At 36.7% G+C, this 72,089-nt stretch overlaps 1 protein-coding gene across 1 annotated transcript; it reads right to left on the reverse strand.

Annotated features, from left to right (window-relative positions):
• Positions 1–28,614: 28,614 nt before the first annotated feature.
• LOC127544521 (secreted Ly-6/uPAR domain-containing protein 2-like) lies at positions 28,615–34,933 on the reverse strand. Its single transcript, XM_051971183.1, has 3 exons — positions 34,882–34,933; positions 31,889–31,996; positions 28,615–30,471 (listed from the first exon to the last, which is right to left on the reverse strand). Exons 1-3 carry the CDS (start codon positions 34,931–34,933, stop codon positions 30,266–30,268), a joined length of 366 nt encoding a protein of 121 aa, XP_051827143.1. The 3' UTR covers positions 28,615–30,265.
• Positions 34,934–72,089: the final 37,156 nt, after the last annotated feature.

Below are 72,089 nucleotides of genomic sequence, written 5' to 3' on the forward strand. Positions count from 1 at the left end.
CTCAAAATGTGCATTCAGACAGGGGAAATCAAATCTAAGTGTCCCAGATCTTAATGCACTGCTGTGACTTCCCAACTTTCCTTTTTTGTATAGGAGTTCCATGTCTGATAGGCGTTAGAAATTTTCCCTCATTGAGGGGTGGGAAGGGAGAGAAAAGTAAATTCAAGAACGGTGATCAATAGAGCAGAGGGACAAAGGCCACCGCCCTTTTCAAAATCATTTTTGAACAGAGTAAGAAGGATGAGAACATCAGAAGAAAATGTTCTCTGAGTCACCCAAGCTTAGCTAATAAGGAGAATGTAAAGGTTTTCATCCATAATGCTATAGGACTGGAGGGTGAAGAATGGACTTTGTGAAGTTATTATAAAGAAAAGGGGACACTTTCTCAGCAGGGTTTGAAGGTAAAAGCAAAAGAACAAGGGACAATCAGTACTCAAGAAAAAAATATCAATGACCTGAAAAGTCCCAGGAAAATGATCTTTTGAGTTTTTTCTTAAATGAAATCAATAGGTTTCACCACTCACAGTATGCTCTGACCTTGGAATTTGACATTTGAAATGCTAATCCAAATTCATCAGGAGATAGGGAATCAGCTACAATTATACAAAAATCCATGTTTAATGATGTCCCTAATAAACTATAAGCTCCCTGAAGATAGAGACTATGTCTTAACAAAATGTGAGTCTCAAACAAGCTAATTATAGAAAGGCCTGGAAAGATTTACATGAACTGATGCTAAGCAAAACAAGCAAAATCAGGAACATATTGTACACAACAACAGCAAGAATGTGCAATGATCAACTGTGAAAGACTTGGCTCTTCTCAGTAGTTTAGTGATCCAAAGGAATCCCAATAGACTTTGGATAGAAAATGTCATCAGCAACCAGAGAAAGAACAAGGAGACTGTAAATCAAACATGCTATGTTCACTTCTTTTTTCTAGTTTTTATCTCTTCCATGGGTTTTTCCTGTTTGCTCTGATTTTTTTCTTTCAACATAATTCATAAAACAATGTGTATTAAAAATAAACTAAAAAAAGTACATCTCTCCAGTGTCAAACACAGGGCTTAACACACAGTAAACTCTCAAGAACTATTTCTTAAATTGAACTGAATTGAAGTTCTAATTCCAACTCTTTCGCTGAATTACTATACAATTTTGACCAAGCACTTCCCTTACTGGGTCTCAATTTCTTCATCTGGAAATGAGCAAGTTAGTCTGCCTGATCTACCTTGAAGATCTCTTGGAAGAACAGAATGAAAAAATGTTTATAATCCTGCAAAGGAAAATCAGGACAACAACCAGACAACAAAAAAACAAATAATAATAGTAATGATAGCTAGTATTTATATATTACTAACTATGTGCCAGGCACTGTGCTGAATACTTTACAGTTAGTATCTCAGTTGATCCTCATGATAACCTTAGGAAGTAGGTCCTATCATTAATCCTATTTTATAAATAAGTAAACTCAAGCAGATAGAGTGACAAAATTAGCAAGTATCTGAAGTTAGATTTACATTCAGGTCTTCCTGAATCCAGCTTCCACTGTATCACTATATCATTAGTATCCACTAGATCCTAAAATCTAAAAATACTCTTGGCTATCAGGAATCAAGTCAGGAATCACTTATTATTTTTACTTCAAAATAATTTCTCTTTCTCTCCAGAATTCAACATGTTTAGTCACCAATGAAAAAATGTAAGGTAAGACATATAAATGGAAGAGCTCAATGAGCTCACTTTTTGTTTTTATACATGTATTTCAATGAGAGACAGATGTACTGAATAGGCCTGATGTGTTTGATGGGTACAGCCTTGATGCTCCTACTCATTCTTTTCCATACCTTTCTCAACAGCCAAAAGTCCCAGTGTTCCACCATTCCTAATTTCATCTTCCTTAATGCTCAGACTAGAAGAGATAAGATGAAACGAAGAGCAGAGTGACTCAAGAATTATGATTTTTTGGGGGTTTTTTTTTTGGATGAAGCTTTGGCTACTCAGGGCTGGGGTAAGGGTGGAGAAATGAAAAGGAAGGATAGCTAGTGAGCTGCTGGTCAATTCAATAATAATATCTCTAATACACAGAATTTCATGCATAGAATATTAGAATATCAGTGTGGGGAGTTTCTTTTGAACACAGAAACAAGTATGTTAGAGCTAGAAATTATTTTAGAAATAAAATATTACAGCTTCCTCATGTAATAAGGAAGAACTCTGAGCCCCAGAGAGCCAATGGTAAAATCTGAATGATTGAGTATCCTGGTGTCATGTCCCTCACTTTAGCATTCTTGCCAGTGCATCCTATTATCTTTCAATAAAGCAAGCTGTCATGTATCAGCTTTCATGCATAGGCATACCAAGAAACCCAAAATTACATACTCCAGAATTCCAGACCTACCCCAGACCAGCATCTTAAGGCTGGTATTTTTGATGGTCCTGAGATATTGCCACAACAACAGAAGTCTAAAAAATGGAAAGCTCTGATTAGACAACAAAGTATTGATAGATCATCTCATTAGCCCCAGATTTCCCCAAGAGAGATAGATCATGATTTCCAAGACTGTTAAACAGGCAGTCTCCATGATAACTAATCGTCAATCATCAGATGCAAGGAAATACACTTTCCTTGTGATACATTGATTTCTTTCCTACCTTTGACCACCACTGTTAACAGTAAAAAAACATCCTTACCCAGTTTCCAATTTGAGATTAATTTGGAGTTTTATCCCTATTTCTTATAGAAAATCCAGAGCCTTGGCAAGTGATGAATCAACCCTTGTCCCTGCCCTTTCTGAGGCTTCAGTTTACAGGGTAAGGAGTTTGAGTGAGGTGAGGCAGAATATTCACACATTCATAAAAATTTCATTAAAATTATTCATATTAAATAATTAATTTATTTAAATTTTTAAAAATCATAAAAAATAAAAATTAAAAAAAAATTTCCCGATCCAAATGGGTCTATTACAATGATGATGACAATATCAGCCTCTTGGAGACTCTAGAACCAACCAGATCAGGGGATTCAGGGGTTCACAGTGACTTATTCAAATGAGGCGGGGTATTCAGAGGGATACCACTGTTTATTATGACACCAGTCCAAGTTTAGTTGGAGCCTTGGGGCAGAGACCTTAGGCCTCTAAATTGGGATCTGACACTGAGTTGAAGTAAGAAATCTTAAAGAGGCTACTGGGAGCATCCAAAAAAAGGACTTACTCATGTTCAAACCAGAAAAAAATGGTAGAATGATCATTAGGTTTCTTCTTGAATATCTTTAATGTTGAAAAAATCACTACTATCACTGAAATTTCCTGCCTCCATCTGACTATTGCTTCTGGAACTGTCAGTAGGATCAAATACAACAAATATAATCCTTCTTTTGAATTATAGTCCCTCAAAATTATAAAAACAACTCTCACACCCTTCCCCAAGGGAGTTATCTCTGAGACTGTGCCTCTCTGGGAATAGCCTGGAATGACTTTGATTGCCTTCTCACACTGTCAGCCCTTATTAAGATTGTAGTCGACTAAAAGTTCCAAATCTTTGTGGTGACAACTATTTCTACCCTGGCCTACCTGATCCTTCATTTGCACAGTTGATTGTTTGCATTTGTGTGGTGGATTTTTATGTTAACTCTAGTTAAATTTCACCTTTCTCCAATCAACTCATCAGTTAAACCTATTGAGACCTTTTGAAATTCAGTCTTAGTGTTATCAATTACCCCAAATTCTTATAAACTGATAACTTTGTTATGATGTTTATTTCTAGTGTTTCATTACTGATAGAGTATATTTAAGTGCTTTGCAGATCTAAAAGCCATTTACAAAAGACACAAAGAAAGAACAGGAGGGAAAGTGGGAAAAAGAACAACTGTCCAGAACCATGGACAGATCTCTGAGGTACCACACTAGAGACCTCCTTCAGATTTAATTTATATTTCAGTACCAATGATTTCTCTTGACATCACCATTCTCTCCCAGGCTATCTGCCCAACACTGCCCATTCTATCCTCTTTTCCTCATCTTGACCCTTTGATAAACCAATTCAGTATTACATTATCATCTTTTTGCAGTCCTAGCACTCATCATTTCACTCACTGGGGCTGCTAAGTCTCTGTCTTGAATCATTTCCACCTCCATCTCTCAGTTTCAGGGATTTTCTATAGCTGTTCTTGTTCAGAATGTTCTGCTTCCTCATCTCTGCTTCCTGATCTCCCTGGCTTCCTTTAAATCCTAGATAAAAGCCCATTTTCTTCAGGAAGCCTTTCCCATTCCCTCTTAATTTTAAGGCCTTTCTATTTTTTCATTATTTCCTGTTTATTCTGCACAAATTTTTGTTGTCTCATTAGATTATGAGCTCATTGAGTGCAGAGACTGGCTTCTGCCTTTTGTTATTTCCCAGAGCTTATCACAATGCCTGGCACATAGTATGTACTTAATGAATATTTATTGACTGAGTGACTCAGCCTTTCTACATCTTGATAAATGGTATTAAAAGTTCACTGCCATAGAGTCTATCTGTAGATAATAAAACTCTCCCAGTTAAGTTATGCTGGTCCTTAAGGGACAAGTTTTTGCATAGAGTCCATTGCTGGTTCATATTCAGAATCTATCCATCTTGTTATGATTTGTCAAAGCTTATTATCTATTATCAGAAACAAAATATCAAAGCAATTTGGTGGTTGAGTAGTTAGAGAGCTAGACCTGGAAGACCTGAATTCAAATCCAGCATCAGACAACCCTAGATATCCCTGATCAAGTCACTTAAGCTCTACATGCCTCTTTCCTCAACTGTAAATGCTTATCTATCTTGCAAGGTTATTGTAAGAATCAAATGAAATAATAGTTGTAAAGCACAATGATTAGCACATAGTGGTTGCTACATAAACAGTGATGAAGAAAAATTTTTGTGGCAGCCCTGTTTGTAGTGGCTAGAAACTGGAAGATGAATGGATACCATCAATTGGAGAATGGTTGGGTAAATTGTGGTATATGAATGTTATGGAATATTATTGTTCTGTATGAAATGACCAGCAGGATGAAAACAGAGAGGCTTAGAGAGACTTAACATGAACTAATGCTAAATGAAATGAGCAGAACCAGGAGATCATTATATACTTCAACAGCAATACTGTATAAGGATGTATTCTGATGGAAGTGGATTTCTTTTACAAAGAGATCTAACTCAGTTTCAATTGATCAATGATGGACAGAAGTAGCTACACCCAAAGAAAGAACACTGGGAAATGAATGTAAACTGTTTGATTTTTGTTTTTCTTCCCGGGTTATTTTTACCTTCTGAATCCAATTCTTCCTGTGCAACAAGAGAACTATTCGACTCTGCACACATATATTGTATCTAGGATATACTGTGACATATTTAACATGTATAGGACTGCTTGCCATCTGGAGAAGGGGAGGAGGGAACAAGGGGGAAAATCGGAACAGAAGCAAGTGCAAGGGATAATATAAAAAAAATTACCCTGGCATGGATTCTGTCAATAAAAAGTTATTTAAAAATTAAATTAAATTAAAAAAACAGTGATGGAGAGAGCAAGAACCCAACAAAAGACCAGATCTCTGGTAGCTAGTTAGGCCACAGGAAGAAGCATTAACAGGAGAGGGCCTTTGTGAATTTAAGTGGACCTTTTTTGCAGTGGGTCCTTGTTGAATTCCTTGTATTGACAGGATTATCTTGACGCCACAGTTACTATATACCAACTATCTGTAGGTCATGATAGACGTCAATCCCAAGGTAGTTCCTTAATTATATAAGGCCCTCCCTTTCTTCTTGTTAATCTCAAGTTCATTAGGAACTTAACATGCCTTATGGTGTTTCTCCCCTTGTTCATTCTGAGTTCTGCCCACCATCTTTCACCTTGTTCATCAAGGATTCATTAGGAACTTTGCCTGTCTATTGGTGTCATAATAAAGCTTTTTGCCCCTTGACTGTATGATGGCCTGGACCTATGAATGCTTTAGAGATGACTCCGTGCATTCTAGTCTTCTTGAACCTCCTCAGTGGTACTTATCATCATCAATATTGGTCTGTGTAGGAGAAAATGTCCCTCTATGTTGACACAGACCAGTTAACAGCTATTCTTTAGTTTCAGGCCTTACTGTATCTAACCTTCATCTAGCTTTCATCAGTCCATTGGATGACATAATGAATAGATTTCTAGATTTGCAATCAAGAAGATTTCAGATCTTTACTAATTCCCTGATCCCAGGCAAAGCTGGGATCTTGCTATTTTCACTTTTATCATCCGTAAAATATAACTATAGTGTATATATAGCTCTTCCCTAATATCTTCAGGTATTGTGTTTATTTCCACCTTCTCCCAAAAATGGCCTGATTTTCTTTACTGTTTCATAAGTTCAACCCAAGAGACTAGTTCTGATCACTGGTAGGGTAACAAACTCAATCTTGGAGTCATCTCTTTAACAATAATCTCTATTGTCCAAACTCAGAAACAAACTCTTAAGAGGCCTCCCAGCCTTCTACAAGAACAGAAATAATCAAAATTCATTAGCCATAAAGCTAACTAATAAAAGTCACGGGACTGCATACCAGTTTCTTTACTAAGTTGAGAAAACCCATATTCTCAGTTCCTATAAACTCCTATAAAGTTTCATTATCTCATGATCAAAGTTTCTGCTGTGGGTTCCAAGGATGAGTCAGTGTTGACTGAGCTCTTCTTTCCCTATGAGGTCTGCTCACTATCTCATCCTGGCACTCTCTCTTGGCTTGTGCCAATGCACAATTTCTGAGGTTCCTTGGCACTACCTACCTACCTCCCAACTTCTGATTTGACATTGGAAATTAATCAGCATATTAATGGTCTCTCTTTTCCAGGAGTCCTAAAATCAACTTTCTAATAACATAGGCTTCCAAAATGGTTTTATTGTATTTCCCAAAATTAATTCTATATTCCTCTTGTTTGTAAGCCTTTAAGGTTTGGTTTTTTTTCTTTGTTTTTTTCTCCTGAGAAGGCAAAGGACAAGAAGTATGCAAATCTTTTCAGAGATGCTCAAAATCTTTTCATTCTTTTCCATATTTCAGCAAATTTTAATTGAAACCTAGGGAAACTATGATCTGTATACGCTGCTGAATTAAGAGATCACATGAATACACAAACATACACATACACACACATCTCTCTGATTTTTATTTACCTTTTTCCTTTTTCTTCTATTATAATAATTATGTGCTTATTTCAGCAGCAGTCACCTATGTCCATTTGCTTCTTTATCCCCTCTACCACCATGTCCACATGCTGTAGGCTACAAGGATGTGTGAATCTAGACCACATAAATGGTCTTCTTAGAGTTTACAGAGAAAGAGAGAGAGAGAGAGAGAGAGAGAGAGAGAGAGAGAGAGAGAGAGAGAGAGAGAGAGAGAATATATATTTAAAAATTCAAGAAAAAAATGTATCAAGAAAAGGTCCTTCAAAGTCCATTCAGAAGAAAACTAGTGTCAAACTGGGTGATGCTTCATTTCCAAGTTATTCAGTCTCACTACAGTTCCCCAAGCTTATCTTTCAGGACTAGAAGTTTTCATCTCCCTCAAAGAGTCTAATGCTCCTACTATCTGCTGCTGAGTTGGGATTTTTAATTGGAGCTATTCACTATAACAATTGGAATGGAATTTTCTGAGTTCAAGAAATCTGAAAATGAGGAAAAGACTTGATTAGGTTCTCCTACTTCTTTCAGTTTCTTCATTTGGTGGGAAATGGCTCTCCAAATGCCAGAATATGTGACAACTTTACACTAGGAGGGGAAAAGGAAATCTATGCAAAACTTGCATATATACAAAGTAGATTTAATTAAATATAGCCTCTGCAGTTTCCTGGAGATTGCAGTACCTCAAAATATGTATCCAGACTTGAGTAATAGAGCAATAATGCCTCACACTTCATTGCTGTGACTTCCCAGCTTTCCTTTTTTTTGTATAGGAGTTCCATGTCTGATGTGTCTTGGAGATGATTCCTCATTGTGGCTGGAAGGGGAGAGCAAAGCAAATTCCAGAATGGTGGAGCAAAGGGACAAAGGCCACCTCCCTTTTCAAAAGCATCTTTGAACAGAGTGAATTGGTTGAGAAGGATGAGAACATCAGAAGAGAATGTTCTCTGATTCACCCAAGCTTAGCTAATAAGGAAAATGTGAAGGTTTTCATCCATGATGCTGTAGGACTGGAGGGTGAGGTATGGACTTTGTCTATTAATTTATTATAAAGAAAAGAGGGGGAGAGAGAGAGACTCTCAGCAGGGTTTGAAGGTAAAATCAAAAGGCCAAGGGACAATCAGTACTGATGGAAGGAATATGAGTTACCTGTAAAATCTCAGGAAATGACCTTTGAGTTCTTTTCTTAAATGAAGTTAATAACTATCATATTTATACACACATAGTCAATACTCTGACGGTGGAGTCTGACATTTGAAATGCTAATCCAAATTTGTCAGAAGATAGGATGTTATCTACAAATATACAAAGATCCATATTTTTAGTATCCCTAATAGATTGTAAGCTCCCTAAAGATAGACTATATCTTAACAAAATGTGTTTTTCTCCCAATATCAAGCACAGAGCATGGCCCACAATAGATTCTCAAGAAATGTTTTTTAAGTTGAACCAAACTGAGGCTTGGATTCTGGCTCTAACTCTTCCACTGAATTATTATGCAATTTTGACCAAACACTTTCCTTACGAGGTCTTAGTTTCTTTGTTTGTGAAATGAGAAGTTTAGTCCCTGCCTTATCTACCTTAAAGACCTTTTAGGAAAGTAGAATGAGAAAATGGTGATGATTCTGTAGGGGAAAATAACAACAAAGACAACAACAATAATAATAATAACTAGCATTGGCACTATGTTAAATTCTCATTATACATTTCATTTGATCCACACAACAACCAAGGATAAGGGAAAGGAGTTGCTATTACAGATAAGGAAATTGAGGAAGACACAGGTGAAATGACTTGTTTACAGTCACAAAATTAGTAATTATCTGGGTTGAATTTGAACTTAGATCTTCTTGATTTCATTATTAGAACTCTAAAAAATGGGCCACCTAACTGTCCCTAAATTAAGTGCTCTGTGGTCATTAGGATCATGGTTATCCGCATTATTTTCACCTTAATAAGATTTTTCTTCTCTTCAGAATTCAATATATTTAAGGAAAAATAAAAAATTATAAATTAAGATATGTATAAAATCTTGCGATTCCATTCTCTAAAAGGAAGAGTCCAAGTTGCCAGATTTCAGATCTTACTCCTTGTACTACAATGAAATAGATGTGTTAAATGGGACCATGTTGGCAAGGATAAGCATTGACTCTGATGCTTCAGCTCAGTCTCCTCCACATCTTTCTCAAGACCCAAAGATAACCGCATACCCCTAATTTCATTGCCTTTGGTGATCAGACCAAGAAAAAGAAGATAAAACACAGCCATAGAACAGAATCAGTAAATTATTTTTTTCCTGGGAATCCACCATTAAGCCATGGCTATCCGGGATCATGATAGGGGTGGAAAACTGGAAAGGAGGAATAGCAAGGGAGGTGCTGTTTAAGTCAGCCTGTGCAGAAAGCCTCATAGACTATCATCATGGTAAATATCCTTTGAACACAGAGCCAAGAATGTCAGAGCTCCAAGGGATCTTAGAAATAATACATATTCCCATGGAATATGGAAGAACTGTGAGTCCCAGAAAGTCAGTGATAAAAGCACTCTTGCCTTTATCTCTAGGTTCAGTATTCATGCCAGTGCAATTTTTTTATCAACTCTCAATAATGCAAATTTTCCATGAATAGGTACTGGTTGCTCCATAAAGCCCAGAGCCTCATATTCCAGATTTTGTGGCCTACCCATAATCAGCATCCTAAGGCTTGTTTTCTTGCCAGCACTGGGTTGTTGCCATGGAAACGCAAATCTGAAAAATGGAAAGCCCTGATTGGACAACAGGGCACTGCCCTAAACTTCTCTGAGAAAGATAGTTCATGGTTGTCTCTAAGGTCTAGATGGTCTCCATAGTAACTATCCTCCAATCTTATGCAAGGAATACATCTTGTTTTTGATAGGTATAAGTGCTATTCTCCTCTGCCAACATTACCATCAGTAAAAATGCCCCTTACCCAATTTTCAATTTAAGACACATTTAGGGAAATTATTCTTATTTCTTGTAGCAAATCCAGAGCTTTGTGAAATAATGAATAGACCCCCCCCAGACATTGCCTTCTTTGGGAGTTCAGTATAATTGTGGGAAGAAGGGCAGTCAGGGAGGTGGAAATGGAATCTGCACATATTCATGAAAATCAGGAGGAAAGATTTCCTGACTAGAATGGGCTAAATGTGATGGTAACAACCTAGGCCTCTTGGAAGCCCCAAAACCATCCAGCTCAGGAGATTCAGGGGTTAGAGAGGAATCACAGTGTCCTGTCCAAATGAGGCAGGACATTCAAAGGGATGTCACTGTTCTAATAAAAGTCCCAGTTTAATTGAAGAGCCAGTGGTAAAAAATTCTAGGTCTCTAAACCCAGACAGGGTTGGGATAAGAAAGATGAAAGAGTCTAATGGGGGCATCCAAGCAAAGAATCAGGTTCAAATCAGAGAAAAAAGGCAGAATGGTCATCAAGTCCCTGCTCAAATACCGACAGTGATGGGTAATTCACTACCTTTCAAAGCAGGCTATTGTACTTTGGGTTGTATGTTAACTAGCCAGGTTATATCTCTTTCTTTGTCTTTCTGTTTCTGTGTCTCTGCCTCTGTGTATCCTTGGTGTCCATCTCTCCGTGTGTCTCTGTTTCTCTCTCCTTTGTCTCTCTGTTTAATCTGTGTCTGTGTCTCTCTGTCTCTGTTTCTCTGTGTCTGTATTGGTGTTTATCTCTCTGTCTCTGTCTTTCTGTGTGTCTTTCTCTGTTTCTGCCTCTCCCCTTTGTCCCTCTGTTTATCTATCTCTCTGTCTCTTTCTCCCTTGATTCTGTCTCTATTTCTCTGTGTTTGTATCTATATCTATCTCTGTCTCTCTGTGTCTCTGTTTTTTTCTCTTTCCTTTGTCTCTCTGTTTATCTGTTCTATCTCTCTGTCTCTGTCTCTCTCTCCCCTGATTCTGTCTCTGTGTTTCTGTGTTTCTCTGTCTCTGTTTCTCTGTGTCTGTATTGATGTCTATCTCTCTGTCTCTCTGTGTATCTGTTTCTGCCTCTGTCCTTTGTCCCTCTGTTTGTTTATCTGTTCTCTCCGTCTCTGTCTCTCTCTCCCCTGATTCTGTCTCTATTTCTCTGTGTCTATATCTGTACTATCTCTGTCTCTCTGTGTCTCTCTGTTTCTACCTCTCTCCTTTGTCCCTGTTTATCTGCTCTATCTCTCTGTCTCTGTCTCTCCCTTGATTCTGTCTGTGTTTCTGTGTTTCCCTATCTCTGTTTCTCTGTGTCTGTATTGGTATCTATCTCTCTGTCTCTGTCTCTCTGTGTGTCTGTTTCTGCCTCTCTCCTTTGTCCTTCTGTTTATCTATCTCTCTGTCTCTGTCTTCCCTTGATTCTGTCTGTGTTTCTGTGTTTCCCTATCTCTATTTCTCTGTGTCTGTATTGGTATCTATCTCTCTGTCTCTGTCTCTCTGTGTGTCTGTTTTTGCCTCTCTCCTTTGTCCTTCTGTTTATCTATCTCTCTGTCTCTGTCTCTCTCTCCCCTGATTCTGTCTCTATTTCTCTGTGTTTGTATCTGTATCTATCTCTGTCTCTCTGTGTCTCTCTGTTTCTTTCTCTTTCCTTTGTCTCTCTGTTTCTACCTCTCTCCTTTGTCTCTCTGTTATCTGTCTATCTCTCTGTCTCTGTCTCTCCCTTGATTCTGTCTGTGTTTCTGTGTTTCTCTGTCTCTGTTTCTTTGTGTCTGTATTGGTGTCTATTTCTCTGTCTCTGTCTCTCTGTGTCTATTTCTGCCTCTCTCCTTTGTCCCTCTGTTTATCTGTCTATCTCTCTGTCTCTGTCTGTCTCACCCCGATTCTGTCTCTATTTCTCTGTGTCTGTATCTGTATCTATCTGTGTGTGTGTGTGTGTGTGTTTCTTTCTCTCTCCTTTGTCTCTCTGTTTATCTGTTCTCTGTGTCTGTATCTGTATCTATCTCTCTCTGTGTCACTCTCTATTTCTTTCTCTCTCCTTTGTCTCTCTGTTTATCTGTTCTATCTCTCTGTCTCTGTCTCTCTCTCCCCTGATTCTGTCTCTGTTTTTCTGTGTCTGTATCTGTATCTATCTCTGTCTCTCTGTGTCTCTTTCTGTTTCTGCCTCTCCCCTTTGTCTCTCTGTTATCTGTCTATCTCTCTGTCTCTGTCTCTCCCTTGATTCTGTCTGTGTTTCTGTGTTTCCCTATCTCTGTTTCTCTGTGTCTGTATTGGTATCTATCTCTCTGTCTCTGTCTCTCTGTGTGTCTGTTTTTGCCTCTCTCCTTTGTCCTTCTGTTTATCTATCTCTCTGTCTCTGTCTCTCTCTCCCCTGAGTCTGTCTCTATTTCTCTGTGTTTGTATCTGTATCTATCTCTATCTCTCTGTTTCTTTCTCTTTCCTTTGTCTCTCTGTTTATCTGTTCTATTCTCTGTCTCTGTCTCTCTCTCCCCTGATTCTGTCTCTGTGTTTCTGTGTTTCTCTGTCTCTGTTTCTCTGTGTCTGTATTGGTGTCTATCTCTCTTGTCTCTGTCTCTCTGTGTATCTGTTTCTGCCTCTCTCCTTTGTCTCTCTGTTTATCTATCTCTCCGTCTCTGTCTCTCTCTCTCCGATTCTGTCTCTATTTCTCTATGTCTGTATCTGTATCTATTTATCTCTGTGTCTCTCTCTGTTTCTTTCTTTCCTTTGTCTCTCTGTTTACTGTGTCTATCTCTGTCTCTATCTCCCTTGTGTCTTTCTCTGTTTCTGCCTCTCCCTTTTGTCTCTGTTTGTCTGTCTATATCTCTGTCTCTGTGTCTTTTCTCTGATTCTGTCTCTGTTTCTCTGTCTGTATCTGTGTCTATCTCTGTCTCTGTCTCTCTGTTTCTGTTTCTCTCCTTTGTTTCTCTATTTATCTGTATCTGTCTCTCTGACTCTTTCTCTGTGTCTGTCTCTGTCTGTCTGTCTCTGTCTATCTCTCCCATTTCTCTTCTTTTTCTTTTGTCTCTCTTCCCTCTCCTCTGTCTTTCTGTCTCTGTGTTTCTGTGTTTCTCTGTCTCTGTTTCTTTGTGTCTGTATTGGTGTCTATTTCTCTGTCTCTGTCTCTCTGTGTCTGTTTCTTCCTCTCTCCTTTGTCCTTCTGTTTATCTGTCTATCTCTCTGTCTCTGTCTGTCTCACCCCGATTCTGTCTCTATTTCTCTGTGTCTGTATCTGTATCTATCTATCTCTGTGTCTCTCTCTGTTTCTTTCTTTCCTTTGTCTCTCTGTGTACTGTGTCTATCTCTGTCTCTATCTCCCTTGTGTCTTTCTCTGTTTCTGTCTCTCCCTTTTGTCTCTGTTTGTCTGTCTATATCTCTGTCTCTGTGTCTTTCTCCCCTGATTCTGTCTCTGTTTCACTGTCTGTATCTGTGTCTATCTCTGTCTCTGTCTCTCTCTCTCTGTCTCTCTCCGATTCTGTCTCTATTTCTCTGTCTCTGTCTCTCTGTGTCTCTCTCTGTTTCTGTCTCTCTCTCTCTGTCTCTGTCTATCTCTCCCATTTCACTTCTTTTTCTTTTATTTCTCTTCCCTCTCCTCTGTCTTTCTGTCTCTGTGTTTCTGTGTTTCTCTGTCTCTGTTTCTTTGTGTCTGTATTGGTGTCTATTTCTCTGTCTCTGTCTCTCTGTGTCTGTTTCTTCCTCTCTCCTTTGTCCTTCTGTTTATCTGTCTATCTCTCTGTCTCTGTCTGTCTCACCCCGATTCTGTCTCTATTTCTCTGTGTCTGTATCTGTATCTATCTATCTCTGTGTCTCTCTCTGTTTCTTTCTTTCCTTTGTCTCTCTGTTTACTGTGTCTATCTCTGTCTCTATCTCCCCTGTGTCTTTCTCTGTTTCTGCCTCTCCCTTTTGTCTCTGTTTGTCTGTCTATATCTCTGTCTCTGTGTCTTTCTCCCCTGATTCTGTCTCTGTTTCACTGTCTGTATCTGTGTCTATCTCTGTCTCTGTCTCTCTGTTTCTGTCTCTCTCCGTTATTTCTCTATTTATCTGTATCTATCTCTCTGACTCTTTCTCTGTGTCTGTGTCTGTCTGTCTCTGTCTATCTCTCCCATTTCTCTTCTTTTTCTTTTGTCTTTCTTCCCTCGCCTCTGTCTTTCTGTCTCTGTGTTTCTGTGTCTCTCTGTCTCTATTTGTTTTTCTATGTGTGTGTGTGTCTCCCCTATTTCTCCTTACTTTCCCCCCACTGCTATAATAAGTGGATGACTAATTCCAGCAGCTATCAATCACCTGCTTCCCTTTGTCTCCCCACCCCATATCCACGTGCTCTGAGTCTAGAATATGAGGATGCATTTTAAAGCTTTATTTGAAAGAAAAGAAGAAAACAAATTTTTAAGAATAATAAGAAAAAGGAGGGTCCACACAAAAGAGGTAATTCGAGTACCTTTATCTTGTGTAGTTCTAGATTCAATTTGAATTGGGAGCCCCAAACCACAGCCTCCACCTCCCTCATAAAGCTGGGATGATAATGGTTCCTAATGTTCCAACTATCTCCTTCTGAGTTGGGATTCTAAATCAGAGCCACTCACTGAAACAATTGGGACTATAGATCCCTGAATTTAAGGAATTTGAAAATGAGGAAAGGACTTCATCAGGTTCTTCTACTCATTTCAATTCCTTCATTTGGTGGCAAATGACAGATTATGGGGCAACCTTACAGTAGGGAAAGGAAAAAAGGAAATTCATCAAATGTGTCCAAATGTGTCCTTGTGTCCAAAGGAGATTTATTTAAGGATTGTCTGTGCATCAGACTAGAAATGGGATTGAGGATACTGCTCACCTCAAAATGTGCCTCCAAATGGAGCAGATCAAATTTGATTGCCCCCCAGACTACATTTTTGTGACTTCCCAACTTTCCTTTTTTTTTGTACAGGGGCTTCATATCTCATATATGTTAAGAAAAACTATTTCATTTGGGAATGAGGAGGAAGAGAGAAGTAAATTCCAGGTTTATGATTCAAGTAAGCTTTGAAGCTATTTGAACACAGTAATTGAGAAGAATGAGAACATCAGAAGAGAATGTTCCCTGATTTACTCAGGTTAGATAACAAGAAGGATGTGAAGGTTCTTGTCCATGATTCCAGGAGGTTGTCAAGGTTCAGGTGTAGACTTTGTCTATGAAGTTATCATAGGGCAAAGATGGGAAGACCTTCTCAGTTAATTTTAGGGGTGAAAACAAAAAAATCAAAGAAAAATCAGTATTAATGGGATGCTTGAGAGAAATCAGTCAGATAGATGCCCAAAAAATGGCCTTGAGTTTTTCTCTGAAGGGAGGTCAATAGGTACTTATGTTTGTGTACACACACACACACACACACACACACACACACACACACACAAAACCATAGAACTGTATATGTGAAATGTTAACTCAAATTCAGTAGGAAATATAAATCTTGTGGTAGTTCATGAACTGCAAGCTCCTTAAAAGTAGGGACTATGTTTAACAAAATTTGTATCTTTCCCAGCCTCAAACACAGGGATTGGCACACCCCCAAAAATGTTAAGTTCAATGGATTTGTGACATTAATTATGGTCCCAACTCTTCACTGAATTACCATGTGACTTTGCACAAGAACTTCCTTTAATGGGTCTCCATTTCTTCATTTGTGAAATGGGAGTTTAAATCTCTGTCCTACATACCTCCCAGACTTCTTAGAAGACTAGAAAGAGAAAATGGACATGATCCAGGAAGAGAAAATAAGAACAATGATAACAATAACAATAAAAGTTATATTATGCTTCCTACAGAACAAGCTTCATGAACATTAACTCACTTCCTCCCAACAACTCTGGGAGGTAAGTGCTTTTATTAATCCATTTCATAGATAAGGAAACTGAGGCAAACAAAGGTTAAGTGACTTACATAATGTCACACAGGTAAGAAGTCTCTAAGATATTATTTGAATTCATATCTTTTGGATTCTAGGACCAGAGTTTTCTCCACTGAGCCATGTAGCTATCTCTAAAATCCCAAAGTCCTCTGTGGTCATCAGAGGCCCTGGTCATCCCTGTTATTTTGATTTTAAAAGTTTTTCCCTCTTTCCCTTCAGAAAACAACAAGCTTGTTCACAAATGGAAAATTTTAACTTAAGACATGTATAAAAATTTGGTATTCTATTCCCTAGATAGAAAAGCTCAAGATACCAGTTTTTATGCCATGTCCTGCAAGGAGACAGTTGTGCTGATTCTCAGTCATCTCCCAACTTTCCTCAAAACCCAGAGGTAACAGAACCTCTCTCCTTCCCTTCTATCTTCAACTCCATTTGATGGTCAGGAAGATGGAATATTGTCAGAAGTACAGAATGACTCAAGATTTTTTTTCTAAGAAATTCCCTATGAAACTGGCTACCCAGGACCATAGTGGGGGGTGAAGAATTAGAAAGGAAGAAGAGCTAGTGAGCTACTAGTTAATTCAATATTAAAATCTCTACCTTTGAAGGTATTCAATGCACAAAGAGTTAGAATATCAGCATAGGAAACATCCTTCAAATGGAAAACAAAGAATGTCAAAACTTAAAGGGATAAATTACTACAGCCTCTTCAAGTAACTAGAAAAGTCTCTGAATCTCAGAAAGTCAATGGTAAAATGCAGACAATATAATACTCTAGCCTGCTCTCTCAGTGTTCATGCTGCTGCATTCTGCGAACTTTCACCATAGCAGATTTTCATGTCTGATCACAGAGCGCCCCGTAAAGCCCAGAGTCACACACTCCAGAATGCCTGCACTATGCTTCCTAGCATCATGAAACTGATTTTCTTGCCAACTCTGGGAGGTTTCCATGGCAATAGAAGTCTGGAAAATGGAAAAGTCTGATTGGACAACAGATCACTGATAGCTCAGGTATTTTCTTAACCCTAGAATAACCCTGAGGAGTTAGATCATAATTTTCTTTTTATTATTATTATAGCTTTTTATTTATAAGATATATGCATGGGTAATTTTTCAGCATTGACAATTGCAAAACCTTTTGTTCCAATTTTTTCCCTTCTTCCCCCCACCCTTTCCCCCAGATGGCAGGTTGACCAATACATGTTAAATATGTTAAAGTATAAATTAAATACAATATATGTATATATGTCCAAATAGTTATTTTGCTGTACAAAAAGAATTGGACTTTGAAATATTGTACAATTAGCCTGTGAAGGAAATCAAAAATGCAGGCAGACAAAAATATAGGGATTGGGAATTCTATGTAATGGTTCTTAGTCATCTCCCAAAGTTCTTTCCCTGGGTGTAGCTAATTCAATTCATTACTGCTCTATTGGAACTGATTTGGTTCATCTTATTGTTGAAGAGGGCCAAGTCCATCAGAATTTTCAAGATTGTCCAGTCCATCTTTATGGTAATCATCTTCCTGTTGGATGCAAGTAATATTCTGCTTATCATAGGTGAATCTTACCCTCCCACCATGAATTAAATCATTCCTAATTAAATCTTTAATTTTCCACTGAATTTAGTGAGTTATTTTTATTTCTTATAGAAAATTCAGAACCTTGTGCAGTAATGAATAAACTCTAATCGGTGTTCTCTCTGACAGTTCACCCTAATTTAGGGGAGTAGAACAGAGAATGAAAAAGGATAGAATATGCAAACATTCATTTAAAAAATTAGGGAAGATTTCCTGAACCAAAAAGGCTCATAATAATGGTGACAGTCTAGACTTCTTGAAAGTCCTGGAAGCATCCATTTCAAGGACCTTAGAGTCTAGAGAACATCCAAATGGCATGCTGTCCAAAAAGCAGAGAATTCAGAGGAATGTCACTATTATGACAGCAGCCCCATTTTAGTAGGAGAGTTGGTCCTAAGAGTCAAATGGGATCATTCAAAGAAGAATAGCTACTAAGTAACAAGCCAAAGAGAAAAGGCAAAATTCTCTGCTTGTATATCTACTCACCACTTCTCATTATTCACTACCTCTCAAGAGCAAAGTTTCATAATTTCTTCTATTGGTTGTGATCATGTTTATCAATATACCTTTTAAATGTGATAACAAGAACTGGATAGTATATTCTAGCTATGATTGACCATTCTCATCTCCTAGGATTGGAATCTGTGTCTCTCTGGATTCAGTTCTGGCTTGGTTTAGCTTTTTTGGCTGCCATAACACACTTTTGAGAATTTTAAACTTGTGGTTCACTAAAACCCCAGATCTGTACACCAATAGGCCTCCCTTTCTCCTTATTTCTGTGATTGGTTCTTTGCACTAATATATAGGACTTTTATATTTATCCCTTTATGAAATTTCACCATTTTATAGTCAATCCATCATTTGAACCTTTTGAAATCTTATCTTACTGTTAGTGATCATCACAAATTCTTATGAGCTACAAATTTGATTCCTTGATGTCTAAAGGTTCATCTATTGACAGAATACAAGTAAAGTACTTTGTAGATCTGAAAGCCCTTTATAAAAGTCAAGAAGAAGAAAGAAGAAAGAACAGAAGGAAGAGAAAGACCAACCAGCCAAGACCAAGGACAAATCACAGGATCATCAGACTAAACACCTTCCTTAGCTCTGCTTTATATTTCAATAATGATTTTTCTTGGTATCATTATTTCCTCCCAGCTCACTTCTTCAGTCATCCTCTCCTCTTTTCTTCATCTTAACCCCTTGGTGAGCTAATTCAATTCTACCCTCTTCTTCTTTCTTCAGTCATGAATCCCCTTATCATTTCACCAATTGAACCCTACTAAGTCTCAAACTTGAGTCATTCCCACAATTCATCTTCTCTCCTCCACATGAAAGTAGGGAAAGTCACCCAACTTCAAATGGAGTCATTGGTGCTTAACAATCCTACTCTACCTTTGTTATCAACTTTCTGTCTCACTTACTGTAGTGGTACTTCCTCAAACTTCCCATGGCTCCCCCTCATCACCCTCTCAGCTGAGAATCTTGGGTTTTTTTACAGAAAAAAAAAATAGAGGCCTTTAACCTAAAGCTATGTCTTCTCCATTCTTCCTCATCTTCTATCACTCTGATGACTTCTTCTTCTATCTCCTATCCTCTGTCCTGAAGTAGATTTACTCCTTATTGAGGCTAATTCCCATACTGCTCAGGAGATCCCATTTTTATCCTAGCTCCCTCAAAAGATTACCCACTCTGTTATCCCTACTCCGTTGCTTATTTTCAATATTTCCCCATTTACAATTCATTCCCTACTGTCAACAAACATGACCACATGTCTCTCATCCTCAAAAACTCCTCATTTGACCCTTCCATCCCCATTAACTATCATTCTATATCTCTTTTATTCCCTTGTGGTGAATTCCTTGAAAAGGCCATCTACAATAAATACTTCCATTTTCTCTCCTCTAATCTCTTCTTAACCCCTTATCACTCCACCAAAACACTCTTTCTAAATTTACCAGTGATTTTTTAGTTGTTAAATCTAATGGCCTGTTCCCAGTCTTCATTCTCTTTGACTTCACTGCAGCCTTTTATATTACTGACTACCTTCTCCTATCTTCATATTAACTTTTAAGTTTCATGACATTATTCTCTCCTGGTTCTCCTCTACTTTTCTGAACACTTTTCAGTCTCATTTACTGGATTTCCATCTAGATCATTCTCTCTAAGTAAAAGTTTCCCATGGGATCTTTTCTTTTCTCCCTCTATGCTAAAATCTAAGCTCCCTTAGATTTAAATATCATCCCAAGGCTGACAGTTCTCAAATCTGTTTATCTTAAACTCAATATGTCCAAAACTGAACTCATTACCTTTCCCCCTAAATTCCCCTGTTATTATTAAGGGCAACACCATGCTGCCAGTTCCTCAGGCTCTCAGCCTAATTAGGGAGGACTCCTCACTTTCTCTCACAACTCAACTCTCTCCCCACTTTAAACCATCCTCAATCAGTCACCAAAATGAGTTCCCTAAAATCCAAATCTGATCATGTAAAATCCACCCCCATCTCCAACTGAATTACCTCGTGACTCCCAATCCCATTCAGAATCATTAAACATAAAATGTTTTATTTTATTATTCTAAGCCTTTCATAACCATGATGACACTGGTCTCCTAGTCGACTTACTCCATTGATCAGCTTTTGGAATTTTTTCTAACTGTCGCTAGAATGTTTTCCCCTCTTGTCTCTTCCAAGTACCTTCCTTTAACTCCCAATCAATATCTTATCTTCTCTAGGAAAACTTCCTAATCCCTTTTAATTCTAATTCTTTCCCTCTATTAAATATTTCCTCTTTATCCTATGTATATCTTGTTTTACATAATTCACCACCCTGGAGCCTATCTGTACATAATTCCAATTGGCAAGGTTGGTCCTTAGGAAGCAGGTATCTGAAGAGTCCCTTGCTGGCCCCTGCTAAAAATCCACCTTTTTAGGATTTAGCAAAGCTCATGCTCTGCTATCATAGCTGAGCCATCATGGCTGGTGCAGTGGGTAGAGCACTAGTCTTGATTTCAGGAAGAATCAAGCCCAGAACACCACCTTATTATCTTTAGGAAATGACTTAACCTAAGCTGATGTCAGTCTAGTGATTTTTCCTGAGTCACAGAAACTGTAGATGTCTGATAAGGGGTCAGGGTAATGTGGAAATTGAGAAACACCCATACAATGAATCACAGGAAAAGTGAGGATTTCTGAGAGGAGAGCCCAAGTCTTCTGATTGCCAGAGTCTGTCCTAACATATCAGGAGGGGGAAGGAAAGAACACTGGATTTAGAACCATGGGAGCTGGGTTCAGCTAGGGTCAGCCTAAGGAATCTTATTCTACCTTTGATAGAAATCTCCAGCCTAGCATTGAGAGGAAGCTATTATCATCATTTATAAATCAAAATTTTTCCATATTTTTCTAAATCCATAATTTTTCTAAATCTAAATGCATCATTTTCTGTACCACATCAATATTACAACCTTATGCTATCTATTTATTTTAAATAATCTAGAACAATAGTAACTAATATGGTTGACATAGAATATAGTTTCCTTAGGTTTCTTTTTTAATTACATCTTTATTAGCTTTAATTTTGTCTAAGATTAACAATCACTAGCCCTTATTTTTTTTAATAAATTCTACTCTTGATCATTATTATTAAGTTTGCATGTATGTCTTCTTTTTCCAACCATTACTGATTCCTCTGCTTTATTTCTGCCCCCTACCTTGCCTTGATATTACTTAACCTACCCTCCCCCAAGGATCCCTTCCTTATCCTCTCTCCCAACTCTTTCCCTCACTCTTTATCCCATTCCCATTCATCTCTATATCCTTTTCCCCTTAATTTACATACCCTTTTATACTCCCTTTTATCTTGTTCCATCTCCCTCTTATTTCTTCATAAACTTAAAAGATTTTTATACCTTTCTAGATGTATTATTTCCTCTTTAATTCTTTCATGATGTAAATAGGATTCCAGAACTACCAGGCCTCCTCCCTCATCTAATTTCTCTGTGTCAGTTCTTCTCTTGCACCTCATTTGTATAACCTAATTACTCTTTTTACCTTTTCCTACAGAGTTTTGCTTTTTATTATTACATCATACCCAGCTCTATCCCAATCTTTCTTTGAACTATCCAATTCCTAAAAACAAAATGAGACATAGGGTTTTCATTTCCACATGTAAAAATAAACAGTTTGTCTTTATTGAGTACATTTGAGTAAACAAAGATGTTTACCTTATATTTTTATTGGATCTTACATGTCAAATTTTCAATTAAGTTCAAGGGTTTTTTTGGTTTTATTTTGAGGCATTTCTTTTGCAATAAAATCCTGAAAGTCTGGCAATTCGTTGAATATCTTTTTTTTTCTTCATTCAGGATCATGTTTAACTTTGCTGTGTATGATATTTTCAACTGCAACACCTAGTTCTTTTGTTCGTTGTTATAGACTCTATACCAATGCTCTATACTATAGCGCATTCTAAGATTTACAATCTTTTAACACAGCTGTTGTAGGTTATTGTGTGATTCAAATTGTGGCTTGACCATATTTAAATTGTTTTTTCCTTCTTGCTCATAATATTATCTCTTTGACCTAGGGATTTCAGAATTTGGTTATGATGTTCCTGTAGGTTTTCCTCATAGGATCTCTTTAAGATTGTGACTGATGGATTTTTTATATCTATTTTCCCGTCTTGTAATAACACTTAATGACAATTTTCTTCAATCATTTCTGATATTAATGTATCAAGATTATCTTTTTATCATAGCTTTCAGGTAGTCTAATTATTTTTATTTTTTCTCTTCTTGATCTGTTCTTCAGATCTGTTGTTTTTCTTATATCTCACATTCTCTTCTATTTTTTCATTCTTTATCTTTTGTTTTATTACTTCTTGGTCTTTTACAACTCCACTGGCTTCTCCTTGCCCAATTTTAGTTTTCAAAGCATTATTTTTTTCCTTAAAATTCTGGATCTTCGTTTGTAGTTGGTTGAATTCTTTTGGGGCAGATGACCATTTAACACTACTGTTTGCAAGAAGAGAGGCTTTTTTTTTCACTTCAATATCCTCCTCTGAAAATGAATCCCAGTCTCCCAGTTTTCCATATTTCCATAGAGACTTTTTATTATTGGATTCTTTCTCCTTTGCCTCTTTTGTTATTGTTGTTGTTGTTGTTGTTGTTGTTGTTGTTGTTGTTGTTGTTTTAACAAGAACTTGTAAATGCAATCACCTCCATTCCTGAGGTTTGTGAAGGGGAAAAAAGGATGGTGCCTCTAGTCTCAATTCTCCTTCAGTTCTTTCACCCAGCCTGGAACCTGAACCCCAGAATTTGCCCTCCGGTAGATGTCTATAGCGAGGAGCATCCCTCATTCACCACTCACCTTTCATCAGACTTGTGCTGGTTCCTTCTTGTCCAGGACCACATCTCAGCAGCACAACTGGGCTTGGTATTCCTTATCAGCAGAGGTTCCCTCCATCTATCCTGACTCAGATGTCTGAGTACTCACCCTGTCTCAGGAGGTGAAAGTTCCCATGGCTGGGGCAGAGGCTGTCTATCAACCCAACTGGCCCCAGGGCTTCTTGTTTCATTGAAACTAGTCTAGAAGCATTTACACTTCACAAGGACCAAACCTCCATCCTGCTGTCTTTTTATCTTCTCTATTCTGCCCTAGCTCCTATTAGTTTTTAACACTATGTTAATCCTGAGGTACAATTTTGTTTGTTTGTGGGAGAAATCTGGAGAGCTTGAAATTTTCTGATCTACTCTACTGTCTTCCCAGAATCTTTTCCCTCCAGGAACCTTTTCAACTTGGATGCTCATGACAGCCCAGGAACTCATCCATTCTTAGTTCCCTCTGCCTTTTTTTGGGGGGGGGAGGGGGGAGAGGGGGGAGACACTCTTCCCAGAACTCCATTTAAGGACTCAAAACCAGCCACTTCATTTCTTCCCAGGCTGAACTCCAGATTACCTCCAAGATATCCCTACACCCTACAAATCCCCCAATTACACACTGTCTCTCTCTCTCTTATCTCTCTGTCTGTCTCCTTTCTCTCCCTTCCTCCCTTGTTGGAATCTTTACAAATCTTTACAAGTCATTAGAGTTGAGATGTTTTGGGCCAGAACCTGAAACAAGATACTAAGTAGAAATAATTGATACAAGGCTTGTATTTACACCTTTATCATTGGAATTCACAAGTATGAGATATCCGAATTCACACTTCCCTTGAAGCTCTTAGGGCCAGAGAGCACTCTGGGAGAAAACCCATAATCCCATTCTCTCAGAAGAATCATATATAAGCCCAGTCGAGAGAATTCAACTGAATTATGTGGAGAGTGGAGCTGAATTGGAGGCTGAAGAAAGCAGAGGCAGAAGCAAAGGACAAAGCTGCAAGAGCTCTTGGAACCAAGCAGAGAGAGAGAGGCCTCTAAGAAAACTAACTGGGCTATATGGAGACAATAAAAGATCTGAACTTTTTATCACTTGGCTGCATTTGAGGTAATTATTGATCTGAACTGATACTAAGGCTGCTTCCAGAAAACCTCCCTGAGAAACCTGCTTTCTCCCAGAGAGAACCATCTATATATTATATTTAAAAGAAGAAAATCACCACATTTTGGCACCCAAACAGGGACTTGAATTCACTCCCAGAAAGAACCATTATTATATGATTTTAAAGAAGAAAAAAGAACACCACACTCCCTCCTCTCTCTCTCTCTCTCTTTCTCTCTCTCTCTCTCTCTCTCTCTCTCTCTCTCTCTCTCTTTCTTTTGTCTATCTCTTTCTCTCTGTCACTGTCTTTCTCTCTTTCTTATTTCTCTGTCTCTCTCTCTTCTCTCCCTCTCTCCTCCCTCTCTGTCTCTCTCTATGTGCCTCTGTTTCTGTCTCTGTCTCTCTTTCCCTTTTCTCCTTCCCTCCCTTCCTCCACCCTTTCTGTTTCTTTGTTTCTGTCTCTCCCTGTCTCTCTCTGTGTCTTTGTGTGTGTGTGTGTGTGTGTGTATCTGTGTCTCTCTTTCTGTCTCTCTCTCTCTCTCTCTCTCTCTCTCTCTTTCTCTCTCCTGATTTTCTGCTTTCTTTCATATGTTGTCTTCCACCATTATAATGGAAACTCTCTGAGGGCAGAGACTGCTTTTCCCCAATGCTTAACACTACACCTGGCACATAGTAGTTGCTTAATAAATGCTGAGTGAGTATGAATTTTTTTCCAGGTAAAAATGTCCAAATCTCTGATTCTGTCCACTGATCCTCATAAGACCTGATCTCCAGTCTTCTCACCATCCAAACCATCCTCCTCCTGAAGATAAACTCTAACTTGACTATGTCCTTACTCAAACATGGTGCCCAGAAACACAATACTACAGAGGTCATCTGGCCCTTCCAAGGTAGTGTCCATCAAAGACCTCAGCCAAGAGAATCTCCTTCCTTTATATTTTTTCCCCCTGGTTTCTTTGAAATTCCTGACTTTTTGTTCTTCCAAATGATTTTTGTGATTATTTTTGCCAACTCAAATAAATTTTTGGTAATTTACTTGGAATTACATTGAAAAAATAGGTTATGCAAAATTGTCATTTTAAAAATTATATTAGCTTTACCTACCCATGATAAATGAATATTACTTCAGTTATTTAGCTCTGATCTTATTTATATAAAAATGTTTTATGCTTATGTTTATATAGTCCTATGTCTGTTTTCGGAGGTATGCTTTCAAATATTTTATACTGTCTAATTATTTTAATGGTCTAGAACAATATTTAATAATATTGCTAGCATAAAATGTAGTTTCCCTATTTTTCTCTTTTGTTTAAGTCTAATTTAGCTTTAATTTTGTCTGAAATCATGATTACTATCTCTGCTTTTTTTTTCATAATAAATTCTATCCTTTCCCATTATTTTATTTTTGTGAGTCTCTCATTTTTATTGCATTTCCTGAAAACAACATATTGCTGAATTCTCATTTTTAATCTGCTATTTTGGTTTTATGGGTAAATTCATCCCATTCACACTCTAAGCTACAACTATTTCTTGTGCATTTTCCTCCTTCCTATTTCTCATTTTTTTTCTCCCTACTTATCCTATCTCTCCTCAACCCCCTGCTTTACTTCTACCTGCTACTTTACCCTCCTATTCCTTAATCTATCCATCCCTTTAAGAGTCCTTCCCTTATCCTCTCCCCCTACTCTATCACCCTGCCCTATGATTGCTTTCTTAATCTAGAAGACTTCTACATTTTTCTAGATAAATGGTGTTCCCTCTTTAACCCATTCTCAGAGAATAAGATTCTAGTATTATTCATCCTGCTCCCCCCTCCACTAGCTTCTGTATCAATTCTTCCTTTAATGTTCATTTGTATAAGCATTCCTTTTTAGCTTCCCCTACACACTATTTTTTAGATTCATCTCATCAACCAAAGCCTTTCTTTCAAACTATCCAAATAATGGTAACAGTCATAAGAGGATTGATAACAATTTCACATAGAAGTTGTAAACAATTTGACCTTATTGAGTTCCTTATAATTAATCTTTAATGTTAACCTTATATTTCTCCTATATGTTATATGTTAAATTTTCCATTAAGTTCTGTTGGTTTTGTCACAAATGCCCCTAAGTCTTTCAGTTCATTAAATAGCCATCTATTTCATTTGTGATCACACCTAACTTTGCTGGGTAAGTTACACTAAGTCATTAACCAAGTTCTTTTACTCTATGAAAGATAGTATTCTAAGACTTATGATCCTTTAATATAGTAATCTTATGTAATCCATATTGGAGCTCTATGATAATTAAATTATTTTTTTCTTGTTGTTTGCAATATTTTGTCCTTTATCTGAGAGTTTTGAAACTTGGCTATGATATTTTTTATGGGATCTCTTTTGAGTGGTGATTGGTGGGTTTTTTCTATTTCTGCTTTGCCTTCCTGTTCTAGAACTTTAGGGCAAGTTTCCTTGATAATTTCTTGTAACATTGAAACAATTTTTTAAAATCATAATTTTCAGGTAGTATGACTATTTTTATAGTATTTATACTCAAAGTGTACTCCAAACCAATTGTTTTTCTGATGAGATGTTTCATGTTTTCTTCTATTTTTTCATTCTTTTTATTTTATTTTATTATTTCTTGATGTCTTAGAATGTCATTAGTTTCCCCTTGCCTGATTCTAGTTTTCAAGGAATTATTTTCTTCCGTAAGTTTTTGATTCTCTAGTTCTCTAGGTTAGCTTCCTTTTTATAATTTCTGGTGTTGCACCTATTTTTTTTCCTAATTTGTTCTTGATCTCTCATTTGATTTTTTAAAAGTCCTTTTTAAGTTCTTTCATCAACTCTTTTTGTGCTTGGAACTAGTTGATGTTTCTCATTGGAAAAAAAAAAGTAGCATTTTTAGCTCCATTATCTTCCTCTGAATGGGAACCCTGAAGTTCCCTATTCCTCTATCTTTTGCCTGCTCATTTTTATTTTTATTTTGTTCTTGTATAATTATTATTGCATCTAGTATTTAATATTATTAGTATAGTTAATATTTAGTATTATTAGTATATAATTGGTAAAATTAGTATTATATTTAGTGTTAGTATAATTAAGTTCTAGTCTCAAAGTGTAGGGGATAATACCTCAAGCCTCAGATCCTTCTTACTCATTTCCTGAGATATGTCACAGGGTTCAATCTTAGGCTCTCCTCTCACTTATAAGACATGGCTAAGGCCCCCTGCCATAATGTTCCACAAACACTCTTGTTCCCTGTGGTCTAACTGCATCCTGGAATTGAATCCAGTAACTCTGCTCTCCTACAAATGCCCACAGTTGGCAGGGTCGTTGCCCCTCTACAACATGTTCCCCAGACATGTGCTAGCTCTTTCTCCCTGTAGCTGCACCACTTGGAGACATATGCTCAGCACAGCTGTGCTTGCTCCCTCCTTCAATCTTCTCCTCCTCAGTCTTGGGACCCCCCCACACTGTCTGTGAGGTAAAAGCTCCTGAGGCTGAGTCTGCCCCCCAACCAGTTCCCAGCTGCCCCCAGGACTTGTTACTAATTCCACAGAGTCATCTTGGAGGTTCCAACCTCTGCTCCTGGAGATTGGGTCTTTCCAGGGGACTTTTTAGATTGTTTTAGGAGGTAAAACTGCTTTATTCTGACTTTTGTTATTTTTGCTGCTCTACATTCTTTCTGCATCAATCTTCTATCTTTTTTGCAGAAGAAATTTTTGAACCAAAAATTTTCTGACCTTCACTATCTTCTCAGAATCCTCTCATTCCTTTTTGCTAACATTCTATGTTCTAAAATCCCTTCCTGATTTAATATTTTTAGGTTCTAGAATCTTTTTCTACTCTGAAATCATGGGGAAATGCCCAATTTGGAGACTTGCTACTTGCTACTTATTAGCTATGTGATTTTGAACAAGTCCATGACCTCAGTTTCCTTAAATGTTATATAAGAGGCAACATGTCACAATAGGTAGAAAGACAACCTACAGACAGGAAAATTTGGATTCGACATCCATCTCTAGTGTGCAGGCTATATGAGCATGGGCAGCTAGCTTAACCTCATAGTGCCTTGGACTTTAGTCTCTAAGACTACAAATTTCAAAGGTACCCATCTGTATTGATAAAGAGAACTCTTCACTAGAAACTCCCTAGATGAAATCAGAGACTCAGAAGAAAAAAAAGGAACTAAATTATGTCTAAGGCTAGATCCAGCTCTAAACTGATTGCCCTATGTTCCCAGTTTCCATTCCATTTTGTGTCCCCTTATGTTCTCTCCCTGCCAACTTTGTCATTCTATGAAAGTAAGATTCTGCTGTGTGATGTAGACTAGAGATCAAATTATCAAAAAGAAAAATCTAAGTCTGAGCCCCAGTGACCCTAGGTACCTTCACAGATCAACTCACAAGAAAATTTGGGTCCTGCTGTCCTCGTTGGTTACTCCCTCCCAGAACCCACCATTTTAAGAGTGCAGAACTTGGGATTGGCTCTAGTAGGAAGTAATTTTAATCAGGATAAATGTAAAGTCTTATACTTGGTCTCAAATAATCAATATCAGAAGTTCAAGTCAAGATAGATATAAAGAAATACCATTTTCTTTTTAAAATTTATTTCTTTATTTTTAACATTCTTTTCTTTTTAAATTTTGATCTCTAAATTTTCTCTCTCCTCACCACTCCTCTACCCACTAAACAGACAAACAAATTGATATCAATTAAATGTGAAATTATGCAAAACATATTCCACATTAGCCATCTCACAACCAAAAAGGGGGAGAGGGGTGTTTAAATAAATAAATAAATAAATATGGCTGAAAAAAATATATTCCAATTGGTATTTAGAGTTCATCAGTTCATTGCACTAATTATAGTTGATCATCATTATAACATTGCAGTTATTGTGCACAAGGATCTCCCAGTTCTTCTCACTTCACTTTGCATCAGTTCACATAGATCTTGCAAAGTTTTGTTATTGTTTTGTTTTTTTTTCCTAAAGTCACACCCTTGGTCATTTCTTATAACATAATAGAGCTCTATCATGATTATAAGCCAGTTTGTTAATTCCCCAAAGAATAAGCATCCCCTCAATTTCTAATGCTTTGCCACTACAAAAAGAACTGCTATAAATATTTTTGTATATAGAAGTTCTTTTCCTTTTTCTTTGATCTCTTTTGAATACAGACATAGTAGTTGCATTGGGTCAAAGTATACAGTTTTATAGCCCTTTGGGCATAGTTAGAAGTTGCTCTCTAGGATGGTTAAATCAGTTCTTAATTCCACCAACAGTTTATAAGTGTACCTATAGTTCTTATACTGTCCAACATTTGACATTTCTGTTGGATATGAGATGGCACCTCAGGGTTTTTTTATTTGTTTCCCTAATACTACTTTAGAGCATTTTTCATATAATTATAAATAGCTTTTATTTCTTTTTTTTAACTGCCTATTCATATACTTTGATCATTTATTAACTGGAGATATGCATCTTATTTTTATAAATTTGATTCATTTTCTTACATATTTGAGAATGAAACTTTTATCAGAGAAATTGTTGTAAAATTTTTATATTACTTCATTGTCTATAATGCCTTTTAGCAAAATGTAATTTCTCCAACCATTTCTTTTAATTAGGCTTAATTTTGCTTTTGCTTTATTTAAAATCATAATTGCTTCCCTTTTTAAAAAACTTCAACTGAAACATAATAGGTTCTGCTCTAGTACTTCATTTTAAAACAAGATAGCATTTTCTGAAGAAAAGATCTGGAGGTTGTCAAGAACTTTAAGCTCAATATGAGCCAGAGATATGACGTGGCCACCAAAGGCATGGTTTCTCAGAAACAAGAAGTGAAAGTCTCAGAAGCTCAGCTGAGGGCCTTTGGGGAGATGAAGGACCTTCAAAGCTCTCTCTTGATGATGAGAGATATGTAACCTTGAAGTTGCTTCTGTCTCTTTTGTGTCCATTCTTTCTTACTTTTTAAGGGAGATGTCTATCTCATTGTGAGCTAGTCAAGAGAATAGGACAACAGAAGGTGCAGGAATGAAGTCCACCTTGAGTTTTGCAACTATCCAATAAAGGAGAGAGAATTGAGGAATAACTCAGCAATTTCTTGACATCATCCAGCAGCATGAACTTGTTGGGACCAATGTTATAGAGGAACTGTAATCTTCCCAAGATCCAAAGTGGTATGTGTGTTCCCATGTGCTGAAGAGAGTGGATTGTGCTTTTTCCAAGGCTAAGACCAGCCTACCACAGACCAGCTGATGACAAAGCTGCAGAGACACCAGCCCACAGGCAGGCGATGAGAAGAAACCCATTGAGACTAATGTTCAGGGCACTGTTACAGAGATCTGTCCTACAACAGGTAGCTGGGGAAGTACCGTATTCTTCTAGGGCAGGTGGACAGCTGTAAGCACAAGACTTGATGACCCAAGTCTTCTCACCTAAAGGAGCTAAAAACAAGAAAGAATGAGGATGGAACCCTGGACTCCATCCCTCCACAGAAGACCAGAGAAATTTGTTGTGAGATGGCTTGTTGGGGCCACAAGACATATGCTAGCAAGCTAGAGCTGAAGTTAGGACTTACTCAAGATTGAGAGACCAAAAGAAAAGGGAAAGAAACACAGAGAGACTAGAGCTCCATAAAAGCATAGATGGGAGATATTCAGAGATCTGAAGAGGTGAAAGTGTCATTTTATAGAGGCCCCAGAAGTACCCAACTAGGTCTGTTTCCCCTGATCTCACGCATGTAATCAATGGAGATTGACTCTATAAAATGAAGGAGTTGAATTTGCTCATAGGATCATAGATTTGGATCCTAAATGTTACTTAATCTATGGTGCTAGAATCCCTCTAGCCATGCTTTCTGTTAACCTGACCAAGGTATCTGTGACGTTGGGTGATTTTTAGGGGTCCTCAAGGACTTGACTCTTAAGAGATGATCTTTGAAAAGTTTAATTTCAGTTCCCACAGTACAGTTCAGGGGAAAGGGTAGAGAAAGAAATAGTTTAAGCCAGGGACTTCCCAGTGTATCAACCCCAGCACTATGTGAACAAAGATCACCTTCCCTAGAGTTAAGCCAATGTATATAACAGGACAAATGTTTGTCTTGAGGTCCTAGGATGATATATTAGAGTTGGAAAATACCTTAGGGGTCATTGAGTCAAGCCCTTTTATCCTACACATAAGGAAACTGAGATGGAAAGAGGTAATAATTAGTAAGTATATGAATAAAATACATTAATTATAAATGAATTAATTACATAAATTATATTAATAATAATAATAATAATATTTGAATTCACATTCAATGTGGCTACTTGGCTATCTCTAATTGCAACAGCTATACTTAGTAGCTGTGTGACTTGGGGCAAGTTTCTCCATGGCTGAGTTTCCTCCTCTTGAAATTTGGAATAACCATTCACATTGTTCACATTGAGGATTTACAAATTCTTTTCCTAAGAATAACCTTATCAGGAAGATCATTCAAATATTACTATCCCCATTTTAGAGAGAAGGAAACTGAGGCTTAGGGAGGAATACTTTATCTAAGGTCACATAATTAATAAGTATATGAGCTTAACTTCAAACCTACATCTCCTAAAATCAAAACTGGTAGTTTTTTCTGCCTCATTTCCTCATGTATAGAATAAAGAGGCTGGACATTTCTTCTCTGAGTCTGACTCTTCATCTGTAAAATGGGTATAATCATTCTACTTACCTTATGGTTTCCTTATGAGTAAATTGCTCTATAAATCCTAAAAATCTATAGATGTATAGGCTTTTTTTTTCATTATTAGTCTTTATTAATAGTTATAAATCAAACCCATATTCTCCTCCCTTGGGACTGGCCCCTAGATAGATACTTACTATCCCACGTGTTTAAGCAATATCTTGTTAGATTGTTACAATCTGTAGGCTTCAGGCAGTCACCAATCCCTATACACTCATGACACTTCAAGGCCCGTGTGATAGAAGCTACAATGGGAGACAAACATGTGAGTCAGTCACTGTCCTTGGTACATGGAATCCCAGTGGAGAAAGAAAAGGCACCATAATAGCTTCAGTAGTAGGCTTAGAATTTGAAGAAGAGCCCAGAAGCCATTAACTCCAACTACCTCAATTTACAGATGAAGAAAGGTATGGGGGCGTACAGTGATTTACAGAAAGTCACATAAATTGTAAATATCGGAGGCAAAATTTAAACCCAGATCCTGTGGCTCCACAGTCCATGTTCTTCCTCTGTATTGTGATCTCAGTCAATCAATCAGTTAACAAATATTTATTAAGTGCTTGCCAGAGTCAGATAATTGGAGTACAAAGAAAAGCCCAATCAGTCCTTGCCTACAAGAAGTTCAGATTATAATATGAACTGAACTCCAAGGAGGACTGTAACCTATATCATCAACGGCGGAAGTCTTACTACCTGAGGGAATAGAGAACGTGTGTCCCCTCAAGAGCAGGAATGAAAGTTGGAAGAGAAGTGGGGAAGGTCTGAGTTCAACTCTGACCTCAGATACTTAATAGTTCTGTTACCCTGTCAAGTCACTTATCTTCCTCAATTTTCTCATATGTAAAATGGGAATAAGAGCATCTATTTCCTAAGGCTGTTGTAGGAATAAAACAAGAGAATATTTGCAAAGCACATTGAAAAGCTTACGGTGCTTTATAAATGTTAGCTATTTTTATTTTATTATTATAATATAACATTGTTAATATTATATTATAATTAATGTAACATAATATTAACAATGTTATATTATGTTATATAATTATATAGTAATGTATAATTATAATTAATATAATTATATATTATTTGTATACCCAGATCATAGCATATAGCTTGAATATGATAGATGTGTAATAAATCTTTAATGAAGTAAATTGATAAACTTGATTAAAAATTGAATACAAATTTATTCAAAAAACTGAATAAAAATGAATTTTTTAAGTGATAAGATCGAATAGAGCACAAATCTTGGAGTTAGAAAGATATGGACTCTAGTTGTTCCTATGAAAAGTACTGGCTACATTATCATGGACAAGATATTGACCCTCTCTTAGTACCCTCCAAGTAGTTCTTTAGGATTTTCAGTTCTAGCTGAGATGCCCTAACAATGGTGGGAGTTTCCACACCAGAAGTTCTTCCAGCAAGATGGAGGGGGGAAAAATTTCCTCAAATCCTGACATTCCATGACAAAGCCTTCATTTTGAGTGGGAAGTGAAGGTGATAATACTGATAGCACCTCTAGGGAAAGAAGCCATTTGCAAACTGTAAAGTGCTAGCTATAGAAATAGGAGCTATTAATTGGGTAACTTCTCAAGGCAACCCTCCATTTTTAGTCAATATAATTGTTAAAGTGCTTCCTTAACATCAAGGGGAAATGTATCTGAATTGAGCTTTCCCTCCAATCTCTATTCTTCCTAATGCTTTTTGGAGCTCTAAAGAAGACATTTTTAATGATTTTTTTTCAACTGATTGCTTTACTAGTACAAATAGGAAAGAAGCATTAAAGATACTCTCTGCCCCCAATCTATGAATTTGTTTATCTTAGACTGGTAGAAAGAACACCCTCTAGCAACTCCAAAATCCTATGGTTCCAATTCTAATTCTTCCTTTGAACTGATGCCTGACTTTATCAGGTCATTCCTTTTCTGGTTTTCAGTTTCCTTCAATTTCTATAAAATGAGAAGAGTAAAAACTGGGCAGAAGTAAAAAGAGCTGACTCAAGTTGGGGCAGCTGGGGAGGGGGAACATTCCCTTACCTGGAAATCTCCAAACAGAAGCTAAATGACCAACTTCTTTATGGGGGATTCTGGAGAAGGGATTTCTGTTCAGTGACAAGTTAGTCTAGATATCCTCAAAAGTCTTTTCTAATTCTGAAGGTCTATGTCACCTTGTAAGGCACAAGGGTAAGGAATGGAACAGGACAACAGATCTAGGGGATTGGGATAAAAAAAGCTCTATGGGAAGTTATGAGGTAGCTGGCAGGCATGGGAGCAGGTAGATGGGAATCAGTGGTTAGAATGAAGAGTGTAATATTTGTAAAATACTTAGTACAATATCTAGTACATAGTAAGAGCTTATATAAATGCTAGCTATTGTTTTTACATGGCAGGATTTCTCCTTTACTCATCACTCTATAGACCAGGGCTTCTTAAACTTTTTCCATTCACCACCTCTTTTTGCTTGAAAAATTTTTACATGACCCCAGGTATACAAGGTATATAAAATAGGTATATAAATTAAATATTTACTGATTTAAAAAACCACAAAGAAATTAATTTTAAAATGACTCTTTGGTATACATATGAAATTAGCATTTATTAAAGACTAAACTAAATTTGAAAATTGATAAGACGTATATCCTTGTCTATTTTTCATAAAGAATTCAATCTTGGGGGCAGGTAGGAGGTGCAATGGATAGAACACCAGCCCTGAAGTCAAGAGAATCCAAGTTTAAATCTGGTTTTAGACACTTAACACTTCCTAACTGTATGACCCTGGGCAAATCACTTAACTCCAATGGCCTCAGCAAAAAAATAAAAAATAAAAGAATTCAATCTTGGCAGAATATTTGATACCTTTTACAACTGCCAATTTTTTTCTCAAATCCTATGTTCAGTTACATAATTCCATATGGGGTCACAACCCACAATTTAACAAGCTATGCTCTAGACAACTTCCAGTTTATCAATTTATTGAATGTAGTCTCCAGGACAGGACACAATATTCCAACTAGAACCATGGGGCCTTAGTATGAGTCCTAGACTACCATACCACTAGCTAAATAGCACAGCTGCTTTATGGGAACTCACCTCTCTAGGATATGTGCCATCCACCCATTTCCCATACCTCTTACCTTGGTCCAACAGCAGCAGTAGAAGCAAGAGCTGGCACAACTCAGCTTTCATTTTGATCACTGAGTAGAGACTGCCCTACTCTGGGATGGTTTTATACTATATGACCTGGGTTGGTCATCCTTTTTCCTTCCTTTCTTAATAAAAGAACTCTCAAGGGAGGCTGACTCATAAGGTAAATAGCAAGACTCTTCTCTCACTTTCTTACTAACTCTATCTCTGACTCTCCCTAGGTGTAGTGAGCCCAGAGGTCAGAGAAATTAACCCTGGATGACATGCTCATCCACTCTCAGAATTGAAAAAGATCTTTTCCTCTATTAAACAGTTTATTACAACACTTTTTTTATAATTTTGTTTTTGTAATCAAAGTGGTGTCATTTCTAAACTTTATTATATGAACACTTTCACAAGAACAAACTACTATAAAATCTAACATTTACTTACACCTTTTCTCCCAATTATTTGCACATTATAATATCCAAATATATATTCTCAGTAATAAAGTTGCAAAAGTCATAATTTTAAAATCACATAGGTTTCCTTCAAATACAATTGATCATTACAACTAATGCAGACTTCCTTTATTCTCTTGTTCGTCTTATCCATGAATCCTTACAGGTTAATTTCAATTCTAAGAAGTAACTGATGGACAAGCATAATTTCTCCCCCTGAAGAATTCTTGTATCAAAAAGCATTCCTCTTCCTTCAGCTTTTCTTAATGGTGCTAATATTCTAACTCTATCACATCTTTGATCACGTTCTTGGTCACAATCCCAAGTCCTTCTTGTTCTCTGCTTCTCTATATATAATAATCATCATGACAATCTCTATCGTGAGATTTGTGACATCTGCTCTCCTCTCTGGAGCTATAGTAATACCTTTTTCTTGATCATTCACATCTTCTTGATCCAGAACTATAAGATTTGGAATTCTATATCATAAAGAGATCTAATAAGCTTTTTGCAATGATCATAAACAAATACTTTGGATTATTTAATTAAAGAAATAGGGGGCAGCTAGTTGGTGTAGTGGATAGAACACCAGCCCTGAAGTCAGGAGGACCTGAGTTCAAATCTGATTTCATACACTTAACACTTCCTAGCTGTGTGACTGGCAAGTCACTTAACCCCAATTGCCTTAGCAAAAAGAAAGAAAAAAAGAAATAGCAGTTATCATTATTACTACCATAATCACCAGCACTGGTATCAGACACAGCTCCTGAAATGGCATTGCTTGAAATCACCTTGTGGTGATCTTTGTGGAAATGTTGAGAAACCCTAAGACAATACAGGCTGTCAGAGAACAATCTGTTGGTCAGTAAGCCATAGAATTCATTGATAGGAGCTGCTCTACCTGTGTACCACCCCTCAATTATACCTTCATCTGATCTTTGTTTCTCTTTCCTATAAAATATCTACTTGTTTCTGGTTCTTTGCTAAATTCCTTGGAACTTTAGCCTGCTTCAATTGGTGTTATAATTATAATAAATCTTTACCCCTTAACTTGGGGATTGAGTGCATGAATTTTTTTCAGCAAATCCATAATACCAGCTTGGGGACCCAATTCTTTTGGGGGTACTTCCTGCCTCAACAATGTCACATTATGGAAATGCTGCACATGAACTAACTCCTGGAAGGCCAGGTTTACCTCCTCCAGACATTTGTCCTGACTGTGTAATTTTTCTAGATTTTGTTTCAAATTATTTCAAGAACTGCTTATTAAAAGGGATCACAACATATAGTTCTTTCTTAGGGAACAGATCCATTAACTTTTTAGAGGATGTTTCAGAGCTAATACCAACTGGCCACTAGCACAGTTTTCAAGAAACTTGATCTCCAAAATATCATTTACTCCCAAAGAATGGATTGTTTTTATTAATTCTTTATTAGTTGTCCACCATGTAAGATTTCCAATATACAATGCAATTCTCTTTCCAGCTCTCCACACATAGGTTGCAAAAATGTTTGTAGCAGCCTTTTTTGTAGTAGTGATGTGAATTTACCTTTAACTTTTGGGAGGCCCTGAAACTTTGTCCCACTTTGGTTTGGGGGAAGTTGAGTCTCAAACTCTCCCAGCCTCTTGGGAGGGGCTATACCCTTCTGTCCATAAGGGAAGCTTTTAAGATAAGTAATCACTTTTCAATTGGAAATCTCGACCCAGGGCAGAGTCAACATTGAGTGGCTCAAACTCCCAGTTAAGTTATCTCATTCAATTGGAGGTCTCATAGTCAATAGTCCTCTATTGAGTGCTAACTGCTCCCAGCCCCCAGCCCAAGATGTACCTGATATAACCAAGGGTTGGTCAAACCTATCTTCACAGAGATCCTAACAGGACCTTTTCCACTGCTGAAGATATTCTCTTCTCAGTGTAATCTTCCTTTGCTATATTCCTTGCTAAGAAGGCTGTCTTCCTAGCAAGCTGGCTTCTTAGTGCAAATAAACTCATCCTTTGCCACAAACCTCCTGCCTGTATTCATTGGGGTTTGCAAATTCTTTCACAAAACCTGCCACTGGCCAAGGGGATCTCATTGCTGTGAGGGGATCTCTTTCTCTCCATTTTCAACCCCATCAGTAGCAAGCAACTGGAATATTGTGGATGCCCATCAGCAAGGGAATGGCTGAATAAGCTATGGTATATGAATGTCATGGAATATTATTGTTCTATAAGAAACAATCAGCAGGTGATTTCAGAGAGGTCTGGAGAGACTTACGGAAACTGATGGTGAGTGAAATGGGCAGAACCAGGAAATCAAGAAGAAGATTATGTGATGATCAGTTGTGATGGACTTGGCTCTTTTCAACAATGAGGTGAATGTGGATCACAGCAAAGTATTTTCACCTTTTTGGTTGCTGTTGTATGCCTGATGATTTTTTTTTTGTGCAACATGAGAAATGTGGAAATATTTTTAGAAGAATTGCACATGATTAATCTATATTGAATTACTTGCTATCTGGAGAGGGGAAGAGAGTAAGGGAAAGAAAAAAATTTGGAACACAAGGTTTTGCAAAGATGAATATTGAAAACTGTCTTTGCATGTATTTTGAAAAATAAAAAGCTATTTTTTTAAAAGAATGTTAGCTTCTTATATTGGAATTCAAATGAGATCCCCAAAAGGTTGGGATTTCAGATCAGTGTCATGAGATATCTCAAAAGAATTTGCAGATTAAGACTCATCTCCAAGTCAAGGGCAAAGTTTATGATAATTGTAAGTGGGCTAAGTTCCAAAGAAATTTAGCAAAGAGCCAGAAATAAGAAAATAATTTTATGGGAAAGAGAAACAAAAATCAGGTTCAAGTCACTGATATGCTCTTTTTATGGCTTACAGGTACAATTGAAGAGTGGTAGGGGTGGGGTTGCACCATTATTGAATTCTTACAGAGTATTGTATTGAATAGAGATGGAGCAGCTCCCATCCTTGAAGCCTTGTTGGCTTACTGACCAGCAGATTGTTCTCTGACAGCCACCATTGTTTGTGGCACTCCCAAGGTGGGGTAGGATTTGTCAGAGCTACAATTCATTCCCCCCTCAGGCAATTGGGACCCACATTCATTTGGGGCAAAGGGATGGCCTCCTCTTCTGGAGCTGCTTCAGGCTGATAAGGGATGTAGCACCGTGGCCTGGAGCCTATAAGAGACAAAACTCAAAAAGTTGAGTAACAGTTGGGCATGGAAACATGAGTAAGAACACCCTTGCAAGAAGAGGCTTTCTACTCCTAGGGCAAAAGATTTGGGAGGATCATTTATAAAAACATGTCTGTATCACAGGACATGTAGTACAAACATGTTTTTTCCCACACTAATAACAAACTTGAATAAAATCAACCTTTTCATTGATGTAACACAAAATATCCCATTAAGTTATATTCCTCTAAGAAAATTGATTGCACTAAAATTCTCTTTTCTAAACCATGCTGAAGATGTTAACATATTTTGTTTCAACAGTTAAGTCCTGTAGACAGTATCTCAATTTAAGGACCTAATTTCATAGAAGTATATATCTAGTAACAGGCAAATGACTAAGACAAATACTCATTTAATGCCAATTATTTAGGATATAATGATTACATATTTTCAAATTGAAAACAGCAAGATCTTACATACTTGTATTGTGCTCAAAACTTCTATTGATTGCGTGCTCTGATTATAGAAATTTGCTATAAGAGGGAAAAACCAGGACATGATTATAATAGCATCAAAACAGGTAATTCAGGATACAATCTGAGAGCACATACATGACAGAATAAAACACCTTAGCTCTGTTTCACTATTGACGACCAATTATGCAGTAACAATTCTATCTCATAGCCAGATTCAGGGGAATAATCAAGTGAGAAACAAAGAAAGAAAGAGAACTGGGAAACTGAGTCAGAAGGATCCCACCTTGAGTAGAGATCAAGGCTGTCCTCCCAGCTCTTGTCCAGATAGATGTCCACCTATGGCAATAGATCAGGAAGGCATTCCTCTGAGTAACTTATGGCATTTCTCTCGAATGGTGGGTTACCAACTTAATGATCCATCAGATAATCATAGCATCAAAACTCAAAAGAATAGCAGTTACAGTCCCAAGAGATTTTATTTCTAATAGCAAATTTTACTAATCTCATTTTAGGACTTATTTTTATTCTAATGAAGTTTCATAAACAAGCTTATAGATTCTAAGTAAACACATTCCTTGTTTGAGAACTATACATCCCAAACAAGCTCATTTCTCAGGGTTGATGACTTGCCTACATTGATGGTCTAAAGAAAACAGTCAAGCTTACAAATTAAAGGGAGTTGACAGAGACCTCAGAGAAGGGGCTGACCTTGTTGCTGCCCACCCCAACTATCAGCTTCCCTGGGCTGTGTTATTTGATATCTCCCCCCCACTCTGTGAAAGGGGAAAATGAATACTATAGACCCTCATACTTGAAATAAAACTGATAAGGCTGTCACCTCATCTTCTTGTTCCACACATAGTAATTACCAGTTTGGGGTTTAATATTATGACAATAACTCCAAATTACTTAATTAACAATCTTAGAATTTTCGTAAGTAATAGCCAAATAGTCTTAGCTATAATTTCCTCTTAGTTTTCTAGCAAAGGTGAGAATACTCCCTAAATTACATTTATGAAATAAATAAACACTCCACCTTCTTTTAGTTGTCCAGAATATAATTTATTCTGTCCCCAAACTGTTGCAGCCTTAGAAGTTCGGGGGGGGGGGGAGGGGGGGAAAGGGAAGGGAATGTAGGGAGGGGAGGTTCCTAGCTTTCCTTCTATCCCCTTAAATTAGTTTTCCTTTTGTTTTAGCAAGAAAACAAGACAACTCTTAAAATTGAGATAGAACAGAGTCTATCACAAAAAGGAATAGGAGTCTCATAATTCATAATTGAATGGAATAAACTGAGTGAAGACTTCTCATAAGAATGTGGCCTTAACCTATAGCTTACTTGTGACTTGAGACTGCAGTAACAAGTTTAGATATAGATAAAAGCTCCAAGTGTTTGATTATCGTAGATAAACATTTCTCTCCTGTGCCCCCAACATTTTAATTAGTATTTAAGTACTTAATGGGTAAAAAGTTTGTTATTTACTTATTCTTTTGTTTCTGGGATAGATTTCTGCATTTAGAGCATAAGCCTGGACATCCCCAGACAATGGGAGAAAAGGTCAAGGTGAGGGAGGCTTCTGGTTAGGGTCTATTTAATCTTGTGTTTCATGTTTTGCAGTTTGCAGTTTGCACTCTTTTACTGAGGACACATTGTCTGTTTGGAGTTGCCCTTTCTTGAAAGATCATAATAAATCCTTATTGCTTTTTTATCTTGAAAATCTCTGATCTTAATTTGGATTGGAGTCATAACTATCCCATACACAGTAGAGTTTCCAATTTTATTATACACACCACTTTAAAATGTTATTTTAAAATTGACTTCACTTTATAAGATTCCCTAAATTCTAATTAAATGTTTCGAAACTGAATTAGCATTTGGTTATTTAAAGATTCATCCAGTTTTTACTGACAGGGACTGTAAAAGCAGGCTGTTTATTGCCAGAGTTTTTAAAGTAGCAATGAACTACTATTCTTTTTTAACAAATTTCACTGAACTGAGTATATTTTTTGTTTCTTTCTCTCTCTGTCTCTCTCTCTCTCTCCTCCATCCATGTATCCCTGCTACAGTCAAGAAAGGAGAAAATGGGAAAAGAGGAGAAAGAGACTCTCTTTCCATGATGTACTATTCTAGTCCTGAGGAGCCCAGGTGTGGTAACCTTCCAACAAAACATATAGCATTCATATAACATTTGCTTTATGCTAAGCACTTTTGCAATCATGTGATCTTTACAACAACAGATAAAAAAAATTTGCCATAAATTACAGAGCTAATGCATTTCAGAAACTGAAACAGAGAATGGGGGGCTTACCAAATGCAGAGGGCTAACTGGATTTTCCACCTCACACTGCCTTGCAGGGTGCTGCCAGGGGCACCAGATTCTTCTCAGGCAATTGTTGGACAGAACCTGCTGAAGATTGGGGTGGCTGGAGCCAGGATCTCCCTTTGATGGCAGTTTCAGGTGTCAGAGCTCAGGGAATCCTGATCATGAAACCTGAACGCTACTACACCCCACTAAAGCTGAGTTGGGGAGGTCCTTGGGCAAGGTTTGTGGAGTCCCCACTGCTGTTGCTGCTTCCCCTATTTCTACAGATGGGGCAGAATTTGAGTTTCCTATAGTTCTTCAGCATTCTCTTTTCTTAATCTGCTTTGAAAGAGAGCATCTAACAGAAGGACATGGGCTACATCGATTTAGCAATCCCCACAGCTGAGATACACTCAGAACTCCAGGGAGTGGAGTATGCTGAGTGATCAGGATTGTGGAGAGATTCCTTTAATACCTTCTGGGTGTTAGCTTAGCTTTTATGTAAAGTAAACCATATTTTCTTTTCTCAATGGAGCAGAAGGGGACTCTGGACAAGAAAGAAGTCAAAGAAGGATTAGGAGAAAGTTACTATTTCTTAAAATAACTAATTGCCAAGCACCTTAATCATTACTCTCAAAACCTGGAAAATCTACTAACATGTTATTTTAGCAGATCTATAATTTTAATTAGCTAACTTTATTTCTGCAGCCTTCAGATTGGCCAGAACTGGTGTTCACAGGAAAAAAAAGTCAGGCTTTTTCTTTTTTAAGGTGGAAATCAAGGATGTTAAGAAATATTTCCCAGTGTTCTTGCTGGTTGCATTTTGAATCTTTTCAGGTAACAAAATCTAGCTCACAGAACAAACTTGACACAGACATTCTGCATCAAGTCGCAAATCCAGACAAAAATGATATGAAAAAGGATATCTTTGCCAAAAGCCATAAAATCCCTAGTCCTATAGTTCCTCACCTTTTCTGACATCCCAGAGAGGGTGAAAAGATGGCAAAGGTTCCTTAGTCAAGAAGGAACTTTGCCAAGAAATGGCAAGAAATTTCAAATCCAGGAGTCCCTGGTCAAGGAAAGTTTACAGAGGGGGAAGCTCCCAATGACCAAGAAAAGCCTTTCTAGGTGCTTAGGGTGTCCCAGCTATTGGATAGAGAGAGAAAAGAATGGGGGAGCTTGCCTTGACAAGGAAAGGGTAAAGCCCGAGGAAATCAGACTCTCCCCATACAGGGCCACCAAATTTTGGGGTTCAAAGGAGACCCCAAAAAAATTGGGGTTCCAGATCAGTGTCAGATTTCTCTAAAGAATTTGCAGGCTCAGACCCATCTCTAAGTCAAGGGGCAAAGCTTATTAAATAATTGTAATGCTAAATTGAAATGGGCTAAGTTCCATAGGAATTTAGCAAAGACCCAGAAACAAAAAGATAATTTTACTGGAAAGAGAAACAAAGATCAAGTTCAAGTCACTGATATGGTAATTTTATGGCTTAGAGGTACAAAAGAGGAGTGGTAGGGATGGGGTTGCACCCATTATTAAATTCTTGTAGAGTATAGAATAGAGGTGGAGCAATTCCCATCCTTGTGGCACTCCCAAGGTGGGGTAGGATTTCTCAGAGCTAAAGTTCATCACTTGGGGCCAGGAATTGGCTATGCAATGAGAGTGAAGATTCATATTCTGCAATTTCTGTAACACTCAATGAATGGAGAATCAGGGGAGCGATTTGCGCTTCAGAATAGGAAATAAAACACTGCCTCTGTGGTTTCAAAAGTGTGTCTACTAACCTAGGCATCTAATTTTTTTTACAGTTTTTTTAATTAAAAGATTTTGTTTTCAAAACACATACATAAGTAATTTTCAACATTCCCCCTTGGAAAACCTTGTGCTCCAAATTTTTTTCCTCTCTTCTCCCCATGTCCTCCCCTAGATGGCAAGTAGTCTAATATATGTTAAACATGTGCAATTCTTCTATACATATTTCTCTAATTATCTTGCAGCACAAGAAAAATCAGATCAAAAAGGAAAAAATGAGAAAGAAAACAAAATTCAAGCAAACAACAAAAAAGTGAAAATCCTATGTTGTGGTCCACACTCAGTCCCCACAGTTCTCTCTCTGGGTGTAGATGGCTCTCTTCATCACAAGACCATTGGAACTGATCTGAATCATTTCATTGTTGAAAAGACTCAAATCCTGACCCTCTTAAACAATGAGATGAACCAAATCAACTCCAATAGAGCAGTAATGAATTGAACCAGCTATACCCAGCAAAAGAACTCTGGGAAATGTCTAAGAACTACTGCATAGAATTCCCAATCCCTCTATTTTTGTCCGCCTGCATTTTTTATTTCCTTCACAGGCTAATTGTACACTATTTCAAAGTCTGATTCTTTTTGTACAGCAAAATAACTGTTTGGACATGTATACATATATTGTATTTAATTTATACTTTAACATATTTAACATGTATTGGTCAACCTGCCATCTGGGAGAGGCGGTGGGAGGAAGGAGGGGAAAAATTGGAACAAAAGGTTTTACAACTGTCAATGCTGAAAAATTACCCATGCATATATCTTGTAAATAAAAAGCTATTAAAAAAAAAAAAAAAGACTCACTTCCATCAGAATTAATCATCATATACTCTTGTTGTTGCCATGTATAATGATCTCCTGGTTCTGCTCATTTCACTCAGCATCAGCTCATGTAAGTCTCTCCAGGCCTCTCTGTATTCATCCTGCTGATCATTTCTTATAGAATAATAATATTCCATATTATTCATATACCATAACTTATTCAGTCATTCTCCAACTGATGGGCATCCACTCAGTTTCCAGTTACTTGCCTAAGTAACTACACTACACAGAGGACTGCAACAAACTTTTTTGCACATGTGGGTCTATTAAGGGTCAGAAGGAACCTCAAAAGGTTGATGGTCACAGACTGGTGTCGCAAGGTGTCTCAAGATGTCTCAAGAGAATTTTCAGGCTTAAGGGCAGCTAGGTAGTGCAGTGGGTAGAGCACCAGTCCTGAAGTCAAGAGGACCCGAGTTCAAATCTGGCCTCAGACACTTAGCACTTCCTAGCTGTGTGACCCTGGGCAAGTCACTTAATCCCATTTGCCTCAGAAAAAGAGAGAGAGAGAGAGAGAGAGAGAGAGAGAGAGAGAAGAGAGAGAGAGAGAGAGAGAGAGAGAGAGAGAGAAAGAGAGAGAGAGAGAGAGAGAAAGAGAGAGAGAGAGAGAAAGAGAGAGAGAGAGAAAGAGAGAGAGAGAGAGAGAAGAGAGAGAGAGAGAGAGAGAGAGAGAGAGTAAGGCTTTTTCCTGATCTCTTTGGGATACAGATCCAATAAAGACTCTGCTGGATCAAAGGGTGTACACCATTTGATAGCTAGATATCTATTCTTTCAAGAATGTAAAATAAATCTTTCCTGCATTTTAGTGAGTCAGTGGTCTTGGTAAGATATTTTATTTCTTACAAGAAGGAAGAGGAAGAAAGGAAAAGGAGGAAGAAGAATAAAAAGAGGAGGAAGAGAAGACAGTGACTACTATTCTCAGATAATATGATAAAAGCAGTTAATACTTTATTCCTTTCCATAAATACAGCTTCTGTGGGAGTAGACCACTATAATTGCAGTGAGACATTTACAAAATATGTGTGACCAGTTCTAAAGCATAGTCCCTGCTCTGGAAGTCCTTCCCTCTATGTACAGACTTCATGCAGAACCCTTGAAGTTGTTGTTCATCCTTTGTTTTCAAAGACCAATCATGACAGGTCTTGATTTGTATCTGAATTGGATAGGAGTGGAACAGAACTGGCCAAAATCATCAGCCTCACTCTTTCCTCCTGAATCTTTTTCTAGTTATACTAAGTTAAAGAAGAGCTTATCATTTCAAAATTTCAGAAGTGAGTTCACTTTCTAGAGAAAAAGATTTATGAATTTCATAGATTTATCATTTTTGAAAGGAAAAAAATTGCTCTTTTTTTTTCTCTTTTTGTAACTCCCATTGTGGAAAAATCATTCCTTAATGCAAATTAGAAAATATTGTCAGTCAACACTTAAGGCAACTAGATGTTAGGTAGCTACTATATACTAATAAAATAATTGGTGTGATAAATGCTGTATGGTATTATATGCTATATAGAGCCTGACACAAAGTAGGCACTTAATAAATGTTTATTGATTGTTAGAATGTATATGGATGATTGGACTTAGAGTTAGGAAGACCTAAGTTTAAATCCTACCTCAGATATACTTGTGAGACCTTAGACAAGTCTCATAGCATTTTTCTGCCTCTGTTCCTTCATCTGTAAAAATGAGAGTGTTGAACTAGATGGCCTCTAAGATCCCTTCTGTCTCTGAGCTATAACCTCTCTTTAGAAACCATGTAAACTTAAAATAAAATCAATCATTAATGAGCTATATATTTTTAATATTTATCATAGAGTGGCAAAGAATTCATTCAAATTTATCCCCATTTTAACCAAAAATCACAAATTTTAAATACTCCAAGATTAGGGTACAATTAATGATCGTGGAATAGCATAAAATCACCTGATACACTTAGAGATTGAACTAATTTTAGTCTCATTAGTACCATCAGTCCTTGTTATTTTGCCCCATTCTCAGAATGAATATAACAAAAGTAACTTTGGCTAATAGAGATATAAAAAGAGTTGATCACAATATTTCCTCAGTAGGCTCCAAAAGTTTTATAAATGTGTGTGTGTGTGTGTGTGTGTGTGTGTGTGTGTGTATGTATGTATGTATTGTGATCAACTCTATATATATGTATTGTGATCAACTCTTGGTCTCCAAATATTTTTCTTTAGTATGTAGTATGTCTTGGTGATTGTTTCCACCTTCCTAAATGATATTAAGGGACGAGAGTTTTTCTAAACATAATAGGAGCCAAGATAATCACAAAAATGTTCATGAAGAACAAGAATACTAGTTAATTTTTCTGCCAGGGAATATTCTCTTTACTCAACTAAATCCTAACTATCCTTTGTAATACCAGATAATCATGTTCAGTTTATAGAAATGTCTTAGAATTGAAAGTGGCCTTAGAGATTATTTTACATGTGTCTTTCATCCTCTTCCCATCCCTTCCTCAGCAGTTTTATAGATCAGGGAAACTGAAGTCCATAGAGGCCCATAGAAGTCCAACACTCAAGGCCATATGGTTAAAACAGTTGCATAGCTGTCCTTCCAGAGCACGTTACATCTCACAGTTTGTTTTCCCATTTGTTAAAAAAGTAATAATAATAATACTTATATAATTTACTTCACAGTATAATTGTAAAGACAATAGCTGTAAAAGCATTAACAAAGTCTACATAAATGAAACATCAGCCCTTATGAATCACCTTGTCTGAACTCATGACAAATTCCCATTTGTCAAGTGCTCACTTGGTAATTATAGAATGACTTTTGATATGATTTCCTGTTAACTCCTCAAGCTTTAATTTCTCATGTCTCCAGTTTGGGAGCAAGAACTTACCTATTATAAAAAGTCTATCTTGATGCCCCAATCAGTTTCTAAGAATCAACTAAGACATTATGTAAAATGAATCATTTATAAAAGATAACCTCTGAGCTCCTAGACACACCTCTCAGTGCTCCTAATACTCTATGTTTTAGGGAAGATGATGACCTGTCTTGATAGTGAGTCCAAGAATTTCCTGGTCTAATGAAATTACATGTGTTATTATTATCCCTTTCCTAAGATACTGGTGAGCTGGAGGGGAGCTCTATTAACTTGTCATCCTTATATCTAAGTTGCCTTTTGGTCTTAAGAAAGAACAGCTCTTGGTGAGGACTTTTTCCAGACTTACTGACTCTCTTTTCCATTCATTGTAGCAGTTTCCTGGCTTGCTCTTCATAATCTGTCTTGATGACAGTCATATTCATACCAGATAAAAGTAAAATTTCCCAACTTGCTGGCATTGCAGAAACAAGACAAGCTGCTGAGGATCTCTGGGGAGGGTAAGGGCAGGCATCCAGATCTATAAACACAATCAGAGCATAAAGCCCTGATATCTTTTTTATGTCCCTTCTTTCATACTTTTAGTGGAATGAGATTGCAGATGGCTATCACATATTGTAATCTTTGAAAGGTCAGGGGAACAAGCTACCAAGAGGCCCAGAAATGGAGCCCAGGCTGAGTCTGAGTTTGTTGGGGTTGAAACAATGACAAAAATAAGAACTAACCTCAGTGTTTCTATGGGGTCTTTTGCTGGGTTTCTGGTCTACTATATCTCAGACTCTTCCCAACTGGCTCCAGGAGGAGAGGAGTAAGTCCTGCTTTCCCTAAGGCTGAGCCCAATCTGCTACAGACCAGTTCATGACAGGACCTCAGATATACCAGCCCATAGGCAGATGATAAGGAGCTCTTTACAGCTGATGGTCAGTGCACTGCTACAGAGATCTGTCCAACAACAGGAAGGAAATTAGAAAAGGACTATATTACTCTTGAGCATGTAGACAACTGTAAGCATAAGACTTGATGGCCCAAGTCTTCTAACCAGGAGGAGCTACAAACATAAGAAAGAATGAAGTTCTTGGTACATATAAGGATGGAGGGGCTAGAGCGCCATCATACATCAATGGAAGATATTAGGAGATTTGAAGGGGGAAGGACTCATTTTATGAAGATCTCATCTATGTCTCTTTCACTTGATCTCAGATGTATAATCAATGAAAACCTCATCAATAAAGCGAAAAGGTTGAATTTCTCATAGGTCATAGATTTAGAGGCTAGAAGGGACCTTTTAAATCACTGAGTCCAATTCCCTCATTTTACATGTGGAGAAACTGAAGTCCAAATCAAGTGATTTGCTGGAAAACCAAGCACTTGTCCTATTACAGAATAATGCAATGGAAAGAAAACTGGATTTTAGAATCAAGATAACTGGGTACAGGCCTAGGGAATATTGTTTCACAATTAGTTAGATTCCAGTCTAGGAAATTGAGGAATAGGGTACTACCTGGGTCAGGGGGAAGGCAATATAGAACTTCCACTTAAATAAAAGACCCAAGTCAGGCATTTCTTCACTTCTCACTACAGTTCAGACTTCTCTACAATATCCCAGGATCTCTGTACTTTTGAAGATCACTTCAGTGACCTTGAAAATACTTTCATTCCCTAAACTCCATTATCTGGTATAGCCCAGAATCTCCATTTAGTGAAGGAGCCTAGGCCAGCCATCATCTCATTTCCCATCAGGTTACATTCCTCTATATTTCTTCATCTTTTTCTAGGTATCTTTTTAACTTGAAAGATCACATTAGTCCTGGAACTCATACTTTATGAGTATCCCCATAGTACATATAAAATATATAGAGATCAATATGCATATTTGTGCATAAATGTGTATGTAAATATGCATACATTTTATATGTGTGTGATATATACACATATATATCTGTAGATAGATGATAGATAGATAGATAGATAGATAGATAGACTGATTTTAGTTGGGAAAAAAGAATCACTTATCACTAGGAGAGGCAGAAAAAGGCTGTGGAAAGAGGAAGGACTTGAAGGAAAACTTGAAGGGAACTGGAAGTTCCAAGGCATAGAGGTGAGCAAGACACAGAAACAGGAGAAATAATATCAAAGCAAGGAGACCACTGTGACTTGAAATATTGTACATAAGGTAGAGGAAAGTATAATTAGCAAAGAAGTGAAGATTTAAATCAGATGATAAAGGAGTAATTGGAATTTGATCCTGGAGAAAGTTGGGAGGTATCAAAGATAGTTTAAGAGGAGAGTGACATATTCAGATCCAAGCTTTAGAAAAACCAAAATGGTAGCCATGAGGAGCATAGCTTTGAAAAGGCCCAAGCTGATGTCTAAGAGACCAAGAAAAGGTGAGAAGGGCCTAAATTGGGATCATTGTGCTGAGGATGCAGAGAAGGAAGATTTCTGAGAGTTGTTTCTGGGGACCCAAGCAATTGGTGATGCACTCAACCCATAAAGGGAAGTTAGAAAAAGGAGAGATTTTAAAGGGAAGGATTTCATTCAGGTCACTGAGAAAATCTCAGAGGAAGAAAAAAAAAAGAATAATGGAGGTGTCCTCCACAGAAACTAAACAATTAGAAAAAGGGGTGTATGGGGAAGTTGTACAGGAAATCAGAAAATGTGGGTTCCAATCCCTGGTTTTGGTATTTACTGTGGAAGACTTTGAGCACATCACTTCATCTCACTAGGTCTTGGTTTTCTCATATATAAAATGAGGTGATTAGAGAAGGGGGCATCGAGGGTCCCTTCCAGACCTAACTCAGATCCTATAGTACTCCAGTAACACCCAGGACTGGACCCTTAGCCCCCTGATTCTGGGTCTAAGACTTTCTACTAGGACTATAGATAAAATGAATCATTTGCTCAAAATAACCTCTGCACTCTCTTCCAGGTTACCTTCCAGGAAAGTAATAAGAATTATATTTGTAATTTCATTGGGCCAGGAAACTTCTGGGCTCTCTATCAATGTAGGTCAACACCTTCCCTATTACTTAAAATCTTAGGAAATTCCCCAGAACACTCAGTGTGTGGGAAACAAAATGGGAACCCATTTCTACTTTCAACCTTTTCTTGATCTAGCACTTGATAAATCTTATAACCCAATATAAATTTGTTGGCTATTATTACCACTCCTAACCAAAATTTTATGTTCTGTCATATCAAAGTTGTTCATACCATTTCTAGGAAGCAAAATTAAAAGCATGTTGCTACCATAATCATTTGATTTACACAAAGAATACCAAAAAATGACACTAGCCACATGCTACTCTTCCCTCAAGACTATTAGCTTGTCACCCATGCATTTAAATTGCCCTTTGGACTCCTTAAGAAAGAGCCATTCTTGGTGGGGACTTTTTCCAGACTTACTGACTCTGTTTTCCATTCATTCTGGCAGCTTCTTGGCTTGCCCTTCATAATCTGTCTTGACGACTGTCACATCCTTGCCAGATAAAAGTAAAATTTCCAGACTTACTGGTATTGCAGAAGAAAGACAAGCTGCTGAGGGCATCTCCACTATCATTTCACTAAAAGTATAAAAGAATGGACAGAACAGAGAAAGAAATGACATCAAGGTTCATTGTCACTGTAGATCTGGGTGAAGACCCTGCCCTGAGGTACTCCAGGACAAAGTACAATTGCTCTTTCTCAGATATTTTAAAAGAGAGAAATACTTCCATTCCCCTCCCCACCAACTTTTCTCCAACTTTTTCTGAATCTGACTTCCTGGATGTTCCTCCAACAAGACATTTTATCTCTTGGCTCATTTTATCTGCAGTCCCCCATACCTGAAATGCTCTCTCTCCTAATCTCTACCTCCTGGCTTCTCTGACATCCTTCAAGTCCTAGCTAAAATATCACCTTCTATAAAAAGCCTTTCCCAATTTCTCTTTTATATTAATTAATTTATGAAATGAAAGAAGCATTTCCATTATATAGTCAAATAAAAAAGATTGCACACAAAATTGCAAATCCATTATACACAACATGTTATTGCTTTAAAAATGTAAAGTTATGCAAATTTCTTTTTTCTCCTTTTTTTCTTCTCCTGCACTAGAGATAGCTACCATTAGACATATATGTGTGTGTGTGTGTGTGTGTGTGTGTGTGTGTATGTGTGTGTGTGTAAGTAAAATTATTCTATACATACTTCTATTTATCATTTCTTTCTGTGGCTACAGATAGTACCTTCCTTCATATGGTCTTTGTAATTAATTTGGATATTTATAATAATCAAAATGACTAAGTCATTCAAAATTGCCTTTAAAATAATATTGATGTTACTATAAACAATGTTCTCTTGGTTCTGCTCATTTCATTCTTCATATTTCATTCAAATCTATCCATGTTTGTTCTAAAATCAACCAGCTCATCCTTTTTTATAGTTCAGTAGTATTCCATCCTAATTACACCACAACTTTTTCATCCATTCCTCAAATAATGGGAAACTTTGCAATTTCCAGTTGTCTTTTCAATGGTATTTTATTTTTCCAAATACATGTAAAGGTAGTTTTCAACATTCATTTTTGTAAGAGCTTGTGTTCCAAATTTTTTTCCCTTCCTCCTTTACGTCTCCTTGTCCAAGACAGAAAGCAATCTAATATAGGTTAAATATGTACAATTCTTTTAAACATATTTCCATATTTGTCATATTGTATAAGAAAAATCAGACCAAAAGGGAAAAAAAACATGAGAAATAAATAAATAAATTTTAAAAAGTAAAAATAGTATGCTTCAATCCACTTTCGGTGTCCATAGTTCTCTCTCTCTGGATGTGGATGGCCACAATTTCTATTTCTTTGCCACCACAAAAAGAGAGAATATAAATATTTTGGAACCTATATGTTCTAAAATATAGATTCATATACTTATAAGAACATATAGGTTCTTTTCCTTTTTCTTTAATATTTGTAAATAGACTTAGTAGTAATATTACTGGGTCAAAGGATATGTAAGTAGTTTAATAACTCTTTGAACGAAATTCCAGTTCAAATTCCAATCCTCTTAATTCTAAGGCCTTCCTTCTCTTGATTTTTTCCTATTCTCTAACTTTTTTGTATATAGTTGTTTGCATATTGTCTTTCCCACCTTAAATTGTGAACTCCCTGAGGGCAAAAACTGTCTTGTGCTTTTCTTAATATCCACAATGCTTAGCACAGCACATGGCACATAGTAGGTGTTTAATAAATGCTAATTGACCAGTTGATTGACTCTTCTCTGAGCAAAAAAAATCTTCATTTCTGTCAGTTGATCTTCATAAAATCTGATCTCCATTTCTCTCACCATTCTCACCACATCCTCAATGTGCTTACTTAAATATGATGTCCAGAAACACAGTAGCTTAGAAGTCATCTGGCCACAGCACAGTCCACCAGGACATTTCATCTCCTCTGTTTATAAATTAAGTTTTACTGACAAATAAATTTGGGGTGTTTTTTTAATATTACCTGTGTTTCCTCCTGGCTCCCTCTTCCTACTCCCTTCCCTATAGAATCCTTGATAACAAAGCTATCTCTCTAACAAATAATTTTTTCAAAGAAAGAAAAAGAAGAAGAAGAAAAGAAAATTCAGTAAAAACTGAAAAAAAACTGTCTCTTAACTTAGTCTAAGATCATCATCATGTTTTTTAGCTTCTATGGTACACTACCCAGCCCATTTTGTTACTTACTCATTGTGTAATCTTGGATGAATCAATCTAAGGATGACTAATAAGGGTGCTCCTTTCTGCTTCCAATCTATGTTCAAAATCTCTTCTTGCTCTAATATGTCGAGGCTCAAGAGGCTTTTTTTTACTTTGTAAAATTATGGAAAGGTGTTCAATTTGGAGAAAGGATCTCCCCCTCAGCTACTTACTACCTTTGTGATTTTGGACAAGTTCATGACCTCAATTTCCTCAGATGTTAAATAAGAGGCAGCTCATCATTGTTGGTAGAAAGACATCCCTAGATCCTGGAAAACCTGTGCTCACCATCCATCTCCCATATCCTATAATGTGTACTACATCTCTCTAAAATATCTCTTTAAGACTAAATTTCAGAGGTGTCCATTTGCATTGATAAAGGGAGTTCTTCACCAGGAGCTCCCTGTTGTTGCTGAGTTAATTTAGTCATGTCCAACTATTCATGACCCCCTTTTGGGGATTTCCTAATAAATATACTGTAGTGGTTCACCATTTTCTTCTCCAGCTTATTTTACAGATGAGAAACTGAATTCAACAAACTGGATTAAGTGACTTATCCAAAGTTTATGCAGCTAATAAGTGTTAGAAGCTAGATTTGAACTCATGAAGCCCAGGATAAATATAAAGTCTTATGCCTGGATATAAAGAATAAACATCATAAATTCAAGAAAGAGAGGAATAATAATATAGGATGTTCTTTTTTAAATTTATTATTTATTTATTTTTAACATTTTTTAAAATTCTAAATTCCAAATTCTTTCCCTTCTGAAGAGGGCTGAAACTATTGAGTCAATGCACTGAGATCAGGACTGCCAAACACTTGAGGCTAATTATCGATTGGACAATTCTCTATGGGCATATGCTTGGAAAATGATCCTTCCCACTATCCTGTGCTGGCTCAATGATTGGTATATACAGAGGATTGTAGAAGGGACTAGGGAGTGGAGTAAGACTAGCCAGGGTCATTCTTGGCTAGACAAGAAAGAAGGTGATTGGGGAGATTCTGCTTCCATCCTGTTCAATCAAGAATAAAGACTAAGGACTTTTGCTTATCCTGACTCTGGCTGATTCTGGGGTGTTTGGGATGCTAGCGCAGTTGTCACACCCTTCCTCTCACCATTTCCTTACCTACTGACAAGGCAAGAAAAAATAGTATCAATTAATTAAGTGTGAAATCATGCAAAATATATTCTCATATTAGCCATATCATAATAAAAAAAAGCAAATAAATAAATAAATAAATCCAGAAAATTATACTTCATTTTGTGTTTAGAGTTCATCAACTCTCTCTCTGGAGACAAATAACATTTTTTTATCATTGTACCTCAGATCATTGTATTAATCACAATTAATCATTATAGCATTACATCATTACAATTATTATTATCATGTTCAATGATCTTTCTCATTTAATTTTGCCGATGTAAAAATTCACACTGAATTTGCCATGTTTTTTCTGAAGCACAATAATACTCCATCATAATCACATGTCATAATTTGTTCAGCCATTCCCCAATTGATGAGCAAATCCTCAATTTTTAATTCTTTGCCACTACAAAATGGTTGTTATAAATATTTTTGCACATATAAGACTTTTTTCTTTTTTCTTTGATCTCTTTCAGGTACAGAGTTAGTAGTGGTATTGCAGAATCAAAAGGTATGCATAGTTCCATAGCACTCTGAACATAGTTCCAAATTACTCTCCAGAATAGTTGGACCAGTTCTTAACTCTACAACACTTGATTAGTTTACCTATTTTTCCTCATCCCCTCCCACATTTGTCATTTCTGACAGGTGTGAAGTGGTACCTCAGAGTTGTTTTAATTTCCATATCTCTAATGAATAGTTATGTAGAGCATTTTTTCATAAGATTATAAACAGCTTTGATTTCTATTGTTGAGAGCTTTTGACCACTTATCAAAGGGGATGAATCTTATTTTTATGAATACATGAGGAATGAAGCCTTTGTCAGAGAAACTTGCTATTAAAAATTTTATATTGCTTCATTATTTAGCATATTTTAAAGCAAAATGTAGTTTCCCTGATTATCTCTTTTAATTAAGTCCAATTTTGCTTTTGTTTTGTCTGAGATCATGATTGCTACCTCTGCCTTTTTTATTTCATCTGAAGCATAATGGATTCTGCTCTAATACTTTAGTTTAACCATATTGCATTTTTTGAAGAAAAGATCTGGAAGTTTTCATGAACATAAGTTCTACATGAGTCAGATGCAATATGGTAGTCAAAGCAAACTATGATGTAGGCTACATTCTTAGAGAAATATGGTTTCTAGGAATCAAGAGGTGAAAGTCTTTCTTTATTTTGTCCTGGTCAGACCTCATCTGTCATAGTTAATTAAGTTTGGAGCATGATGGCTTAGGAAGACATCAGCAAGCAAAAGAGCATACTAAGTAGGACCAACTGGGATGGTGAAGGATCCTGGGAACACATGGAAATTGATTGAAGAAAATGGGGATACTTAGCTTAGAAAAACTAAAAGAATATACAGGGAAACAAAATTACTGTGTTCAAGCTAGAATTGAGGTAGCTAGATGTCTCCATGAATAGAACACTGGGCCTAGTAGGGTCAGGAAGGCCTAAGTTCAAAATCTAACCTCAGACATTTACATGCTATGTGACTCTGAGCAAGGCACTTTTGTCTGTCTCAGTTTCCTCATCTGTAATATGGGGATAATAATAGAACCTACCTTAAGAGATTATTGTGAAGACTTAATGAAATTATATTTGTAAATGTCTAGGACATAGTAGGCACTTTACAAATGTTTATTTCCTGTGTGAAACATGGTAGGCACTCAATAAATATTCCCTTCTTCCTTCCTTTAATAAAGATTTCTCTCCTTCCTTCCTATAAATATTTTGAAGGGTTAATCAGGATTCTGTTTGTTCAATATGGAGGACAAAACCAGGAGCAATAGGTAAGTTTCAAAGAGGTGAATTTTAATTTGGGTAGCAGGAAGAACTTCCAAATAATTAGAGCTATAAGAATAATAATAACTAGAATTTTTATAGTGCTTCAGGATTTGTAAAGTCCTTTACATATGTTATATATGTTAATCCATCTGATCCTTACAATAGTCTTGAGAGTAGGTATATTATTATCTCCTTTTAAAAAATGAGGAACTGAGGCAGAGAGAAGTTGACTTGCCAAAGTAACATAATTATTAAGTATCTAAGGCAGGATCTGAACTCATATATTATTGATTCTAGGTCCCTCTCTATATTCACTCTCCTCTCCCAAAGTACTTTAAGTTATCTCCAGAGATAATGAGTCACAGCTTATTAGAGATATTCAGGTAGATGCTGGATGATCACTTATTTAGTATGTTATAATGGAGCATCTTTTTTTTTTAATCTATGAACAGTAATTGTTGAAATGCTTTCTAAACTCTGAAATCCTGCTGTTCTATGATTCTGCCTTAGACTCATAGTGTGACTATGACCAAGTCCTTTTCCCTTTGATTAAAAAAAAAAAAAAATGAGTAGCTTTGACTAGATAGCCCCCAAAGATGAGAAACAATACAGATCAATAGAAATAATTGTGGATCTGGAATCAGAATACTCCATGGATTTGAACTCCTGTATTTGGGAAAGTCAGAGTAAGCCAGAGACTGGATTTAATTTTCTTTCTCTTTAAAATGAAACATCAGACTATGTGATCTCCAAGGTGTCACCAGTTCTAAATGCTATGACGCTATGGTCCAAGGCCAAGTCTAAAATATGGACCATTTGCATTTGAGTCACCAACTGCCCTGCCCACAGTCATAAATGGGAGTGGTTGAGAGGAAGGGAACCCAAGGAGATATGCATTCCCTGGCCCAGCCTGGTCATTGCTAGGGCCCTTCTCTACTGCACCAGACAGTTCTAAGGAAAATCAAAATTAAAACCTTTCCTGGAGCAATGGACTCTCTTTGGGACCAAGAGAAAAGAGGCTGTTAACCAAGAAAAAGGGAAAAAAGAATATGGGAAAGTTGAGTCTGGATACAATGCAGTATATAACAGAAAAAGCAATGGATTCCAAATCTGAGGACCTGAGTTCAAATCCTCAATATTCTGCTTCCCATTTGGTTGACCTTGGACAACTCATCTGAACTTTCTTGACCTCAGTTTTCCCATCTATAAAATGAGAGCTTTTGAGTAGATAATTCTTTCCTAACTCTAAATTCAGTAATGTCATGATGATTCACTGGTGTCTATGGCTATGGGTATAGAATGTGCTAAGGACACAAATAATAACAAAGGTGTGTCTGTCTGTGTGAGTTGTTTGTATATGTGTGTGCACATGTATGGATCAGAGTACAGAGAGAAAAGTAGAGGATTATGACCTGATGAAAAAATAGAGGGAGGAAGATTTCAATTCCATATAACAACAACAATAATAGCAGTTGTATAATACTTTAGAGTTTGCAAAATAAATTCCAAATGTTTACTTGTTTGATGTTGTCATTGACCCTGTGAGTTAAGGACTATTTTTATTTCTATTTTCCAGATGAGGAAACTGAAGCACAAGAATGTTGTGACTTGAGCAAGGTCACCCAACTAGAAAAAGAAAGAGAGGGAATAATCATGCATATTGTTATTATATATCTACATATTATAAATTATAATAATATTAAATAATATACATAATAATAATTATAATAATATTATATAATATAATATATAATTGTTATATATTATATTTATATGGTACCTACTATATGTCAGGCACTATGCTAAGGACTTTACAAATATCTTATTTGCTTTTTACAAGGACACAACTATTATTATCTCTATTTTAGAGCTAAGGAATCTAAGCCAAACAGTTTAAATGATTTATTCATCACACTATTAGTATCTGAGGCTGGATTTGAATGTAGGTCTTCCTTTTTCCAAGTCTAGATCTCTATCCACTGAGTCACTTAAATGTCTACTAGTGAATATATGAAATGGGATTTAAAACTCAGATCTTCTTCATTCTATATTCTGTGCTCTATTCACTCTGCCACCCTAGCTGCCAACTGTGTTACCCACCTCCCAAGGTAAAATTTCCTACTAATTAGAGTTAGTTAAGAGTGAAGTGTGTATTTTTAAATGCTAAGTGGAAAGCTTCAAGCAGAGATTGAATGACACTTGCCAAGAAGCCTATAAGAAAATTTGTTCAGATAGTAGCTAGAATGGATGGTTTCTAACGTCTTTTCCAAATCTAGCTTTCAAGTGTGTGATTGGACTATTCCCATCCCTGAAATCAAGTAAATGAGTCCCAATGTTCCTCCTGCTTCCATTCCCCTAACCCTATCCTCTTGGAGCCCCTTCTTCCAAACACCATTCTAAAATACCCCTCTTCTAAGAAGCCTACCTGGATGCTTCCCAACTCTGATTAGTCCTAAAGCTAACTTACCTTTTGCTAACACACTTTTTCTACCCAAAATGAATGTAGAAACTTCTCAGACCTTCATTTCTCAAATATTTGAATTCTGGGCTGCAATATTATAGAATACTCCCTATACCCTTTAGAGCCTCTCTTAGAGCAAGGTCTATGAATTTCCATTAGAACTATCAATACAAACCACCATACTTGCTTATTATCATTAAATTTAATAGTATTAAATGAATAACTATTAGTAATAATAGTAGTTGGTTAATAATAAACTATCAATAGTATCAAATTAATAACTATTACACTTAAATTAGTTTAATTTCAATGCATAAAGTAACACTGAAGTGCCCACCTGAGAGAAAATACAGGACAGCCAAAATAATGAAAATTTAAGAGCGTTTATTGCTAGCTAGCAACTAAACCCCACCTGTTCTGGTGCCACATATTTATAGAAAAAAGAGAAATACATCAAAATGTTTCTTGATACACCTGTCATAATAAAAGGAATTTATATTCTAGACAGAAGGCAAAGGTTATCACACTAAGGGTGCCATTTCCAGATGGCAATAAGACAGTATTTCTTTCTGTTTATCAAATTGTCAAGGTCTTAGATTTTTGTAGGGCAGCACATCTTGGGGTGTAAAAATACCATCTACATCAGGGCATGAAGAGCTGGTGACAAACTTCTAACTACAGAGTTTCAAGTTTCAAGATTATGTTTCTCACGGTCCCATCTGGGGTGCTTTTCCACTTCAATACCACTTTCTTGGCTGCTGCCTTTCAGTCTACATTACAGTTCTTTGACCATTCATTCTTATTCACTTTTCATCACATGGACATAGTAAGCCTGCACTCCATTTTTCTATTCACTTTGCATTAGTCTATAAATATAAATAAATATATTTATACTTGTCCATTTTAATTGTTTTATGGTATTCCATTGCATTAATGTACCAAAATTTTTTTTAACTTTCCCCCTTTTTTGGACATTTAGGTTGGTTTCACTTATTTTTTAATTACTGTTTATGAAAATCTTTGAACAAATAACTCTTTTTGTTTTTGTTTTTTTAGGACAATGTCATAGTATATTCCTAACAAAATTATTGGGTCAGAATATGGGATTATATTTGTAGCCTTTACAGCTTACTGTCCAAATGTAGAATGATTCCAAAGTTTGCAGTTTTAATAAAAACAAATGAGTGTATCTATTTCTCCACAACTCCACCATCACTAAATTTTGTTGCCATTTTTACCAAATGAGCTATGATTTCACCTCAAAATGCAACCTTCTGAGAACAAATTATGCTTCTTCCACTCCAATCATCCCTCTTCCTCCTTCTTCCCCTCTCCTATCCCAGATTCTGTCCATGAAATTCTGTAATAGAGGAGAATTAGCATTATAGTTCCCAGAACCAGCCTTTAATATCACTACTTATTTTCAAACCATGTCACCATGCAGACACCCCCCTCTACCATCTTTCTAGCTTCCCTTATACATCTTATTAAGTTCCTTGAGGACAGGAGGTATTTTGCTTACTCATATTTTAATCTTCAGATGCTTGATACATAGTAATCACTTAATAAATTATTTATCATTCCTGCATTCACAATAAATACTGTATCTTGCCTTTTAGATCTTGAGCCAGGAATTAAACCTCTCAATTGTAACAAAGACTCCTTGAGAACAGGAACTCATTTTTTTTCTTTTATGATATTAAATATTCCAAGTCCTTTACTACTGAAATTTCATTTCTTGATTCCTAAGATTGCTCCCATATTCTGCTTAACCCAAGAGATCAAGGTCTTCTGGAAACTTAGCCAAGAATCCTATTATTCAAAGTAATGATTTCTTCCTATAGTCTCTTCATTGGTTCCTTCTAGGAATGGTCATAAAAGGATTTTCTACAGATTTATTAAGATTTCTTTTTAGGGGGCAGTTAAGCTGCTGGGCCTGGAGTCAGAAAGATTCTTTTTTTCTGATTTGAAATCCAGGAACAGATTCTTGCTAGCTCTGTGACTTTGAGGAAGTCACTGAATCTTGTTTGCCTCAATTTCCTTATATATGAAATGGCAAATCCCTCTGGGATCTTTGCCAAGAAAATCCTAAAAGGGGTCAAACAAATAGAAACAACTAAACAGCAACTCCTTTGGATCTCAATGATCTCATAATTTGGGGTTAGTTGGCAGGGAAGGGACAGGATAAGATACAAAATGGGAACTTAAAAAACAAAACAGTTTATGTTTTACTGATTAAGGACAAAGTTCCACCCCCCACCCCCACCCCACTAAGAATCATAGGAATATAGTGCTGGAGAGACCTTTGAACAGAATGACATCTCTGAAAGCCAGTATCTTCCCCACACACACACCTAGCCCCGGGTTAATCTCTATCAGGTGTGTACAGGTGTTCAAGGTAGAACATTCTGATGTACAGGCACTCTGATGTAAGGGCTATGCAGCCCTTTTCAGGGGTGCTTTCCACTTTGGGTATCCACCTGGCACTCAGTTCTTATGGGCAGCAGCCACTCCCTAGGAAAACCATCTCAGAAAGGAAGCTTAAAGATAACAGGTCAGCCTTAACCTGGCAGGGAGTCAGGAGAGTTGTATCTGAAGCATGTGGAGACCAGCAGAATGGTCACATGTAAACCCTTTGTCCCATTGGATCATGGAAGCAGAAGTAGGTACTGTGGAATTCTTAGAGCTTGGTCAGACATTAAAGACACTAAGGTCATCCACTACATTCTGAGCCATTGCCACTCATCCTGACTTTTGTCTTGCCACTAGTCTCTGATGACTAGACGAGAATGAAACTTAGGACTTTATGAAATTCTGCCTCACTTAAATCCAATGTAAAAATGACATTCCTCAAAGTCCTATGGCAATAGGCAAATGAGGAAGCAGTATATGTGGATACACGGAGAGCTATAATCTGAATGAAGCAACAGTGAGATTTGGCAGCCCCCTGAATATCTGAGTAGCCTTTTTAAGGACCACCCTGATTATTTCCTGGCATGAGAAAAGAGCTAGAAAAGTGCCCTAAAAATTGGCTAATCCTAGCCTGCTTGCCACATCATGCAAGGATCCTATGATTGAAACACAAAACAAATGAATAAATGTATTAAAACTTATGCACAGATGGTTCCACTTAACATCAGTACCTGGAATGTGTACACATGCTCCTTATTTTTGTTCTCAAACCTTCCCCGATTCTAAACTTCCCCATTACTGGCCAGGACACCACCAATTTCCCAGTCAACCAGCCTCACAACCTTAGTGTCATTCTTAATTTCTCACCTAAAATCACCCTGCATATCTTTAAGAGCATTTCTCATGTGTGCTCCCTTCTTTCCTCTAACACTGGCTCTGCTCTGTTGCAGGCCTTCATCACCTCCCATCTGGAACATTACAATGGCCCTTCTCCACTCAGCTGTTGTGGTCTACCTGAAGTGGTCTAATTCTGTCATTTCTCTACTCAATTAACTCTAATAGCTTCATATTACTTCCACAATTTTGATGTTACTAAGAAAGAGAAGGCTTAGGAGAGAACCTTGAGGTTCTGATGATCCTGAAAAGGGTCCTAAGAAGGAAAAGTCATAAAGGAGGAAAATCAAGAGAGAACACAGTCACAAAAACCCCAGAGAAGAGTTAGTGCCCAACAGGAGAGGATCATCAACAATCATTAATACTGAAAAGGCAAGAAGAATAAGGATTAAGAAAAAGTCATCCAATGCAGCATTATGAGATCACTGGCAAATTTGGAGAGGGCAGTTTCAGATGAGTGATGAGCTTGAAAGCCAGATTGCAAATTGAGGAAATGATGGTAATGAAGTTAGAAATGAAAATAGTTTTATTTTCTTTCTTTCTTTTCTTTTTCTTTCTGTTTTTCTTCCTTTCTTTTTCTTTCTTCCTCTTTTTTCTTTCTTTTTTCTTCCTTAACTTTCTTCTTTCTTCCCTTCTTTCCTTCTTCTTTTCTTTCTTTCCTTCCTTCTTTTTTCTTTCTTTCTTTCTCCCCTTTTTTTCTCCCTTTCTTTTTTTCTTTCTCCCTTTCTTTCTTTTTGGGGGAGTAATAAGTATCTGAAACATAATTTGAATTCAGGTCCTCCTGATGCCAAAGCCAATCTGGAGTTTATCTAATGAAGTTTTGTTTTTTTTTTTTTTGTTTTTTTTTTTTGTTTTTTTTTTTAAGGATAGGAGAGACTTTTTTAAGGATGGGAGCACAGTGCCTGGCACATAGTTAAGCACTTAACAAATGTTTGTTGACTTTAGTTTATTTGTAGGCAAAAGAGACAAAATCAGTAGATTAAAGGAAGACTGGAGATGGATTGGTTGTTGTCCTTCATTTTCAAAGAGGACCAGAATGACATTGCTATGTCAGGGTCAAGGTATAGTGTATCTGACTATGGTTGATCAGACCTATATGCACTCAGAAAGGTTGGGCACAAATATTTTGTAGGATCATTTGGAATGGAGATGTCTCTAATTGTGCACAATTCATGTTTCATTTGAGCTACTGTGATTTTGTTTTGCTCAAAAAACACAGTATCTAGCATCATGTTGGATGGTCCTGTACCAGTGTCTCCCCCAAGTTGTTCAGAGAGACCTTAAGAGTGTCCTTGGATCACTTCTTCTGGCATCTATGTGAGTGCTGGCTTTGTGTGAGTTCTCCATAAAATAATCTTTTAGATAAATATACATTTGGAATTTGAAAAATGTGACCAGCCCATCAGGAGGTGTACTATCTGCAGTAGAATTTGAATTCTTGGCAGTTTGGCTTGAGAAAGGAGCTCAGTGTCCAGTACCTTATCTCACCAGGTGATCTTCAAAATATTCCTAAGACAATTCAAATGGAAATGATTCAGTTTTCTGACTTGGTGCTAGACTATCCAAGTTTGACAAGCACACAACAATGAGGTCCAGCACAATGGCTATGTAGAGCTTTAGTTTGATAGACAGCCCAATACCTCTTCTTTCTCACACTTTCTTTCACAGCCTCTGAAACACTGAATTGTCAATGCATGTATCAACTTTAGCATCTATGTGTACATCCCTAGAAAGTATACTATCAAGGTAAGTGAATTTATCCCTGTCATTCAAAATTTCTCCATTTGCAGTAACTGAATTCCTATACATCAATGGTATGGTGCTGGCTGATGGAGAACTTCTATTTTCTTAGTTTAGACTGTATTCCTATTCCGTGGCAATTCAGACTAAGAGGTTTCATTGAATGAACAATCATCTACAAACAAAAAGTTGTACACTAACTTACCCTACACTTTAGTCTTGGCTTGTATCCTTTTCAAGTTAAATAATTTACCTTCAGAGCAGTAGCTGATCTTGATGCCAGTTTTGTCTTCATTGAAGGCATCTGAAAACATCATTGAAAAGATCATGCTAAAAAGAATTGGAGCAAGCATACAGTCTTATTTCACTCAAGAGCATTGTCCATTATCCAGAACCAATGCAAGCATACCATTATTTAACTAGCATACAATACAAATGAACTTCTCCAGGCAACTAAATTTTGTTATGATTTTCCACAAGCACTCACAACCAACAGCAGTATCAAAGGCTTTGGATAGGTTGCCAAACATTCTATACAGACCTCTGTTCTGCTCCTGGCAATTTTCCTGGAACAAGCCACTTAACCCTGTTTACCAAAGTTCCTCATCTTTAAAATGAGCTGAAGAAAGAAATGGCAAACCATACCACATCTTTACCAACAAAACCCCAAATCAGATGATGAAAAGTTAAATAGCACTGAAACAACTGAAGAACAACAGATGATTTCTAAAAGAGAAAAAATAAATTATTCAAATTAAAAATGCAATAGGAAATTTCATAACAATTAGAAATGAAATAAAGAAATCTATCAATTTTTTTTGCCCAATTACATGTCCACAAATCTGATAATAAGAATCCATATTATCAGCATTTCTATATATTACCAGCAAACCTGGTAGAAAGAGAAATTCCATTCAGAACAACTACAAAAGATATAAAATATAAAATGTCTACCAAGAAACCCACCTTTACCTAGCAAAAGCTAACTACATCTATAAAATATTATTCACAGTATAAATAATTGGAGAAATATTAATTAGGCAGAATGTGCCAATATAATTAAAACAACAATACTGTTTAAAAACCACTCTTCTTCTTCAGGGCCATAGCAGTTGAAACACTGGAAGATGATTTTACAGAGTTAGAAAAAAATAATAAAATGAAATTATTCCAGAAAAATAAAAGGTCAAAGGCTTAATTAAAATGATGAAAAAAGTGGGAAGTAGGGGGTTGTAGTACTGCCATGTCTCAGTGTTCCTGTTGTTCAGTTGTTTCCCAGTTGTGTTCAACTCTTTATGCCCCATTTGAAATTTTCTTGGCAAATAAACTTGAATGGTTACAATTATCAATAAAACTATTTAGCACAGTTTTTAAAAGAGGAATGAACCATTGGGAAAGATTAGAAATATAATCATAACATGCTTATACAAACATAGAATCAAAGTGTTTAATAAATCCAATGACCCCAATTCCTCAATAAAACTGCTGGGAAAATTGGAAGTCAGTCTGTTAGAAGTAAAGTTTATAGACCAATATCTCACACCATAAAAAAGATAAACTCCAAATGGATATATAATTTAGATTAAAAGGTCACATCATAAACAGAAAATCAAGAAAGGTAATGTCTTTCATAACTATGAATAGGTGAAGAGTTCATGATCAATCAAAAGATACGGAAGGCAAAATAAATTATTTTATTACACAAAATTTTTAATTCAGTTAAAATTAGAAAGGGAAATCTGAAGTAAGTTTCTCTGATAAAGGTCTCAAATCCAAGGTATATAAGGAAGAGGTTCAAATTTATAAAAGGCATTCCCCAACAGATAGTGAAAGGACATAAACACATAATTAACAAAAGAAGGAAATCGAACAATTTATAAGTAGACAAAAAAGATGCTTCCAATCAATAATAATTAGAGAAATGCAAATTTTAAAAATTCTGAGGTTCTATTTCATGTCCATCTGACAAAAATGTCCCCAAAAGGAAAATCATGTTTCTTTAAGGATCTGCAGGAAAACAAGCAGATTAATACACTATTGAACTGTCCTTGAAATCATCTCAATCAGATCAGTTTCCAATTTAACAAGCTTACATTATGTTCCTACTATGTGCCAAACAAAGTAGCTAAATGGAGCAATGGATGGAGTACCAGGTCCAGAGGCGAGAGGAACTCAGTTGCTTATTAGCAAGTCACTGAGCTCTGGTTGCCTCAGTTTTCTTATCTGTAAAATTAGCTAGAGAAATAAATGACAAAACCATTCCCATATCTTTGCCAAAAAAAAAAAAAACTGAAATGGAGAGTCACAAAAATAACTAAAATGATGGGGGAGGTTATGGGGGGGCAGGATATATCAAACACTGGTTTGAGCTCTGGGATAAAAAGTCCAAAAACAACCCTTGCCCTCAAGGAGCTTGCTTGATGATTTGAGGAGGGAGACAGAATTAATGACCATGCAATCAGAAAAGCTTTCCTGCAGATAGCATTACATGAGCTGAATCCTGAAGGCAGCTAGCAAGATCCAAGAAGTAAGCACACATGCCAGGTAAAAGTGTGGAAGTAAAAGATGGAATACTGATCTTAGGGAACAGCCAAGATGCTAGCTGGGCTGGAATATAGAATGTATGAAGGAGAAGAATGTGAAGGAAGGAAGTCTGGATATGGAGGTTGAAGCCACGTTATCAAGAATTTTCAATACCAAGCCAATGAGTTTATATTTTAACTTGGAGCTAATAAGGCACCACTAATGAGTCTGAACCAGAGAGTAATCCAGCTAGACTCGTATTTAAGGAAAAATATTTGGTCAGCTAGGTGGAAGATGGAGTAAGGAGACGAGACTGGAAGCAGAGTCATGGCAAATCAAGCCAAGGAGCATTTATTAAATGCTTTTTATGACAATGGTCATCATGAACATTGAACATGAATCCTTGTCCCCAGGAAATAAAGCTTCCTATTTTCTTTGGTCGCATGATGAAACCAGTTCATTTATCTTTGCAAGGAAAAATTGGAAGCCATATTGCTATTTACTTATATTTCCTCATGTCTCCTGATTTCATTTAAAGTGATAGTATTATCAGTGATATTTATTCCAATTGTATGTAAAATTATTAATGATTGAAAAAAGAAAGTCACAATTTTAATACCAACTGTTAAGTCAATAGTTATAGGTGGATTGTAAACATTCAATAAAAGTAGCCTATTCTTCTTCCCCTTTGTCCCTATTGTATTAATCTAATCTGCCAGTGGACAAGAGATTGTGCTAAACCAGGTAGATATTAAGGTAAAATTTTAAATAGTCCTGCCCCTGAGAAACTTTTTTTCTTCTGAGGGGTTACAACAATAAAGCGATAAGTTAATGTATGACTATTTGAGGAAGATAGGAACATTATAAATCTACTTTCTCTTCGAAGGGAGCATTAGTTAATTCTTGAAGAAAGCTAGAAATTTTTAAGAAGCAACAGGAGGGAATTTATTCCAGGTTTGAGAGTCTGTATCAAAGTATGGAGATAGAAAATAGAATGCCAAGTACATTCCAGGCCTGTTTACCTAGAATATGCTTCACACAGGACATGTTGTTTTGTTATTTTCAGTCACATCCAAATTTCTTTATGATCTCAATTGAGATTTTCTCAGCAAAGATTCCCTAGTGATTGATTGGCCATTTCCTTCTCCAACACATTTTATGGATTAGGAAATTTGAGTAAATGGGGTTAAGTGATTTGTCTAAGATCACACAACTTAGTAAGCCTTGGAAGCCAGATTTGAACTCAAGAAAATGAATCTTTAAACTTCAGGCCTGTAATTCTATCCACTGTGCCAACTAGCTGCTCTTTTGTGGGAAAATAATAGTTAATTAATCTATGTATATTTGACTATATACATATGACTAGGATTCATGAATGGAGCCAGATTGTGAAGGTCAGGAGTTTGTACATTATCCTAAAGCAGGAATTCTTAACCTTTTTTGTGTTATGGACCCTCTTTGGCAAATTTAGTGAAGGCTGTTCACTCCACTCCAAATAATGATTTTAAATGCACAAAATAAAATGCATAAAATCTCAAAGGAAGCTAATTCTATTGAAATACAGTTATAAAGATATTTTTTAAAATACTAGAATGCAACCACAAATTTGGAATTAAAAAACTAGACCTCAAATATAAAATGATAGCAAGCTAACCAAGGTTCTAAACCAGAGAACTAATATAATCAAATCTGTGCTTCTTTATTTAAAAAAAAACTGTTTTGGCAACTGTGGGGAAATTGTATAGATAAGGAAGAGACTGGAAGCTGAGAGTTTAGTTGGAAGGTCCTTAAAATAATCCAGACAACACAAGGCCTGCATTAGGGTGATGGCCATATGGGTGAGGAAAAAAGGAAAGAGAGCAAGAGATGTCTTAAAGGTCAAATTGGCAGTGCTTGGCAGCTGAATCAGAAGGTTCTGGATTGGTTCCACTACTTAGTAACTGTAAACATTGAGCAAATTATTTAATTTCTTAGAATTTCAATATTCCCATCTTCAAAATGAAGATAATAATACTTTTTTTTAAATCCTATAGAAACAAGAGGGGAGTTGTACAGACAGAGGATAATTTTGTGTTTTTCCTCAGTTCAAGCATTGATGTGGTCAGAGAATTTGTCACCTGATAGAGACCCTATTTATAATGAGCCTCTTATCAGATGATCATCAGCAAAAAGCATATTTTTCTGCTGGGACCATATTAAAATCCTTTCCAAGATGGTAGGTCTCCATGAGGTTGTGCTTAGCTCACTTAGCATTCAGAGTTCCCTCCCAATGGAGATGTGGAGAGGTTGGTTTTGAGGCTCAATTTTGTTGCCTACTACCTATGTGACAATGGGAGAATGTAAGCTCTTCTGAGCCTCAATTTCCTATCTATAAAATGAAAGGGTTGAACCAGACTGATGTCCAATAAGGATAGGCATTTGGGCTTTGCCCTTAGTGTGAAAAATTATGGGGCACAGACAGTACCTGGAGTTCTTCAACAGACAGGAAGAATTGAAAGAACACTGAATCTATGGTCAGAAAACCTGAGTTCCAATCCTATCTTTGATTCTTATTACCTGTTTATTGGCTTTGGGTAAGTAAGTTAACCTCATCAGCTTCAGTTTCTTCATCTAAGAAATGAGGTGATTGGATTAGGTAGCCTCTGAGATCTATGATGCTCTGATCCTGTGAGCACCTAATTATTTAGTAACAAATGAAAGGGAGAAGGAGGAATAACCTACTACAAAGGCACTTTCAGAGAACCAAAGACGCTGTCTTAGAGTTTCTCCAGCCTTCCCATCCTCAATATTCCATTGCTCTGATCGGTGAGCGGCTCATTTGGCTCATTCTATCTAGAAGTCCCCCACATCTTTCACTTTACTTCCTTGTCAGTCACCTTGAATATACACATATGTTTTCCATTTTTGTCCTGTCCCCAGGTCCTCATCAAATCAAAATTACCCTTGCTACTGGAAAGAATGTCATCTACTCATCTTTGGCTTCACTAATCATTCCTGTAACTTTCCAGTCCAAATCCCACCCTATTGCCATCACTTACAATATTAAAATGTAAGCTCCTTGAAGACAAGAATTTTCTCAATTTGGGTGACTTAGCACCTAATTTTGTTGTTGTTTGGTTATTGTTGAGTTTGATTTTTTTTCAGTCATTCCAATTCTTTGTGGCCCCTTTGGAAGTTTTCTGGGTAAAGATACTGGAATGGTTTGCCTTTCTCCAGATTATTTTACAGATGAGGAAATTAAATCAAGCAAGGTTAGTAAGTATCTGAGGCTAGATTTGAATTCAGGTCTCCTAAATGAAGTCTCAATGCTCTATGTACTAAACCACCTAACTTCCCAGTGCTTAATATAAAGTTAATTTTTTAATTCATTCATGAGATCTAATGAGGTACGCAAAAAAAGCTTATTGACTGTATAATCAAAGGACTTGGAGTCAATTCTGACCTTGGCAAATTACCTTCTGTTTAATAAGCATCAGGAATTTCCAATCATCTCCAGGATCAAAAATAAAATCATCTATTTGATATTCAGTCTTTTATAATCTAGCTTCTTTCTACCTTCTTACACCTTACTCACCCTGGAGTATCCAATGACAAAGATTTTCTTGTTGTTCCTCAGAACACAATCCATCTTCCAAATCTACATTTTCACTGACCATCCCTTCTGCCTTAATTTCCTCCCTCCTCATCTCTGGCTTCCCTGACTTTCTTCATATCCCAACTAAATTTCCACCTTCTACAAGAAGTCTTTCCAGCCTCCCCTCAATAATAGTGCTTTCATTTTAGTGATTGTCTCCAGCTCATGCTAAATGTTTCTTATTCTATATAGCTATTTGTATATTTCTTTCCCCATTCGGCTGTGAGCTCCTTGAGAACAGAGACTACCTTTTTGCCCTTCTTTGTACTCCCAGTCCTTAGCACAGTGCCTGGAACTTGGCATGTACTTAATAAATGTAATTGATTCACAAACTGATTTACCTGTGGAATTCTGGGAAATTCACTTAACCTTAATGAATCTTAGTTTCTCCATCTATAAAATGGGTAGATGGACTAGAAAGCCTTTGAGTACATCCCAGCCAAAAGTAGGCTGGTAAATGTTCTGATAATCAGCTTAAAACAAACAAAAAACATGTTTTAAACTTTTAAATTGAATCTGTGTTATTAACATTTTTCATCACTTTATTAAATATAGACAATCAACAAAACAAATCTAGCTCTGGTTTGTAGCGTTTCTTCATTTGTGAATGCTCACAATGGAAATTTTAAAATTCTAGCTAAAATTGGCTCTAGGGCAGTATGATTTTTCCCAGCTTTAAGCTGGAAACTACAGGTGTAAATCCCTAAAATTAACAGCAGGGGGAAGCAGAGAACAAAGAAAAGCTTAAATTGGTGCCAGTGGTTTTGAGAGATGTGTCGACCAATGATGTTTAAATCTATTCAGGAGGCATTATCAGAGTCCTTTCATATAATCAAAGACCCCAACAAAAATAATTTCTTTAACCTCATAAAACTGTTCAGAAAGCACACACACATACACACACTGTCTTTTATATATAAATAAGGCAATTTGGTCTGTCTATGGGTTAAGTAAATTGTTCAAGATTTTACAGCTAGGAGAAGGGAGGGGGGGAAAAGCGTTTATGTAGCACCTACTGTGTGCCAAGGACTTTTACAAATATTATCTTATTTGATCCTGGAAAATTGGTGCTAGTTATTATTCCCATTTTACAATTGAGGATACTGAGATTAAGTGACCTACCCAGTCATATAGATATTAAGTGCCTGAGGCAGGATTCGAACTCAGGATTTGAACATTCTAATTTCAAGGCTAGCCCTCTATCCACAGTATCACCAACTGCTCAAATAGTAAATATCACAGCCGGTGTACTGACCAGCTTACTGGATTCCAGATCTAGCACCCCTTTTTTTAAAATAATGGCTTTTAATTTTTCCAAAAACATGCAAAGATAGTTTTCAATATTTACCCTTACAAAACCTTGTATTTCAGATTTTTCTCCCACTTTTTCCCCTCCCCTTTCCCCTTAGATAGGAAGTGATGCAATATAGTTTATCATGCTATTTATCATGCTGTGCAAGAAAAATCAGATCAAAAAAGGAAAAAAGAAAATAGAAGGAAAAAAACGAGCAAACAACCACCAACAAAGATGAATATACTATGCTTTGCAGATCCAGCATTCTTTTAATACTCACTGCCTAGGGCAAATAAGTGACTCACCCCTGTTTGCCTTAGTTTCCTCATCTGTAAAATGAGCTGGAGAAGGAAACAGCGAACCACTCCAGTATATTTGCAAAAAAAAAAAAAAAAAAAAATGGGGTCATGAAGAGTCAGATATAACTGAAATAACTGAATAACAAAAAAGAGGATAATAGATTGTAGATGAAGATTATATTATTTTAGGACTCCTAGCTGCAAAAGATTTTAGACATCATTCCCATAAAGACATGAATAACAATCAATAACATTCGTAAGGGTCTTTACTAATTACCATTCACATGTCCATAACCCAACAGGAATTGCCAAGTACTTTCCTCATAATTATCCTATGAACTAGACTAATGGTTCTCAAAATGTGTTTCAGAAAATCCTGAGGGGTCTCTGAACCCCTTTCAGAGGGTCTACAAATTCAAAATGAGCTTTTATTTCTAATATAGTATCTATAAATATAACCCACATAAATAAAAACTCTTTGAACAGATCCTCAATAATTTTTAAAAGTATAAAGATACTGAGTTTGAGAACCATTGACCTAGACAATATAAAAGTATTATACAAATCAGGAAATAGTGTGAGAGGTTAAGCAATTTACTCATAATCACAGAGCAGTAAGCACCTTTCCTACGTTGAAAGTTCTGTTAATTCAGCTTACTATTAATCTTAGTCCAGTTAGAATTGGGGGAGGTTCTGATGGGGAAGGAGACACTAAGTCTAAAGTTTTTTGTATCATCTGGTCTTTGTCACTCATTCCTACTTGCAAATTGTTCCATTATTTCTACCTTGGGAAGAAAGCGAGATTCTAGGGCTTTTTTTTTTCTTTTGCTGGGGTAGACTTATCAGATTGTCTTAAAATCAACTATTAAAGGTCCCTACTTCAAAGCCATTGTTGATCATCAATGATCAGCTCTTCAATATGTTGCTACCATGATTTACTTATAGTAAAATTCTTTTAATTTTCTTTGAACTGAGTTTTGTCTCATTAATCAGAGTGAAAGCCCAAATAAAGAATTTTCCTTTCAATATGACCTCCTAAATCCTTGGTTATAAAGCATGGCTTTTTGGGGACGGGGTTAGAGACTGGACTTGATATTTCATTGGTAATGAGAAAGCTCCCTTCACCAATGCACCATCTCTGCCATTTGTCCTAGTAAGATGCCGAAATACTGAAAAGTTAAGTTATCTGTCAAAAGTCACACAGCCAGTGAGTAGAAAATCCTAAGAAGTGGAACTTGAACTGAGGTTTTCTTGGCTTCTAGGCTCGGTCTGTGTCCACTAGACCACACTGCCTCTCTATTTTTGTCTCCCTGATAAAATATAATATGCTTCTTGGTGGCAGGGACTCTTCATGGGTATACTTCCAGCACTGATTTTAAGTGCATGACACATAGTAAGGGATTGACAAATTCTTCTTGATTGATTTGA

The sequence above is a fragment of the Antechinus flavipes genome, chromosome 1 (assembly GCF_016432865.1).
Source record: "Antechinus flavipes isolate AdamAnt ecotype Samford, QLD, Australia chromosome 1, AdamAnt_v2, whole genome shotgun sequence".
Lineage (NCBI taxonomy): Eukaryota > Metazoa > Chordata > Mammalia > Dasyuromorphia > Dasyuridae > Antechinus > Antechinus flavipes.

What these genes read in the sequence shown, in the direction of transcription:
- LOC127544521 (XM_051971183.1), bottom strand. Translation starts at nt 34,933, where the DNA reads ATGAAAGCTGAGTTGTGCCAGCTCTTGCTTCTACTGCTGCTGTTGGAC. An exon ending in ACTGCTGCTGTTGGACCAAG is followed by an intron (nt 31,997 to 34,881) that starts GTAAGAGGTATG and finishes CTCCCATTGTAG; the next exon opens with CTTCTATCACACGGGCCTTG. An exon ending in TTGCTTAAACACGTGGGATA is followed by an intron (nt 30,472 to 31,888) that starts GTAAGTATCTAT and finishes TCTTGTTTTTAG; the next exon opens with CTCCTTTAGGTGAGAAGACT.